General features: G+C 40.7%; 1 long non-coding RNA gene across 1 annotated transcript; it reads right to left on the bottom strand.

Moving 5' to 3' along the window:
- Nucleotides 1-30,613: 30,613 nt before the first annotated feature.
- Nucleotides 30,614-50,699, bottom strand: LOC135361486 (uncharacterized). Its single transcript, XR_010404767.1, has 3 exons — nucleotides 50,575-50,699; nucleotides 49,607-49,681; nucleotides 30,614-30,688 (listed from the first exon to the last, which is right to left on the bottom strand). It is a non-coding gene; the product is annotated as an uncharacterized LOC135361486 (long non-coding RNA).
- Between the last annotated feature and the right edge of the window lie 21,390 nt (nucleotides 50,700-72,089).

Raw genomic sequence — 72,089 nt, 5'->3', positions numbered from 1 at the left:
AGGGTTAAAAGCAGCTTTTCATTCCTGCAATGACAAGATGGTCATTCCCAGTTGGATCAGGCCCCAGGCTCCACTCCAAAGCACTTTGCATGAAGGGTGGGTAAATGTAATGTGACCTACTTGTGTCTGTAATCCAGGAAAGCCAGGAGAGGAATAATGACAGGGTAAAGAAAATTCATTATGCTATTTACCCCCCTCAGACTCAATGCCCCAGCTGTTTGATTTTGCTGATCCTAACAGGCTGTTATGTGGTGTTGGGGATGGCTATAGCCTGCCAGCATTTGGACAATTCTGTGGGTTTAATTATTCTCTGGTAATAACTTCTCCCTATTTCTATAAAGAACAGATGATCAACAATACCAGCCTAGGGTCCTGCATACTATGCAGGAGAAAGATACAGCTTTTCCCAAACATAGTTTATGAATATCATATCCACATTTTGATGTACTCACTGTAAAGTTTTAATATCAATAATGCCGGTCTTTCCATTACAAATATTTAAATAAATGCTTTCCATGTGAAGCAAGAGTAATTATTATCAATATTTGGGTGAACCAGAATGCTGGTGACAGCTCCAGCAGCTGCATTCAGCGTTGGCTCAGTAACAAAACACAGAAAGCTCCCCAGTGAGAAACAAGGCAGGGTTTGATGAATTCCACTCAGCTTCAGTTACAGATTATTAAAAGATGAATTATAAAATTGGCACAGTGATGGCCATGCACATTCTTTCTGGCCAGCATCATCCCCACAACTCTGATCGTCACAGAAGAATCTTTAAATCAGAGGACAATTGAGGTGTAACTCAAATCGACAGTGTTTGTAAAGCTGCCATGCACCATTAGCGTAGGCACTTCCCTGAGTGACTGTCCTATTACTTACCACAGACAGCCACATGCAGTGGCTAATAGGACAAAGACAATACAGGATGACAGAATGGTGTGAACAGTGCCATTTTCTAGTCCCTGGATAAGAATGAAGGAGATGGAGCCAAGTAGACAATGCTTTAAAAAGACACTGAACCCGAAGCCCTGGACCAAGGGCGGAGTTCTACATGATTTCCTAAGCAGATAAAGGGTTTTGGCAGCATGTTCATGTGAATTCTAGGGGGAAGTTAGCAAAATATGCTGAATCTATTAGGATGTTGAGTATTTCCAGTACCACACACTAAATGTTTATTTCCTTTCGGATTTCCTGTTTTAGTAAGAGTTCTCCAGATAAGCAGAACCAAAAGGATAGATAGATCTAGATATCTACAGACAGATAAATATAGATACAGATACAATATAAATAGATACATTTCTATTACATGTTATATAATATATAAGTACAATATAGATTATATTTATTATGCATAATTATATATTACATACATACTATAAAGAGAGATAAAAAGATACAATATATCTACATCTGTTTTTCTATCTAGATAGAGAGAGAGAGATTGAGTTTTAGGAATTAGTTCATGTAATTCTGGGTGCTGGCAATCTGAAGTCTGTAGGGCAAGCGAGCAGGCTGTAAATTCAGGTAAGAGTTGATGTTTCAGAATTGAGCCTGAAATCTGCTCTGCAGGTTGGTGGGCAAGAGATTCGGGCAGGGTTTCTATGTCTTTTTTTTTTTTTTAAGATTTTATTTATTTATTTGACAGAGAAAGAGATGGTGAGAGCAGGAGCACAAGCAGGGGGAGTGGGAGAGGGAGAAGCAGGCTTCCCACTGAGCAGGGAGCCTGATGCGGGGCTCGATCCCAGGCCCTGGGATCATGACCTGAGCCGAAGGCAGATGCTTAACAATTGAGCCACCCAGGCACCCCACAGGGTTTCTGTCTTAAAGCAAAATTCAACTGATTAGATGAGGCCCACCCACATTATAGAGAGTAGAGACTAATTTGCTTTACTCAAAGTCTACTGATTATAAATGTTTATTACATCTAAAAAATATCTTCAAGCAACATATTGACTGGTATTTGGCCAAACAACTGGACACCATAGCCTAGCCAAGTTGGACACTTAAAATTAACCATCACATTACTTTTTCCCAAAATATAATGGCTAAAGATAAAATATGTATATTATGAGGGTTCTCAGCATTCTACATATATGGCTGAGTATGGCTGATACCTCCTGCTTCACACTCACACACATCCTCCAGAACATGAATACAGCAGGCATCCTTCAGAATGGACCCAGGAAGGACATATGGGCACAGGACTTTAGTGAGCTGAAGCATGGGCTGGTGTCTGCCTCCCTTCATCTTCCACCCTTTCTAGGTTGACCTTTTTCTAGCACACTTGAGGGGAAGGGATCTTTGACACATCTCTGTCTACCCATCACTTGACCCTCTTACTGGTCTCAAAGCTACTGTGGACTTCCACTTGTGATGTTCCTGGGATTCCTCTGAAGAAGGCTAGGAACATGGTTCTCCCTTAACAAAAGGCTGGCCTAGGCAGATGGGGTCAGAAGGAGAAGCCGCAGTGCTCCTTCCTTTAGTTCCTCACCTAACACACCAGGTAGTATGGATACAACAGACTTTGCTGAATGTTTGGAGATAGCTTGAGGATACATAGGAATAAATTAATACTGAACACTAAGCATGATTGTTCAAAGTCAATAGAAATTTACCAAGATAAACCCTTCTAAGGGGTTTCCCTTAGGATACAGCCCAATTCCAAATCTCAATACCCTGTCTCAGAGTCCATCTTTCCCTTACCCCTTGAAGGCAGAGCTACTTCTTCAAGCCTTCCCAAAATGACGCTCCATCCCCTCTCTAGGACCAATACGCTACCCTACCGAGGCAATCCGTGGGCCTCCAGTCTCCAGCAATATCTTTCCAATCCTGGGATTACTCATTAAGAATGTGCTTTGGTCAATAATTCAGGTTGGGTGCAGGTGCCTGGGTGGCTCAGTCGGTTAAGCATCTGCCTTCAGCTCAGGTCATGATCCCGGGTCCTGGACTCAAGCCCCACATCAGGCTCCCTGCTCAGTGAGGAGTCTGCTTCTCCCTCTCCTCTGCCTCTCCCCCTGCTTGTGCTTGCTCTCTCTCTCTCTCTGTCAAATAAGTAAATAAAATCTAAAAAAAAGAATTTTAATAACAGGTTGGGCGTTGGTATTTCAAACACAGTTCCCCATGGGAATCTCTCCACAGTGTGATGTGAAGTGTGATCTAATATGCTCCAAATTCTTCCTTTAGTCTTCCAGGGTACTATAGATAACTTCTGGGCAAAACACACACACATGCATGATGCAGACATATACATCTCAAGAACAAAAATAATTCTCTGAAGCAGTGCAATCCAAATTTATAACAAAGAAAAATATTTTCTTCAAAAAAAAAAAAAAACACCCCAAAAATCTGTCAGGCTTTTCTCTGCCTACAACAGAAAGAATATTTTATGTTTATGTGCACAGTGATTTTAGTTCCCCTTTTCATCACCTCCCTATTCTGGATGACTCCTGGGAGCCCAACACGGCCTGGGCATTGGAACTCATTACGGGGCCTTTCCTAACTCAGAATTCCTCTCCCCTGACTCATACCCTAAGACAGTCCTTCCCAACCTTGATCATGGCACATAATAAACTCATGGTACAATAAGACAAATGGACTGGTCAGTTTATGGCAAGAGACCGCCCCGGGCCCCATTTGGCCTCCAGAGTGGGAGCAGAAGCCGTATCTTGCACACATCTAATCAAGACATAGCACCCCAGGGAATCCCAGCACACCTGTTGGGAGGCTCTGCCCATGTTGTGTGCATCTCCCTTGAACCAGATCAAAATTTTAGGCAAAACTTCCTATCCCAATATCATTGGCAAGTGGTCAGAGAATCATACAAAGATAGATCCCTCCCATCATTAGCAGGAAAGCCCCAAAAGCTGGACTGAGAAGCTGGGCTGTGGTTTATTAGACACATCAAAAATAACTGGCCTTCAAAACTGAAAGGGAATTTCTCTCTGATCTCAGTTGTGAATATTCCTAAATTGAGATGACATGGTTTGAGAAAGCTAACTAAAGAGGTTGACTACTCTTTTTATAGAGAAAAACCAATGTTTTTATACTCGAGAAAATCTCCCTTTTTTCACCTAAAAAGGTGAAGAACAACAAGGACAGAACTACAGTCCCAACCTTCTTGACAAACATGCAAAATTCTATTACTTAAGAGTATTTGTACCCACGTGCACCCCGATGTTTATAGCAGCAATGTCCACAATAGCCAAACTGTGGAAAGAGCCAAGATGTCCATCGACAGATGAATGGATAAAGAAGAAGTGGTATATATATACAATGGAATATTATGCAGCCATCAAAAGGAATGAGATCTTGCCATTTGCAACGACGTGGATGGAACTGGAGGGTATTATGCTGAGTGAAATAAGTCAATCAGAGAAAGACATGTATCATATGACCTCACTGATATGAGGAATTCTTAATCACAGGAAACAAACTGAGGGTTGCTGGAGTGGGGGGTGGGATGGGAGGGATGGGGTGACTGGGTGATAGACACTGGGGAAGGTATGTGCTCTGGTAAGCGCTGTGAATTGTGCAAGACTGTTGAATCTCAGATCTGTACCTCTGAAACAAATAATGCAATATATGTTAAGAAAAAAAAAAGGAAGAAGAAGAAGGTAGCGGGCGGGGAAGAATGAAGCAGGAGAAATCAGAGGGGTAGACGAACCATGAGAGATGATGGACTCTGAAAAACAAACAGGGTTCTAGAGGGGAGGGGGGTGGGAGGATGGGTTAGCCTGGTGATGGGTATTGAGGAGGGCACATTCTGCATGGAGCACTGGGTGTTATGTACAAACAATGAATCATGGAACACTTCATCTAAAACTAATGATGTAATGTATGGGAATTAACATAAGAATAAAAAATAAATAAATGAAAAAAAAAAAAGAGTATTTGTACCCAAATCCTGGTTCATTGACTGTCATTGAAAAATAAGGACAGTATCTTTCTTATTTTCCATTGTATCCCAGTTGCTAGCAAAATGTTTGCCACAGAGTAAATGTTCAATAAATATTTATGGAAACAATGTGCCCCACAATTTAAAGGAGTGGATGACTTTTAGGATACTCATCCAAAATTCCAGGATTTTCCACTTGTCAATTACAGTTTAAGGAGATTATCTAGCAGGAGGCGGCTTTCTTGAAATAAGATTTCAGACAGAAATCCGTCTGTCAACTAATGATACAGATATTAAGAAATAAGAAGCCTCTAACAAAATCGCGAAGTCCAGGCTCCTGCCTGTGTAGAGAAGCAGTTCAGGTGCTATTATCTACTTACACGGCAGGATGAGAGTCCTTCAGTGCCTGTTCTTCACCTTCAGAATTTGTTGAGAAAGCAGATACTCCCACCATGAAGCAAACAGGAGCTCATGCTGTTTAAACTATAAGACATCCTGCTGGCCAAATCCTTCTCTGAGCATTCAAAATGTTTCTAAACATATTCACTATTTTTCTTGATGAGAGTCAATGTAGTGCAAATGGTTAGTTAGAATAAATACAAGCACAGTTAAAAACTTATGCAAAAAATTCTTCTTTTTCTTGTTGTTGTTGTTGTTGTTGTTGTTGTTTTTTTTTTTTTTTTTTTAATTTTTTTATTCTTATGTTAATCCCCTTACATTACAACATTAGTTTTAGATGAAGTGTTCCATGATTCATTGTTTGTGCACAACACCCAGTGCTCCATGCAGAATGTGCCCTCCTAAATACCCACCACCAGGCTAACCCATCCTCCCACCCCCCTCCCCTCTAGAACCCTGTTTGTTTTTCAGAGTCCATCGTCTCTCATGGTTCGTCTACCCCTCCGATTTCCCCCGCTTCATTCTTCCCCTCCCGCTACCTTCTTCTTCTTCTTCTTTTTTTTTTTTTTCTTAACATATATTGCATTATTTGTTTCAGAGGTACAGATCTGAGATTCAACAGTCTTGCACAATTCACAGCGCTTACCAGAGCACATACACTCCCCAGTGTCTATCACCCAGTCACCCCATCCCTCCCACCCCACCCCCCACTCCAACAACACTCAGTTTGTTTCCTGCGATTAAGAATTCCTCATATCAGTGAGATCATATGATACATGTCTTTCTCTGTTTGACTTATTTCACTCAACATATGTTGTTGTTGTTTTTTAAGATTCTATTTATTTATTTGACCAAGAGAAAGAGAACAAGCACGAGGGAGCGGGAGACAGAGGGAGAGGGAGAAGCAAGCTCCCTGCTGAGCAAAGGGCAGAGAGGGGCTCAATTCCAGGACCCTGGGAACATGACCTGAGCCAAAGGCAGAGGTTCAACCGACTGAGCCACCCAGGTGTCCCTGTTGTTGTTCTTAAGAGTTAAACCAGAATGGAGATGAAGTTTCTATCTTTAACATCTATGACAAGAGAAGTTATTTAAGCAAATACACAGTGTATATACAAGGAAATATATTAATAAGATTATAGGAGATATCATTAATCCTATTGTGAGACCTAAAATTTCAAATACCTTTATAATAGTCATTTGCACATAAAAGGGTTTACACTTTTAAAAAAAACAGTCATATATTTATTAAAGTATGGCTAACTGAATTTCTCCGTCAATGCTTATTTGTATTCTGTTACTTTAATGATGCACTAAAAACTGCTAACCAAATAATCAACAGTATGTCACTTGATAGTAGCTTAATTTAGTCTAAATTAATGAGGTTTTGTTCTATGGAAATATTGATGTAATTGAGCTTATGAACACAAATAATACTGCTTAACCAAATGTATGGGATTTTTTAAAAAAGTAGAATGCTTCCCCACCAAAACAAACACAACCCTTTTACAAGCACTCATTCTTGTCCTTTCTTCTTGACTATGACCAACACTTCAGCCTGGAAATAGTCATAGAATAGTAACACAATGGGAAGAAAGCAAAATAAAGGAAATGTTTTTTTCTTATCATCTATATTCTGATATCTGTCTAGTTTATCACTAGATAAACTATTCACTTTGTGGAATTTAGATCCTAAGTCACAAAATCACATAAAAGAAAGTGAGAGCCAGACCATGTCTTTGTCAGTGAAGATCAATGGGTTTCTGTCTTGCTCTTCGATTCTCTGGAAGGTATTTTTTGTGATGCTATTTAACATTCATTTTACACATACTTAATTAGCATCTTCCCTGTGCAAACTCACACTTCCATTTGCTTCTAAAATTATTTCCCTTATTTGGTGACTTCCATTGGAGAACACCTGATTAACCACTTCCAGAGTTACTTTCCTCTAAGTTTATGCTTCCAAGAAGCATTTATTGTTTGACTTACTATATGCCAAGCACTGGGCCTACAGAGAAAATAAGGCAGTCCCTTGCCTAAGAAACAGACTCACAATCTAGAGGGGAAAAAATAGACCTACAACAAATCAAGTTAATGCCACTTTATCTGGAATACAACAGAGGTAGTTACAAAGAAGGGCCAGCCAACCCTGTCTGGGTGCTGAAGAAGGCCATATGGAGAAAACAATAGTTCATCTGGTTCTCTGAAAGATGAGGAGATATTCTCTGAAGGAAATATGAGCACAAGGCATTCCAGACAGCAGGGATGGCTGTGCATCATGAAGGAAAAACAGTGGGCAAATGATGCATAGGCCATTATCATCAAGAAACAATAGCACTGGGGATGGGTAAATGCTGGAAAGCCAAATCAAAAAAACAAATCATGAAGGATCTTATGTGCCCAGGATAATTCTGATCATTTTTGTTTCTTTAAAAGATTCATTTATTTATTTGAGAGAGAGAGAACTGGGTGGGGGGGAGGTAAAGGGAGAAAGAGAGGGGAGAGAAGAAGACCCCCAATGAGCAAGGAGCCAGGCATGGGGCTCTATCTCAGGACCGTGAAATCATGACCTGAGCCGAAACCAAGAGTTGGACGTTTAACCGACTGAGTCACCCAGGTGCCTTCTGATCATTTTTTTAAAAGCCAATGACTTTTAACCTAATTTTAAGTCACAGAAAGCTTCAATAAATTGATGAAAACCATGACCCTTCTCCCTAGAAAACACACATTTGTACACAGTGTGTTCCCAGACCACATGATGCCTCTTTGCTACCCAGACACACACCACCTTTTGTTTGTTTGTTTGTTTTTTATGTTCCTTGCATGTCCAGACTTTTTAATCCAAAGATCAGGGTTCCCATTCAGACCTTGAAACAGAAACTTGAATATGAGCAGGTGAGTCACAAAAGATTGTCTTCACAACTTAGACTGTTTTTCCCTTCTATCTCCTGTCCTAAGCATCCCAATAAAATCTGCCTTTCCCACATCTTCTCTCCTGCAGCTATGCCATGGAGAAGCCTTCAAATTTTGAAAGATCTCTTTCTTTTGGAAGATCTCTTTCTGCCCTTCCTCCTTTATTTTCAACTCTAGGTTATAACAACCATGCCACCAATATCTGTGATCACTCTCATCCAGCATAGCCCAACTTGTAACTCTGAAGTTATTTAGAGCCCCTCCATTTTTGTGCCATCTAAAATTAGCTTCTAGATGTAAAGATGGGCATGCTAAAAATACCTAGACCTTTAAAATTTCTTCTTTGTTCTTATTTTTCTATTTTAATAATTTCCATTACCCTACCCTGGATCTTTTATAGGTTCTCCAGAATCTTTTCCATAAAGGGATATAACATCAAGGCTGAAGGTAATGAGTAAACAGCAGTTCTCTCAATTAGATGTACTATGCATATATCCGATATCACACTATCCTTCCTAACCCCAGAGTTTGGTTGCTACTTTAAATATAACTTATAGCCCACGACATTTTTTTCCCAAACATCTCAACTCATGATAAAAATATCAAACAGATAATGTGTCTCCATGGGAGAACAACAAATCCTGGGGTCCTATGAACAAGTCAAGAAGGAAACATTATCCATGTTCCCTACCCCTGCTTGCCCATATACTGCTTCAAATATCTCAAAAAAGACTCAAGAAAATGTGCTAGCTTAAGTCCTAAAGACAGATGAGGCTAACTCATGCCCGGAATAAGTATGGATATCTGTTAAAATAAATCACTGCCCCTTTAGGCGAAAAGGGTCCAATGGGGTCAACTTGCCAACAAGAGGCTGGTTGGTCTCCTCAAGTGATAGTCTCTGCTTCTGGCAGTTGGGCCTGTGCTGAAGCAGTAGCTAGATCTGCTGTGGTGTGTGGGAGCCCTTAATGTTGAGCTCATGCATAGTCCTCATCTCAACCACCATGACTGCTGGTATTCACAGGCTTAAGAGGGCATTTTCCCTCACCACTGCCTTTCAAGGCCACCCCTGAGTGGACTATAGTACAGCTGTATTTTCTCCTTGCATTCTATTTCTGAGTCAATCCATCTGTGAACCAAGCTTAGGATTTTCCTTCTCTGTCAGTTGGTCATGAGAGATTGCTCCTATGTCCCTTAGGTGTAAACTGAGGGAAAGGTACTGAATGATTTCGTAGGAAAATCTGGAGCTGGGATAATAATTCAGAGTTATTTCAAGTCGAGGTAAGGGGTACAGATCTGTATATCCCCAAATAGACGAGTTTGGGATAAAAGCTGTCCTGGAAAGGAGAGTCACCATAGATTAGGTGACTCTCTTCAACCAAGACAATCCCAAGAAGAGCTGTTAACTGGGAACTGTCTTCTAGCAACACTCCTAGAGGCAGACTTGAAGGGGGATCTAGGGGGAATATTATAGAATCCATTACACATCCTGAGTTCAAATCCAGACTGTGCCAATTTTTAGGTCTATAATTTTGTGTATTAGTCTGGCTTCTCTGTGAAGGAGATACCAAGACAGGAATAGACGAACAAGAGATTTGTCAGGAGGGTAACACTAGTGTACTGAGTTTCATAGTATTCCCCCCAATTTCAAAGTCTTCCCAGAACCTCAGAATGTGACCTTATTTGGAAATAAGGTTGTTGCAGATGTAATTACTTAAGATGAGGTCATACCGGAGGAGGGTGAGCCCTCAATCCAGTATAACTGCTGTCCTCTTAAGAAAAGGAGCAAAGACATGCACAGAGAGGAGAATACTTGTAAAGGCACAGACACACTGAGAGTAGATGGTCATGGGACAACTGAGGCAGACACCGAAGTTTTACAGCTGCAAGCCAAGGAGCACCAAGGCCAGCTGGCAACACCATAAGAGAAAGGCATGGGATCGATTCTCCCCTAGAACCTTCAGAAAGACTGTGGCCTCACTGACACCTTGATTGGAGACTTCTAGCCTCCAAAACTATAGAAGAATAGATTTGTTGTGTTAAGCCACTGGGTTTTGGTACTTTGGCACAGAAGCCACGGTAAACTAATACTGCCTGTAAGGAAAAATGGAGGAAGGAGTTGGAGGAGATCGGGAGAGATGTGAGACTGTGGTGCATGACTGACACCTGTGAGGGAAAGCAGACAATAAGGAAAGAGGGAAGGAAAAAAGGAGACGTTTTTGCTTGTCACAGTGAAGGGGGGTGCTCAATGTCCTACAGTGCACAGGAAAGCCCCCACAACAAAGCCCCCCATTATCTAGTCCAAAATGTTCTTAGTGCTGAGGTAGAGAAACTCTAAGCTAGAACAATACACTTAACCTTTTAGTTTCCACAACTGTAAAATGGGGTCATTTATTTCTTGTACAGCTAGTACATGTTGGGTGTTGTAAGTGGAACAAAGTCCCTGCCTTCACGGAGGTTATATTCTACTGAGGATAATAATATCACCTACTTCATAGGGTTATGTAGCTTAAAGGATTGATAAATGGAAAACACTTAGAACAGTACTTGGCACACACTAAGAGCTCTTTTAAAGCAATTATGACATTACCTATCACATAGTATATGCTCATTAAAAGGCAACTGGTAATACTATTAAACATAGATGAGTCAATATTTCCTAGCAAAAAGTTGGCTTCCTGAGTACCTTGTGTCTCCTGTGTCTGCCATTTATTCTCAACTTCTCATGGGGACCTAGAGGCATTCCAAAGCTTCATAGGGTTGATAAGCCCATGCTAAAAAAAAAAAAAAAACAATTAGTAGGTCTAGGTGGTACCATGATTTTTTTCCCTAAACAAGAATAGTTTCCTAATGTTCTCAAACAGGAACAAAGAAAGAAGGATACAACTACACAAGGGGGAAAAATTCCTTGGCAAAGGAAGCCTAACTCCATCTCATACTTGAATTCTTAATTAATGATGCCCCTCCAGAAAGCTCAATACCCATCTAATGGAAAAAAAGTGGTAACAAGAACAAAATCATGTTGTTCCTTTGCACAAATCTCCACAGATAAAGGCATCATTTTTTACCAGGCATTAGTCAGTTGATCCTTGTTTACACATTCTTGTTGGGGATTTGTTTTGCTTTTCAAGCATAGCCATCCCTGGCTCATGAACAAGAAAGCCCTAAACATTTCATTCTGTGAACTCTTCACTGAATCACGAAAGAGGCTAGCTAGAGAGGCAAATCATGCAGCCCAAAGGACAGAATCCTTGACTCCACACAGAAAAAGCTCTGACTTTTTTACCTGGATAACTCCAGGTAACTCTCTCTAACTCTCTCCTAGATTGCTTGGTAGAGAATTTTGGGAGGATGAGTTGCCTGTATGTGCTCCTTGCATTCCTGTCAGTGTAAGAGGTTGTGTCCAAAATTTAATGAGGGATGGATAAATAAGAAAACCTCACTGGAGGAAGGAGAATGCAGAACTCATTTTTCTCTAATGGATTAGAGCTAATTAAGTCAGCATCAAATTCTTAGGTAATTATGAAATCACAGAGAATCACCACTGAAATGATTTTCTGCTGCTTATACTTCTCATGAAATTGTTTCTATAAATGAAAAATGGATCCCCCTTCTATACTTGCCCAAGAGAAAAGAATGACTATTAAGAAGATTTGTGTGTTTAATAAGGATTTGATTAGGATTGGTGTTCTTTCCAACTGTGATCCTGAGTTGGGTCCAGAATGTAGAGGATTTGCATTCATTGACAAAGATGAAAATAACAATGGACACAGTGGAAAATAAGGAGTCGTTCCATAGATATTTAGGGACATGGTCTGTTTCATCATGACTAATGAGTTGTAACTTCTATCCTCTCTTCTATGGCATTTTAAAAAGGAGGGGGGGTGGAATTCTGCCAGATTTCAATAAGGCTTTCCATATATTCTTCCTCTCCCCTCCAGGGAACAGATATATTATTATTTACAGTCACTTCCCATATTTGACTGTCCCATGATATAATCTTAAATCTTTGTTTTAAGATGCAAGTATAAAATTGTGTTCCAATGCAAAACAAAAACCTGTTTCTATTTTCCTCTCTTAATTTTTAACAACTTTCATCATTCTTGAAATAAGAGCATTCATCCTCCTTATCTTTGCTGTACAACTTTAATTTATAAATTTCAGAGATTTATAAATCTGTTATCTGAAAAATTATATGCCAGAAATGAGTCTTTACTTTGTTTTTCCTAAACAGCACAGTTTTTGCAATTAATTCCACCCTACCTTAGAGGCACATAAGTTAACACAGCTCAAGGCCATGCTCCCTGACCATATCTCCTCAAGGGATTTGGCTAGAGCTATTTATGTAATTTAAAATGCTTTAGAGTATTTTCTGAAATTGCAAATTTTGATGATAAACTTCTTCTACCCTAGAACTAGCAGAGTAACTTTTATAGAAATGAATATGTGAATAGTTTAAATGGACCTTGGGCAAAAATTTTTGAAGATCCTCTTTGACAAAACGTACAAATGACAGACGTCATTTTCATTCTGGCACCAAACTTCTGGTCTCCCAGTGTTTGTGAAAGCACAAACAGGGATATATCGAAAATCAGTCTCTGAAAAACAATACATAAAACTTTTGATAGTCTACCTTTCTCTTCATGAGAAGTGTCAGGAAAAAATGACATACTATACCAAAAATGTTATGAGTAACCAGCTGGTAGAATCAAGATTGGATGTGTTAGCAAGTTTCAACCTCTTTTCCCATCTGATATCACACAAAACGAAGCTTTTTTTGTTAGAGAATCAAGAAAAATGGTTGCAGTGGGAATGGTCAAGAAAATTCCATCATTGTTTTTTTTACACATGGTTTATTTTAGTTATATTCTCTATGTTATACAGTTAGATATGCTATGTGTGGCACAAAAGTGAGGTAAACATACAACATGAAAAGAGAATATCATCCCACCTCTTCAGGTCACATACCTCTGTTATGGTACACATGGTGTGATATTTTTCTACACTATATTCCCACTAGACTCAGCTCTAGGAGAACAGAGAGTAAGCCTTGGTCTTCTTTGTTTTCCTAGAACCTAGCTCTTAGTAGGTGTACAAATACTCATTAAGTAAATAAGAATCAGGTAGTTCACTTCCATTGTTACTTGGTAGCCAGACAAGGACTAAAACTGAAAAACTTATAAATAAATTAATTATATACTAGAAGCTGGTACTTTGAAGGAATTAATAAGATTGATAAACCACTGGACAGACTTATCCAAAAGAAAAGAGAAAGGACCCAAATTAATAAAATTATGAATGAAAGGGGAGAGATCATGACTAACACCAAGGAAATGGAAACAGTTATTAGAAATTATTATCAACAACTATATGCCAATAAATTAAGCAACCTGGAAGAAATGGATGCCTTCCTGGAAACCTATAAACTACCAAGACTGAAACAGGAAGAAATAGACAACCTGAATAGACCAATAACCAGTAATGAGATTGAAGCAGTGATCAAAAACCTCCCAAAAAACAAGAGTCCAGGGCCTGATGGATTCCCTGGGGAATTCTACCAAACATTCAAAGAAGAATAAAAGCTATTCTCCTGAAGCTGTTTCAGAAAATAGAAACAGAAGGAAAGCTTCCAGACTCATTCTATGAGGCCAGCGTTACCTTGATCCACAAACCAGGCAAAGACTCCTTCAAAAAGTAGAATTTCAGACTGATATCCCTGATGAATATGGATGCCAAAATTCTCAACAAAATCCTAGCTAATAGGATCCAACAGTACATTAAAAGGATTATCCACCACGACGAAGTGGGATTTTCTCTGGGATGCAAGGGTGGTTCAACATTGGCAAATCAATGTGATAGAACACATTAATAGGAGAGAGAAAAGAACCATATGGTCCTCTCAATTGATGCAGAAAAAGCATTTGACAAAATACAGCATCCTTTCCTGATTAAAACTCTTCAGAGTATAGGGATAGAGGGAACATTCCTCAATTTCATAAAAACCATCTATGAAAAACCCACAGCGAATATCATTCTCAATGGGAAAAAGCTGAGAGCCTTTCCCTTAAGATCAGGAACACGACAAGGATGCCCACTCTCACCACTATTGTTCAACATAGTACTAAAAGTCCTAGCAACAGCAATCAGACAACAAAAAGAAATAAAAGGTATTCAAATTGGCAAAGAAGTCAAACTCTCTCTTTTCACAGACGACATGATACTTTATGTGGAAAACCCAAAAGACTCCACCCCCAAATTACTAGAATTCATACAGCAATTCAGTAATGTGGCAGGATACAATGCACAGGAATCAGTTGCTTTCTTACACACTAACAATGTAACTGTAGAAAGAGAAATTAGAGAAACGATTCCATTTACAATAGCACCAAAAACCATAAGATACCTTTGGAATAAACCTAACCAAAGAGGTAAAGGATCTATACTCTAGGAACAAAGAACACTCATGAAAGAAACTGAAGAAGACATAAAAAGATGGAAAAACATTCCATGCTCCTGGATTAGAAAAATAAACATTGTTAAAATGTCTATGCTGCCCAGAACAATCTATACCTTCAACGTCATCCTGATCAAAATTCCAATGGCATTTTTCAAAGTGCTGGAACAAACAATCCTAAAATTTGTATGGAATCAAAAAGACCCTGAATCACCAAGGAAATGTTGAAAAAGAAAAACAAAGCTGGGGGCATCACGTTGCCTGATTTCAAGCTATATTACAAAGCTGTGATCACCAAGACAGTATGGTACTGGCACAAAAAACAGACACATAGGTCAATGGAACAGAATAGAGGGCCCAGATATGGACCCTCAACTCTATGGTCAAATAATCTTCAACAAAGCAGGAAAAAATATGCAATGGAAAAAAGACAGTCTCTTCAATAAATGGTGCTGGGAAAATTGGACAGCTATATACAAAAGAATGAAACTCGACCATTCTCTTACACCATACACAAAGATAAACTCAAAATGGATGAAAGACCTCAGTGTGAGACAGGAATCCATCAAAATCCTAGAGGAGAACATAGGCAGTAACCTCTTCGACATCGGCCACAGCAACTTCTTTCAAGACACATCCCCAAAGGCAAGGGAAACAAAAGCGAAAATGAACTTTTGGGACTTCATCAAGATAAAAAGCTTCTGCACAGCAAAGGAAACAGTCAACAAAACAAAAAGGCCACCCACGGAATGGGAGATTTTTGCAAATGACACTACAGACAAAGGGCTGATATCCAAGATCTATAAAGAACTTCTCAGCGTGCCTGGGTGGCTCAGTTGGTTAAGTGACTGCCTTCAGCTCAGGTCATGATCCTGGAGTCCCGGGATCGAGTCCCACATTGGGCTCCCTGCTCAGCAGGGAGTCTGCTTCTCCCTCTGACCCTCCCCCCCTCATGCTCTCTGTCTCTCATTCTCTCTCTCAAATAAATAAAATCTTTAAAAAAAAAAAAAACTTCTCAAACTCAACACCCAAAAAACAAATAATCAAGTCAATAAATGAGCAGAAGACATGAACAGACACTTCTCCAAAGAAGACATACAAATGGCTAACAGACACATGAAAAAATGTTCATCATCATTAGCCATCAGGGAAATTCAAATCAAAACCACACTGAGATACCACCTTACACCAGTTAGAATGGCAAAAATTGACAAGGCAAGAAATAAATGTTGGAGAGGTTGTGGAGAAAGGGGAACCCTCTTACGCTGTTGGTGGGAATGCAAGTTGGTACAGCCACTTTGGAAAACAGTGTGGAGGTTCCTCAAAAAATTAAAAATAGAGCTACCCTATGACCCAGCAATTGCACTGCTGGGTATTTACCCCAAAGACACAGATGTAGTGAAAAGAAGGGCCATATGCACCCCAATGTTCATAGCAGCAATGTCCACAATAGCCAAACTGTGGAAGGAGCCAAGATGCCTTTCAACAGACGAATGGATAAAGAAGATGTGGTCCAAATAGACAATGGAATATTACTCAGTTATCAGAAAGGATGAATACCCAACTTTTGCATCAACATGGACGGGACTGGAGGAGATTATACTAAGTGAAGTAAGTCAAGCAGAGAAAGTCAATTATCATATGGTTTCACTTATTTATGGAACATAAGGAATAGCATGGAGGACATTAGGAGAAGGAAGGGAAAAATGAAGGGGGGCAAATCGGAGGGGGAGATGAACCATGAGAGACTATGGACTCCGAGAAATAAACTGAGGGTTTTAGAGGGGAGGGGGCTAGGGGGATGGGTTAGCCCAGTGATGGTTATTAAGGAGGGCACGTATTGCATGGAGCACTAGGTGTTATATTCAAACAATGAATCATGGAACACTACATCAAAAACTAATGATGTACTGTATGGTGACTAACATAACATTATAAAATAAAATAAAAATAAAGTAATTAATTAATTAATTAATTACACACTTCTTGTCTAGTAATCAAAACAATCTCAGCTCTTCAAAACCAGGATTCCTCAAGAGAATTAAGCCCTACAGAAAATGATTTGAATAACTGTATTCTCAATTCTCCCAAGGATGGTACATTTTTGATGCATAGAAGAGAAGTTAATTAATTCATTACATACAATTGTTACCTTAAGGTATTAGGGCTTAATTCTCTTAATTCTTAACTCTGGTTAAGAAGGTCTGTTATTACCTGCTATTGCACAAATTTAAACTGTGAATATGAAAAATACTTAAATCAGTTTTCTGTCTGACCTTAGGAAAAATAATGTCACATATTGATTAGGCCAATCTGTTAATGAGCTAGTTAAATGTTTAGTGATTAGTCTGGTATCCAAAGCCCAGATACCATAGAAAGCAGAGCTTGAGACAAGGATTTAAAGTATTAACACTTTGGGGCGCCTGGGTGGCTCAGTCATTAAGCGTCTGCCTTCGGCTCAGGTCATGATCTCAGGGTCCTGGGATGAAGCCCCACATCGGGCTCCCTGCTCAGCGGGAAGCCTGCTTCTCCCTCTCCCACTCCCCCTGCTTATGTTCCCTCTCTCGCTGTGCCTCTCTCTGTCAAATAAATAAATAAAATCTTAAAAAAAAAAAGTATTAACACTTTATTTGGGAGATGCAAGCCCAAGGCAGTAAGGAAAAGAAGAATATGAGTCAAGGAACAATGTACTGCAGTATGATGCAGTTTGCTATCTCCCTTCCCCGCACCACTCCCACACATGACCTGGGAAGAGACCCAGAAGGTCACTTGGAAGGCATGTTCACATGGCACCTGGGATTTCTCCAGAAGAAGGAACTGCACCCTAGTGCAGTCCATGGAAAATGTAATGGAGGGGGAATTTATCTGCCCAACCCCCCATCCCCCATTTCTCATAGGTCAAGTCTCACCCAGAGGAAGGTAACACCCACTCACTTCTTGGTTGCATCATCCAGCTCTTCTGCAGTCCCTCAAGACTCCAGATTTCACACCTGCAGAGCAGCGTTTTACTCAAGTCCAAAAATGAAGGGGCAACCAGGTGAGGGTGGGGTACCAACTGACAGAAAAAAAGCAGCAGTCATGGAAATCTAAGACTTAGATTTACTTATGCCTCAATGCAGCTAAACCTTATTCAGGGTGAAAAGCTTAGAATACACTTTCTTCTCCCTGGAGACCAGGGGTTATTAAGCCATACGTGGAGGCGGGGAGGGTTCCATTATAATAGGAAAGGATCCTCCCAAGATTCTCTGCCTTGGCTTTTCATGTTCTGAGGAAATGGCTCTGGTCCAAGACACACACTCTCCTTTTACCTTATCTTGGAGAGCCTGGGCACTAGCCCAAGGTACCATTTTACTATGTCTCCCAAAAGCTAAATTGCTGTTTCTGGGTATAGGCTGAGGAAGCACTCCAGTGGATTGTTTAGCTTGGTTTGTTTTCAACAAACTTACTATTTGTACAACTATTCAGGCAATTTGTGTTAAGCCCTGGTGTCATCATTCTTTCACCTTTATTTAGTCTCTTGGCTAATTTACCTATTATCATTAATTATTTCAACTAGTCCTATCTAACTCCAGATAAACTATGTCAGGTAAGAGTTAGTATGATATGTCTCTTAAAATGGGTAGATGACCACAACTCTTAAATTCTCTGCTAGAATCTATTCTCCTACAATAAAATTGAACACCGAAGAACTAGAGGCTACACAAATGTCTAGGGGCACAACATAGCTTTTCTAACAGCATAAACTGCATTCACCAAATCTTTCTAGGTTTTGGTCCACTTTGACACTCATATGTATCATTCATTTGCTACTTTGTGGAACAAATCTACCTGCAAATCCTGCCACTCATTTGAAAGATTAAATGTTGAGACCCATCTACCCAAGTCAAATCTACCCAGATCCAATCATACATGATAAGATATTGGTAGAGATCACTAGAATTTTGCCAAGGGTTACAAGTATTTGGGCTTTACCAGCCAGTCCTTAATCTCTTGTTATAATGTTAAGAATCCCTAGAGCAATTACTCACCTTGGAAACTTTAGATTAAGAAAACACTTAAGTGTATCAAATCCATTAGGCAAGAAAAGTCTAAGAACATTAGTGTTTTCTAGTTAAAGCTAAATATACTGGAGTTGTGCATTGAACTAAGGCCTTGAAGAACAGAAAGGCTGCTGGATCCTTTGTGTAAAGGAGTAACTCCATCCCTGAGTTCTCACTCTGTGAAGCCATTTTTTTTGGCATCAGGCTTGCTTTTGATCCATTAGCCTTCACCCATTTGAAAGGCTCATGACATCATCTGTGCATGCTTGCAGTACTGAAGGTTCCTTTTTGTGGAACACTCCACCATGTCACATCATTTATCAAAAGCAGCTGGCCTCCATCTATACCCTGATTTAGTCTGAACTGCACCTAAGAGCTCTGCAATCACTACGGAGACTGACTTATTAAATTTCTGCTGAAATCTCTGCTGGAATGAGTGATAGATGGCCAAAGCTTTCCCCCTTGACCCATTTTTTTCCCCAGTAGCCCCTCCTTCTACAATCCTTTCTATTTGGCTCAACTATAACCAAAAGTTTGTGCTCATCTTAATAGGACAAAGCATATTGTGATGAAACAAACACAAAACATGGCCCCTGCAGTGCCAGTCCTAGCTAGAAGGCAAGCTGCAGCTGTGGTCTTAGGCAACATGCTAGGTGCAGTTTCACAGACCACAGTAGACCATGTAGGACTGAAATCCAGCTGATATAAACTAGTACAGTCAGACCGATTGTCAAAATATTGAAATACCTTTATATTTCTTGGTAAGTAGCTGCTGCCCCAGGCTTCCCACTGAAGCTGGCATCCACTCTGATCCATCTTGACCCATCTGTGCCTGAGCTCTACCAGTTGCTCAATCATTTGAACAGCACCCCTGAGAACATGTACTTAGAAGCAATAGCCATAAAACTGCGGGGCCCTGAAGAATACTGGGAACAATTGAAATGACCACTCTAGAATATATTTACTCCCCTTCTAAACATCTGTTGCTAATTTCTCTTGTCACTTAACTGAACACCAGGGACTCTTTCCCCTGCTGTCATTTTGGCCCAGTCTTTATTTTCACAGTGCCTACTGTGATTTCAATTAGTTTCTCAAGGCAATACATGTGTTAACCATCCTTCGAATATAGTTATATAAGAACAAAGCCTTCTCTGAATTGATTGTATTAACTCGAAAAACTGCCAATCAAAATTTCTAGGAAAACTGAATATTGGCAAAATAGAGCAGAGAGAAACTTAAGAGAGTAAGGATTTGAGCCTGAAGAAGATAGAAGTAATGTGAAAGAGAATCTGAAAATTCCCCTTAAACTTAGGCTACAGAAAGAAGAAATGGAGAAAGCCAAGATGTGCCAGCCTTCTCAGGAATCCAGGAGCAGCAAACTCCTCTGAATTCCTATGGAATGTGAATGGCTAAGCTCACCTGATCCAACACGTGGAGGTTATTCTGCTGAGAGGCTCAGCTTCTGAACAGACTTGAAAATCACAGTCATTGTCACCAAAGCCACTCAACAGCAGTATGTTAATAGACTACATTTTGAAATAAAATAAAAATAGCCTGAGAATCTAAAGACCCTTATACCCCAGAGATACAGGAGAGATGAGCATGAAGAAAAAACTGCTGAAATACACAAGCTCTTGGGGACTCGATCGCTCTTCAGAAAGAAATCAAAGGAATAAGCACAGCCTGTGGGGTCATAGTGGCCACCAGTTCACTAAAGCTATTCAATGAACAGGTTGTAAGAACTGAGTGAGAAATGCTTTACTGAGCCCTCACTGCATGCTGGGCACCATACGAAAAAAGCATTTGTATCCACACCCCATTTAATTTCCATAACTACAATAACCCCACCTTAAAGATGAGGAAACTTTAGCACAGAGAAGTAGAGTAACTTATCCACGTTCAGGGGGCTATTAAGAGGTGGAAGCAGGATTAAACTCCAATCAGTTTGTTTCCAGAGACCTTGCTTCCAACCAAAATATTATATGAGATAATTTTAGAAGTATTAATATCCTACAACATTCTTAAACTAGAGTTGGCATTTTCCTATTTGGCATGTTGTTACTCTCTCTTGCCCTTTTCCAGAGTTTAATCCTACAAATGTCCAGCCAAAGAAAGGATTATTCTGTTATACTGTAATTGCAGTCAGTTACACCACCAAATATAAGTAATCTTTTAATCTGAGTTCTTAAAACAGTCATCTATTCTCTTAGCAGCTAAAATCCGCACCCACCTCAGTTTTCACTCTCCACACCCTCTCCAAGATCAGTACTAACAGAGTCTTTATTATATCATGTTTCCTCCTCAGAAGGACAACATTCGGTGGATGACTTATTGCCACAGTTGACGGCAATGCCAGCCAAGCAGAAGTGGCTGGACTTTTTTTTTTTTGACATCTATTAAGCAATCGAGCAGTTCACGATTTGTCCAAAGCCAGTTCAGTGCTAACTAAATACTGGGAAGGTCTGTTTCATCATCTATAACTCAAGACAATGGCTTGTAAGGGCTACCTTTCAGAGATCAGATCACCAGGACTCTCAAAGAAGGCTCAGATGAGCCCAAACCAAGCGAGGAATTCCTCCTTCCCCAGAGAAAGATGAAAAAGCATGAAATTGGGTTCTCCTCATAGAGTCTGACTGAGATGACTAATACCCCCAAACTGAAAGCGAGCAGGCAAAACCAAAATAATTTCAAATAGAGCACATTTCAGGAAAACCACTGAATTCTCCAGCCTCAGTTTTTTGCAGTAGTTAACGAGTGTTCTTATGACTGAGGACTAGTTCCTTTCCACTGAGCAGGGAATAATGTCTTCTGCTTTGTTATATTACTATTCTCCAGTGGAGATGTAATCACAGTCATCAATGTGTCTCCAGGTTGTACCATGACATATGAGAGTTTTCTATCTGATCAACTGTCACAAGGTCATAAGAATTTTCAAATCCTTGGTCATGTAGAGTTTTGAGCACCTTATATGCAGTGGTTTTGCACTGCTGCAAAATTTACTTTTTTTCCTGTTTAGTAATCTCAGGGGATATTTAACAAGAATTATAGAGCCTGAGGCTTCTATAATTTTGAAATATGTCATCTATTTTTTCTTCTTAGCAATGTAAATTACCAATTGGCAGTGATTTCCATAAAACTAAAGTATTTGCAATTCTATTCTCCTGAAATATTAATCGGTCAAATAATTTCTACTCACAAAAGACATGAAATAATCAACTTTTTCTAAACATATTTTTTCCTTCTCTTTTATATGGAATCTCCATTTTCAATCTCAAGATTTAATTTCATTTAGTTGTGGTATTTATATTTCACCAAATGATTCAAAACCCCCTGGGTAAAATGTACGTTTAAATATATAACAACAACATAAGTATTTCCACAACCACTTGATTCTTCCCAGTCCCTTCTCTTCTCGCCCATTTACTCCCATACAATTCCTTCACAAATCTCTCCATTTAATACAGGAAAGTTGATCATTTCTAACACTGAAGTATCCTTGAACATGGAAAGGCAATAACTATTTCAAAAGAAAATGCTACAAAGAAAGTAATACATTATGTAAGTCATTAAAGAATCACAATGAACATTCATATTCTCACATTCCCTAATCCACCTCAAAAAAACAAATGAACTAAGTCTCTAAGATTATTTAATTGGTACAAGAGGAATATTCCCATGTGGGTGTACTGGCTATCAATCATTTCAGCATCAATTCATTCATTATTCCAAAATGAGTTGTGTGCCCACTCTTTACACACTACTGAGCTTCATTCTTAAAATGGAGATACTAAATAAGCATTATGATGATGATAAGTTATGTGAGGAATGTGCTGTGTATGACACAGAAAAAAATGTCAAATATAAGCTAACAATGGATGACAATGTTAACAACAATGGTAGGCAATGGAAATACAATATTTTATTGACCTCAGTTCACTCAAAATCTAGCAGGGAAGATATGTGACTATAACAAGAGTACAAATGGCATCATAAATACAGAAACATTATATCTTGGATTTTTCCAGGATAACTGGATTCAAATATTCTACCCTATTGACACAGACCTTGAGTTTATGTCTCATTATCTTATTCATGAAATATGGTTTCTGTATCTATAATGAAAACATAATTGAAACAACAGAACACCAAAGAGGAATTAGCAACTCTTGTTTTTGGTTTTTTTCTTAAGATATTATTTATTTAGGGCGCCTGGGTGGCTCAGTCAGTTAAGCGACCGCCTTCGGCTCAGGTCATGATCCCAGGGTCCTGGGATCGAGTCCCACATCAGGCTCCCTGCTCTGTGGGGAGCCTGCTTCTCCCTCTCCCACTCCCCCTGCTTGTGTTCCCTCTCTCACTGTGTCTCTCTCTGCCAAATAAATAAAATGTTTTAAAAAAAGATATTTATTTAGTTGAGAGAGAGAGAGGGAGGGAGGGAGGGAGGAAGGAGGGAGAGTGAGGGGAGAAGTGGAGGGAGAGGGACAAGGAGACTGCACAGAGCCCAACACGATGCTTGATCCCACAATCCTGAGATCATGACCTGAGCCAAAATCAAGAGTCGGATGCTTAACTGACTGAGCCACCCACGCGCCCCAACTCCTGCTTTTAACCAATGTATAGTTTGGTTAAGAGCTTTATGCACATGAAACCATTTAAAAAGCAAAGTGAAATAGCCTGTAACCAGGCTCAACTACATAGACCAGACAATAAGTGTTAAAAGGAATATAACAATTCAGAAGAACTTTAAGGAGAAATTGGACTTTATGGAGAAACTTAAACTTCAGTTTAAATGGATAGGAATTTCACAGCAAGAAACAAGGTTACAGGGAAGAGGCTGAGCATCATTATTGAAGAGGGTAGTAAAGGTACAGATCCAACTTCAGATTCTAAAATTGTTCCCTCAAAGATGTAAAAGCAAATGTGTTGAGTATAGTGGGGAGAAAACACTTCCACCATGGATCCAGTAATCAGTGTCTTCAGACAATGTATTTCCTAAAGCAGCTTGAGTAAAGGAATTCGCTGGTTCCTGGACCAGTGAAACTGATGGTCTAAAAAACATTATATGGGGTGCCTGGGTGGCTCAGTCATTAAGTGTCTGCCTTCAGCTCAGGTCATGATCCCAGGGTCCTGGGATTGAGCCCCACATCGGGCTCTCTGCTCAGCGGGAAGCCTGCTTCTCCCTCTCCCACTCCCCCTGCTTATGTTCCCTCTCTCACTGTGTCTCTCTCTATCAAATAAATAATAAAATCTTTAAAAATAAATAAATAAATAATAAAATAAAAACCATTTTATTCAGCTGCAAATCCCCTTGTATTTATTTAATACCTTAAACTTGGCAAAGTCCTTGCTATATGGCCTTGTTGAGTCTGACTTGTAAGTGTAGCTAGTGACTGGGTAGAAGGCAAGCTCCCCTTCCAACCCTGGGCAGTGTCTGCTGTTTGGTGTTCACAGCCCTAAAACACCAGCTAAGTAATCCCAGCCTCTACCTCGCTGAATGAAAAAGCCCTGCTAATGGAATTGGGCCCCTAGGAAATTTAAACTCTGACTTGATTTAAAAAGACATTTGGCTGTTATATAATCACTGATTAATTGATTGGTTTCCCTCTTACATTTTGGATCTGATTTGAGACCATTTGGAAGCTAAATAAGTGCTCCCACATCATCGATTCCCTCATATAATGAGTGGTAGGTGTGTAACTGTGTTCCATGAGTATCCAGAGGCAAAGAACTACAGAGCATTTGGGCTTTTTATTATCCAATAATATAAAATAGTAAAGGCTGCCTTTTGACTATGGAAATAGATGTACCACAATATGTGCAACTCTCCAAGAAATGTCCTCTATTCCCACTTGTTAGAGAAGTAAAATGTTCTCCATCTAGTAGGGCTAGGAAATGTTTGGAAATGATGAATGTCAATCCATTTTATAGTACCCCAATTGCTCCTTAGCATTTTAGTCTGTAGTAGCTACTCTTGGCAAACTAAGAAGTCTGGGTTTAAGTGGAGTTAAAAGCACGATGTAGACTCAACAGATCCCTTCATGACCATAAGACTGTGCCTTTCCCCATCTGGCAGAGAATAATGCCTTGAATTTAAAGAACATCTTGACTCTGTTCTCTCCAAATACATTTACAGTAAGGCATTGACTCTCTTTATAAATCCTTCTGGCTTCCTCATCACTGCTTTTCAAAAAGGTAATTTTAATATTTATAGGCTAAGTGATTTGCCCCAATTCAGGTAGGGAGCCCAGATTTGACTCAGGTAGTCATTACTGGGAGCCATAGTAAGGAGCTCCTAGAACGTATAAAGTTAGGAAAAGTTCTCCTTGGAGAATGAAGCCAGTAAGAACCAATATACTTGGAGTTTAAACAACTATAGAAGCAGACATCCCTATGAGATAGTTTACAACAATACTGTTCCTAAAACTGGGGAAACCAGTGAGTATCCTCAGGAAGACAGCTGAAATGTAACTGATACAAAAGAAAACCCAATGAAACTTACCTAGCATGGGGAAAGAAAGGTTTTGGTGAAAAGTTTTTAAAGGCAATATAATGGTGAAAATTTCTCCATGTTTATCAAGCTCTCTTGAAGGCAATACAACCCTAACTTGAAAACTCCATCCCTCAGAAATAACTACTCTTATTACTATCATTCTGTGTTGACCAAGAGACATTTAGACCTCTAACTTAGGTACCTGCACAGAGGTACTCACCAGGAGGAAGACCCCTAAAACTATGTATGACTAGAAAAAATTATTCTGACAGATGTTGTTTATACCAAATCTCATGCACAGGAATTCTGATTTGCACATCAATGCCTTGTGTTATTTATGAGACTCCATCTCCTGTGGGCTAGTCATCTCTGCATAATTGACCAAATTGTTTCTGGACCTGTGAAGTTGAGGATCAGCTCACCAAATGTGATGCCCTCTCCATGGTACTGATTCCCATGGGGTTCTGCCCATGACTGCCACACAGCCTCTCTCTGTATCTGTTCCTACCTGTGGCATCTTAGATCCAGTGCTCTAGATCCGTCTTTCTCCAACTTTAATGTGCTTTCAAATCACCTGGGAATCCTTTAAAATTATAAACCTCTATGGATGCTTCACAAGCCAAACAGATCCATTATTTTTTGCTGCACAGAATCGAAAATATTTTTGTTTCCTTATCTGTAAAATAAGGGGGTTTGATGAGCTCTTGATGGTGAGTAGGTCTGTTATCTTGAACCATTTATGAGATGTTGGTCATGACTGTGGTTGTGCTATCTTGGGAAGGAGTCTGAAGCTGTCTCAGGAAAGGGTGATTGATTAATAATGTCTGTCATGTATTTAGGGTAGAAAAAATATAGCAGACATGTCACATATTAAAAATTCCATATATCTATATTAAAAATCCTATATACATATCCTCTAAACTTCTTACCTTTCTTTGATTCTTGGAATTCATAGTGTTTTAGACATCTTGGGAAAGAGAAATTTTTCTTTGACTAATGAAAACAAGCTATCTAAAATCCCAGTCTTAAACATTTGTGAGTGTGCTTGTATATGCGTATAGCAAACAGCTGCTAAGCCCAGACTTCTGAAAGTTCAGATTTCCTCTAGGGAAGTTCCAAAAATCACACATACCTCTGGCTCACTGCCTTTTCCAGAGTGGTACTACAGCTTTGTCTGTGTGATCAGAAGTGAAAGGGATGTGTCTATCACACTGTCAGAGCTTCCAAGAGCGGCTATAAAACAAATTAGTTAAATTTTAATGAGACATGGACAAGATCCAGATAAAACAGGAGGAAGTTGTGAAAAGATGGAGAAAAGTTCCTCATTCCTTCTTGAACTCCTCTTAATACATAGTAAGATCCAGTAGAAACAAGTCACCTTAATGTCTAATGTTAAGGTATATCCATTTAATGGGGTGTTAGTCATTAAAATTGGCTATAAAAAATCTGCAGTACAATGTGGAATACTCATGTTCTAAGTAAGGTAAGAGAAAAAGGAGATGAAAATTTTCACAACTATTAAAATAGAGTAAAAACAGCCTTGAAAGATAAACTTGTTTTTAAAGAAAAAGTCCATAGGTACAATGTTTCTTAATTTTCCACATTTGCTACAATATGCATGTATCTACATTGCTTAGGAAATAAATTACAAAGAAAAGCTTACCATGTTTGATTTAAATGAATGTTTGCCATGTTACTTATAAAGGTCATTTAACAATATTAAGGCAAACTGGAAATGTGAATTCACGTGTAATCTCATCACTTGGTGACATGACTTTTTTACTTTTTGAGTATTACCATAAATATATTTTGAAGTTTTAAATAAAAGTGATGCACCTTCTAAGGGAAAAGTGTCTGTGACTGAAGTGTTAAACTATAAAACTCGAAGGAAGTTAGAACTGTTTGTAATTAGGGAAAGAGTTATGTTAATTCAAAACCCATCTTTACATAAGCTTAGGACTTCAAAAACAGAACAAGAAATATAATAATAGCAAGAATAATATGCCCCATTCTGCATGGAAAAGAATTGATGCAAGGAATTCAATCTGGGGTGATTCCACAAATGATTATAATATATTTTTAGGCTAGCTACATGGAACCAAAAGTCAGTGTTTCTGCTGTGTAAAAAGACATCGTGATAATAATGATAATATAAATAAAAATTACCTAGCATTTTCCCACTTATGAAACACTTCAGTTGATTTTAGCTTATTTTTCTCAACAACCTTGGGAGGTAAGTATAGTTATTCCCACTCTACAGAATCACATACTAAGGGTCAGAGATGTTGACTGGTCCAAGATCACAGAATAAAACCAAGTGTTTTAAAGAAAAACTATGCTGCCTATCAGAATGAGAAAGGTCATATCATTAAGAAATTCCTGGCTAAAGCATTAGTGATTCTCAGAGAAGCACAGAGGCTTCTCCGCATTTGGAAGGGCTTTTTCAAATGGTACCCTAACACCCCACAGTGTTCTCTAGACCTTCCTCAAGGTACCATGTTCCCTTCTAGAGAGAGGTAGACAATTGCACGCCTAAATTACCAATATGTGCTGATGTGTACTGACACTGTGTTCTGTCACTCATGTGTGTTGAGACAGAAAAAAGGTCTGGAAACTACAGTTTTGGCAGAAGAAAAACTCTAGGGAATGCAAAGCATGATGTGGGTGAGAGTTGTGAAGGTCTTAGAGCCTTAGACAGAGTCTGCACACAGCAAGAAAGATTCCAAAATTGAGTGGCTTTTTAGAGAAGGGTCAAAATTCACTAGGTGCTGATTCTTCCCCATTTGTGCACCAGCCCAGGCTCTTCTGTGTTTCTCTGGCTGTCAGTGTCTCCAGGGAACTGATGTTCACGGATAGTATTATCTAGGTTCAGCTCTGATACCCCATAGGGTTCTGCTAATGGAAGACAATAGCAGGAGATGAGAGGGTGGAAAAAGAAAGATGCTGGCCTTTGCTGGGCCCCATGGTCCTGGCCATGACTAGGTCCCTCTCTGACTACAGCCCTTGTCAGGCAGAATCTCTTGCATAGTGTGAGCTCTCAGTGGACCCCAGAAATACTGTTTCTTCCACGCCCCCTCAGTCCCAGAAAACAGCTTCTCACGTTGCTGGTCCCTAGGTGCTTCAACACTCCTTCCTGGTCCCCTTCACTCTGCCCACAGCTCTGTAAACTGTCCTTTCACTAAACTCTCTTCAAGATATCTACTGAGTATGCTGAAAAGTGGGTAATAGGCAGAAATTGATGTAAAAATTCCTGCTTGTGCCTCGTTATGCATATTTCTTTGGATCCTACTCAAAACGATCTTTCAACACCATGGTAGCTTGATTAGTTGACATTATTGCATTGATATTTTACTAAAGAATATATTTATATTTTGTAATATGTAATTGAATCTAGATAAACCCCAAGGCCCCCATGTGACTCATTCTCAGCTGGGAGTTACATTCAAGGGAAACACAAATCTGACTTCATAAACTTTGGACTATATTGCAAATATTTGCTATAAATTATTTTAAATGGGTCATCTAGGAATTTTATATAGAGTACCAACCAGGAAGTTTTCCAGAAATTATCTTTAGACCCCAGTTCTTATCCTCCAAATTCCCCACCCAGTATAACTGCTCAACTTTTTCCTGTCCACTCAGTTTTGAGGTTGCTTCACTGCAGCTCTGCTGTTTACTTCCTCCATTTGCCCCTGAGCCCTTTCCCAGGCTAACTAGGCCAGGTGTGACCACCCAGACTGACTTGCTCCCTGGCAACTTGGCTGGAAAACTCACCATGTAACCCCATGTCACCAGATCCTCCCTCAATCCCCTGAGAAGGAAGCATGAAACCTTCTGGGAATTCTTCTGCCTTTTTTTTTGTTGTTAATAAATTTCATGGAAAATTTCTGATGAATAAAATTCTTCCTTTTGAGGAACATGTTATAGCCTCAGGTACCCTCACCTAAGGGGAAAGCCTTGCCTTTTGAACCTTGAGTCTGTAGCCTAAACAATAGAGTCACCTGAATACAAACACCCTATACCCAGCGGGAAATGAATTATCTCCTTTAGGGAGAGGACCCCATTGCTGGAGACAGAGCGAAAGTCCCACCAATGGAAAACCACATTGACTAATGGCATCATACTCAATATTTATTTATATTTTAAAGAATAGTTTGCCCACTAAGGAAAAAATTAAGATGTTTTCTTTTCCATTCTAGAAGGAAAGAAGCAAATGTAAATATTTTCTGAAGGGGCACAAAGCATCTCACTAAATCAAGAAATATGATAAATCTGGGGCCAAATCTATGATGAAAAAGCCAAAAAAAAAAGAAAATCAAAATCATTTAGGTCTCTTTCTATAAGAAATCCAGACTGCAAGTCATTAAGTCTATACATTTACCTCAGTAATTCAGTTCTGTTGCACAGAATCTGGAATAATTATATGAAATTACAGGATAGACTCTAGCCAAGAATAATCTCATCATTTTTCAATGTCACTGCCATCGCACAAAAGGAAAGAAAAACTAAAGGAAATCTATGAATTGCGTATACTTCTTCTCAAGTTTTAAGCCCCCCTTCTAACTAGTATAAGATGCTCTAACACTGCTTGCCAAAAACAAGCCCAACCAAGAGAGTGGAGGCACAGATAAGAACAGGAGGCCATAGGTGCCAAGCATTTGGGAAACCAGCCTGCCCTGGGAACCACTCACACAGGACTGACTGAAAAGGAAAACTGCTCCTTTTTTCTTCTGAGTCAACATAAAATTCTGGCACATCATCCTTTGGCTATTCAATGACAGTTAAAGAGTATGTCTGAAAAAAGATGGGCATCAATGTAGAGCTCTCTACTACTGTTTTAGTCCATTCAGGTCACTATACAAAATACCACAGATTGGGTAGCTTATAAACAGCAGAAATTTATCAAAGACTTCTCATTATATCCTCACATGGCAAAAAGGGCCAGGGAGCCCTAGCCTCTGTGGGGTCTCCCAAAAGCCTCACCTTCTAACACCATCACATTGGGCATTAGGATTCTAACATGTGAATTTAAGGGGAACATAAATATTCAGACCACAGTAACTACCGTAATCCTGAATGATTCACAGAGAATTCACTTTATGAGCAAGTAGCTGGACCAAGAGGTCACCCCCAATGACTCACTGTGCTAAGTAAGAATCTCGGGTAAATAGAACAAAACACAGAGAAAGCCATCCATGGCCCACATCTTCAATGTCTATAAATACTTCTCATGTAGGAGGACCCTATAAATGGGAAAACCTTGCCTCTTACAATTTCCTAGGGTGTTGACAGAGGTGCACAGGTGTACAGAGTAATACTAAAAGTGATGCAATAGGAAAGAATAAGAGCTCTTATCAGACTAAAGGAGGGGTCTCCACCACAGGTGACACTCACCTTCCCCCTGGGAAATCCAGGAAAGCATTGAGGTAGAGCAAGGCTGAGGTGTCCTTCTGAATGGGCCTTTGAATGGTTCCCCAGCCAGAACCTCATATGGGCAGGAAAGTCCACTAGGAGGGAAAGTAAGATGAGAGCTTAAGAGCCTGGTCTCTGACCTCAGAAAATCTCAGATTTGAATCCCAGCTCCCTCACTTACATTTCTTCCTTACTCTCCCTAGCCTCAGTTGTCTCATGAGGTTTCAAAATGCAGTTGGTGTGAGGATTAAATGACATAACTTGCAGAACGTGCTTTAGCACAGTGCCTGGCATATAATAAGTACTCAGTAGGATGGTGGCTTCGGCATCATTACCCATACATTCCCTTATACTTTCTCTCTACCTTTTTATGTTTGAAAGTTACTCTCTGGAAAACTTTCTTAGGCTCTGAAAGAGTTGCACTGGAAGAATCCTGCCTTTTCCTTTCCGGAGCTACTTTACTATTGATGTTGGCTACGGAAGCAATGATTTGACACCCTCCCCAACTTTCTCCTCCAAAGCACCTCCCCTTATGCCTCACATGATGAGCCAGAGTCAGACCCAGCTGGAAAACTAGGTAAAATGTAAAAATCCATGAAGTCAGCTGTTCTCAATTATAAACATAATACAGTAATCATACCCACAAACTTCTCTGTAGGAAGCAATGAACTGAAGGAGAAAATTGCATGTAAATATATTACAACATGCAACAATAAGAATGAACCATTATATACTACTTCTATTTAAAAAAAAAAAAAAAGGCGAGGCGAGGGGATATGGGAATTGTGGCACAAGTGAACTAACCTTAACTGGAATGGAATTCTGAGATGCCAGTGCATGGCTTGTTTGGAAAACTGAGCACCGTTCTGCAAATCAGAACCAGCTGGAAGATTCTATCTAAAACAGATTTGGCCATGGAAAGGGAAAACTTTTAAACTGCCTTAAACTGGCTTTGTCAGCCTGGCCTTGGACTAGCAGAAGACACAGGGTGGATGCTTCAGTTTCAGCCTTTTCTTAATTTTTATTTTTCTGACTGGATTAACTTTTCAGGGACCTAGGAACCGGAATCAGCACAAAATATAAAGCCTGTTGTCCTAGGTAACCCCCACCCCTTTACAGATAGTCTGACACTAACGGGAAGTGGTATCACTCCGTAGGAGCTCAGCTTTGGCGTCAGGCTAATGTGGGACACTAAGCCCTGGCTCTACCACGTGGCCTTGGTCGGCTTATTTCACTTTTCTTTTTCTAGACTTCCTCGTCTCTAAACACAGTGATGCTGTGAGAATTAAATGATTTAATGCCCATAAAATAGTTCTTGGCACCTAGTAAGCTATTATGATGTCAATTCCCTGCTCTTATTGGTCTTATTATTCCAAAGTGGTTTTTCTAAATTATTCATAAGGAACCATTAAAAAACACAATGTTTGAGAGCAGGCCTCAACCCAAACTTCAGATCCTTGAATCTGAACATTGTCTCTTCATGCTAAGGGGCACCAGTTTCTAATTAATGATGTTCCAAATGCTTCCACAAATCCAGTATTTGCACTGCAAAGGCCAAAAGAGGGCTGAGGGCAGTGGTTCTCAGGGAATAAAAAGTTTCCTCCCTGTGTTCTCAAGAGTGCTGGCCAAGCTTGTTTCAGAGAATTCTCCTCACCCTCGAACTTGGAGCGGTTTTCAGACACTGTTCTGCTCTAAAGCATCAGGATGTGTTTCTCTCCATACCATAATGCAAACAGTAAAAATTTATTCACAGCCAAATTACAATCAGAAGCAACTAGTAGAAATGCAAGGATGTTTTCACAGCCCAAATGCTTCGTTTTCACTTTATTTTTGATGTAAAATTATCAGCGCTCTTGGGATTTATAGACGCAGTCAGCAAAATGTGTTATAAACACCTTCTTCAAAGAGGCCCCCTGACTACAAAATTTCTCACTCTTATAATCCTCTCTATGCCAGTTCTGAATAATCTTGGAGGCACTCTGCAGAAATTATTTTCCATCCTCCTGGAAGCTCAGATGGTAGGCTACCATGAAGAGGTGCTTAGAATGTTTCACACAGAGTCTATTATAAGGCTCTGTATACATGCAACAACTATTCGATAAGCTTATATAAGGCACTGGGGGAGGATACAAAATGACCAAAACATGGCCCTTGCTTTCAAGAAACTTGCACCCCCAGTGTGAAAGAAATAGTCATCTCTTCCTATACAACCATTTAAAAAAAAAAAATTTTTATTTATTTGTCAGAGAGAGAGAGCACAAGCAGGGGGAGCGGCAGGCAGAGGGAGAAGCAGGTTTCCCACTGAGCAAGGGGCCTGATGAGGGACTCGATCCCAGGACCCTGAGGACCAACTGAGCTACCCAGGCATCCCCTGTACAATCATTTTTTAAAAATCACTAAATGTGCAAGGTTTGCTTCACTCTTATTCTCCCACAAGCATCCCTAAATCTTATCTTATCTGCATATGAACTCTTCTTCCCTTGGCCATCATCTGTGGTCTTTGGTCTCAGTACTCTCTACCCTGTATCAAAGACACTACTTCTTACTCCCTTATTGTTCAGGTTTTGCCAAGATTCTGGAACTGTCTGGGTGTTATGAGTGTGCTGGAGGTAAGGGGGGGAGTTTGTAGGTGTGTGTGGGGGGGGGGGTTTGCACATGTTGGGGGTGGGGTGTTTGTTGAGGGATGGGTATACCAGTGAACTCTCTTCCAGAGAGTTCTTTATTCCCTCTGAGGCCAGAGTTATCTCCAGTCTCAGGCTTGAGACATGCTAGGAAATAAGGAGAGCAAACAGGTCAGCTCAGACTCCTCACCTAACCCACATATCTACCTCAAGACTCTTAGTTTCCAAGGTGTTCTAGGAGATTTTTCTAGCTATCATCTGGCTTCATAATATGTGGGCATTTGAGAAAAGCTAATGAGGATATTACCAGGTGCCTCTCAACTCTGTTAGGATCCCCTTCTGGAGGCTAGGAGTCCTGGTCTCATCTACCTGTTGCCTTGGGAAAGATGCAAGTGGGCTGAGATAAGGATGGGAAGGAGGGGAAGGAAGCAGGAGGGATTATGCTTTTGGCATGGGGTCCTCTGGGTCTCTGAGCTGACTCTAACCAAGAGAAAATGCACAGGTATGGTGGGAAAGAGAGAGAAGCAGCAACTACAGCAATTCCAGAGTTGGATCTTAGGCTGTGATCTCTCTTTGCCAAGCAGAGACATGCTCTGATCACCAAGTCCTGCCTACTACTTCAGCCTACACTGATATTTGAGCACAAATATTATGCTCAAACGAACCAACCCAATCACCCACGCTGCATGCTGCCCTAACTGGTGGTGCTTACCTAACAAGATATATCCTTTTCAGTTTGTTTCTCAGAGTCCATAACCATGAGAGACTATGGACTCTGAGAAACAAACTGAGGGCTCTAGAGAGGAGGGGGGAGGGGGATGGCTTAGCCTGGTGATGGGTATTAAAGAGGGCATGTACTGAATGGAGCACTGGGTGTTATACGCAAACAATGAATCATGGAACACTACATCAAAAACTAATGATGTAGGGGCACTTGGGTGGCTCAGTCATTAAGCGTCTGCCTTCGGCTCAGGTCAGGATCCCAGGATCCTGGGATTGAGCCCCGCAACAGGCTCCCTGTTTGGCGGGGAGCCTGCTTCTCCCTCTCCCACTCCCCCTGCTTGTGTTCCCTCTCTCGCTGTCTCTTTCTGTTAAATAAATAAATAAAATCTAAAAAAAAAAAAAAACTAATGATGTAATGTATGGTGATTAACATAATAAAATTTAAAAATTAATTAATTTTAAAAAAGATATATCCTTTTCCTCTCATAGGAATTCATGAGCCAATGAGAATCCACAAAAATCCAGAAACTATAGTCAAAACCAGGGATCCTTTAGGTAAGGAGGTTACTGCAATTGTTCCTTCAGTTAGAATAGTGGTGGAAGAGATAGACAATCTATAGATACCTTTTGGAGGTCGGACAACAGGGCTTGCAATTGGATTGAATGTGAGGAATAACATCCAGAAAGCATCAAGAATGTCTCTCTCGGGTTTTGCAGTTTGGCAACTGGGTGGGTGACATAGCCATTGACTAAGGTAGAGAAGAATGAGGAAAGATCAGTTAAGATAATGAATTTGAGAAATCTACTAGGTATTCAAGTGGTCATGTCAAGATGGTGGTTGGATATATGATCTCCAAGGAGAGGACTCCTCCCTAAATCTGTCTTCCAAATTACTGCTCAAACTAGATGGTAGTGCGGCCCACCAGGAACTGAGGATCATGGAGTACCCTGAGAAGAGGAGCCATAATGAAATATCAGCACATCCACAGTGAAACACCTGAGGCTAGAACTATACTTCATTTCACTTTTACTCATTATTTTAATACATATTTACTATATGCCAGGACCATTCTAGGTCCCAGGGGAAGGATGCTGAATAAAACATACATAGGTCCTGCCCTCATGGAGCTTAGACCTAATGGGAGAAAAAAGATAAAAAGTTGGTATTTAAATAAATGATAAAACAGAGCATACATTCTGAAGTCAAACAGACCTAGAATCAAATCCTAATTCAGCTGCTCATTAGCTATGAAATCTTGACAGATTTCTTAACCTTTCTGTGCATTTGCTTCATCATCTATAAACTGGGGATAACAATTCCTACTTCACAGCTGTGAGAACTGGATGAAATAATCAGTCACGTACAGTACTTAGCACAGTGGCACAGTGTCTGATGCATCATAAGCACTTGATAGATGTTAACCAATATCACAGGTGCTATGGAAATCATGGGAAGTTTCTGTCTCTAGAAAGAGCATTTGTGAGGGCCTGAGCAGGAAGGAGCTGGGCAGCTCTAGGAACGAGCTACGGTAGAAAGGTCAGATTGTACATGAAGCACAATGGAAAGCCTAGCAAATGGGATTGTCTCGTGTGTCCCTCCAGTCCCCACTCACCATCTTCACCTAGACTTTTATATACTAAGTCTACTCCCTCCCATGCCCAACACATGCAGGGACAAGCCTTTCTTCCAGACAATTCCTTTCCAATCTGTGAAAACTCTGCACTTTAAGGAGTGATGACAGGATGGGAAGGAAGCTAAAACAGGAGGTGAAAGCATTTGCTTTGTTAAATGGACCGTTGTCTTTTCATCATTCTTTCTCAACGTGGACCATTTCAGGGGGCAGGGTGAAGTGGATTTGTCTTGAATAATACCAGCATGGGCTAGAAGATTTCAAGAGCATCCTTGCTGTGCAGAAGACTTTCTCTCAGGCCTCCATAGACATTGTTTTCCTAGTTCTACAGCTTGGGGGAGAGCAGGGCTGCCCTGCCCTACAACAGCAGGCCCCGGGCTCCTGATACTAATGGCAACACTTCTGGGACTCTCCTTTCAGCACTGCCTCAAGGACTCAGTGCTGTGAGATCATCCATCAGCCCTCTTCCCTTCCCCTCTTCTCCTCTGACTTCAGGGACAGCTCAGCCAGGCAGCCTCTAACCCAAGCCCTGGACAAAATCGAGAAGAAACAGGTGTTTGAATGAGAGCTGGCTGTGAAGGATTAGCAGTGGGTGATTGAAGGCTCAGGTCTGGCTTAAGTGAGTCGAGCCGCAGGGATCGATAGAGCGGTGCTGGCCTCTGCTCTGCAGCCAGCTTGTGCCATTTCTTTTTCTCCCCGCCCCCAAGCATTTTTGAGGTATAACTGACAAAATTGAAAGTATGCAATTTGATGATTTGATAGACATTGTGAAAGGACTCCCATCAATTACTTAATTAACACGTCCATCACTTCACATATTTACCTTTTTTTTCTTTTAGTGAGAACATTTAAGTTCTATTCTCTTAGCATATTTCAATAATACAATGCAGTATTATCAACCATAGTCACCATGTTACCTACTCTACACGCCTACCTAGGTAACTGAGCACAGCCAGAAAAAACTATGCAACCACACTGGTGGATCTCTCCTCTTCAAATGCTCAAATAAGACCTTGGCTCTGCCTCAAATTTACTGTTTTCTTTATCAGTTGACTCTGACACCATGTTATACATTAGTTTCTCAGACCTTACTCGTCTTATAACTGAAAGCGTGTAGCCCTTTACCAACCTCTCCCTATTTCCCCCACCATCCAGTCGTTGGGCACCACTTTGTATGAGTCTGGCAAATGATAGCATTTTCTTTTATAAGGCTGAATGATATTCCATTGTATATACATATACCACAATGTCTTCGTCCACTCATCCATAGATGGACACTTAGGTTGTTTCCATACCTTGGCAATTGTAAATAATGCTGCCATGAACATGGGAGTGTAGCTATCTCTTCAAGATAACAATTTTGTTTCCTTTGGACATAAACCTAGAGGTGGGATTGCCAGACCATATGGTACTTCTATTTTTAATTCCTTAAGAAAGCACCAGACTGTTTTCCATAGTGGTTATATCTCAATCCCATTTCTCACTCTTGGAAAAGTGCACAATTTGGAAGAGGGCCGGGGTTCAGGAAAGAAAATGTGAACAGCACAAATACAAGAAGCATCTGACATGGTAAGAAAATGTATAATTCCAAGCCATGCAAGGAAACCTGCACAAGAGTTTAGCTGGCTGGGGCACGTAGCAAGAAAAAAAATGTAAGGACAGTTGGCAGAATCAGTGCAACACCTTTATGATTTTGGATTTTTAACCCCAGGACAATAACAGAAGGCTGTTTCTGTGATTCCAATTTTGCATTACTGACTGTTGGACACTGTCAAGACACTGTAAATGTGAAAGAAAATTTTTGCAAGATCATCATTGTTAAAAGAAAATTCCAGTTAATTGGGGAGAAAAAATATGTACTGTCAGGATGACAGAAGAGTCATTTCCAAATCATGTACCTCTGATTCTCAGTTCATAGGATAGGGTTATCATTGCTGCTTTAAACATAAAATCTTATTTGTAACAAACATTTTCAAAGGGCTTTCAAAAGAAAGGAAGGATTTCTTGTCATTCCTAAGTCTATTACTAAAAAAATACAAGAGTGAATCTCTGTTGCAACAATATAAATAAATATCCACTTTATTTATTCTTCAAGTTTCCTGGGAACTATAGGATCCACACACAAGGAAAACAAATTAATGGGGGAATTTGATGACAGAGGTTGCAGCATTTAGACTCCTTCTGTGTATATGCAGCTGAGGAATGTTCCAGGCGTAGCTGAAGGGCTCCTGCTACTTGAGGAACCAAAGTCTTGGCTGAACTGAAAAAGGGAAGGACTGGATTCTGGGGTGGAGTGTGGAGATCATGGTAAGACAGCCCCGTATTAGACCCCTTCGGCCATCGGGGGACAAGAACTATCCTATAACCACACCCTCTCTGGGCTCGTATCACCCGTGTCCTAGTGAGAGAGAATGCTGGGCACCTGAGTGTGGCAAGATACAGTGTCACATGGGAGGGTCTTTTTGATAAAATGACAGTACTATTTTTATCCTGTTCACTTTGGACAAGTTTCAGAGACTTCAAGGGGGTGTGCTTTGTTGCTTAATGTAGGCAAACAATTCCTAGTAGTTAATCGTTTATTTGGACTCCATGGGCAATTGGTCACCGTCTCCTTCTGCTACCACCTGAAAAAAGTCCAATGTTTTGCCTACTCTACATACCTACCTAGGTAACTGAACATGGCCAGAAAAAGGTATGCAGACACACTGATGGATCTCTCTTCAAATTCTCAAATAAGACCTTGGCTGTGCATCAAATTTACTGTTTTCTTTGTCAGTTGACTCTGCCACTCTTCTAATAAACTATTTCACTTCTTCTCACCTTTCTTCAAATCTCCAGCACAGCACTCTGCATCCACTTGCTTAGCCCCTCACCTTGCCTCTCAGTTCACCAGGATAAAAGAAACAATCAAAAGAAAACTTGCACATGCTCCCACAACTTAGTCAACCATCTTACCTGCATCTGTGCTCACACACTGCCTTCTCCCTTATTGATAAGTGAGTTACCCATGCCCTAGCAAAGGCCAGACCTACTCTTGCACAGAATCTCACTGCCTCCCACTGCTCAAGAACATAGCTCCTACAGTTCTATCATCTCCCTCCTGCTTCATCAATTTTTTTTCTGCTCTACTGGATCATCCTACTATCATATAAACACTGTGTTGTACCCACATCTTTTTGTAAAAAAGACTCTTTAGACCCCACACTTCTTCCTCTAGCTACATCTCTCTGTTCCCTTTTAAAGCAAAACTACCACAAAAACTTGCATGTACTTGTTATTTCTACTTCTCCTTCAGTTCTCTCTCTAATTCATCCCAATTTGCTTTCAATTCCACACTCCACCAAGATGGCTTAAGGTCTCCAATGACCTTCTATTGCCAAAAGCAATGCTCATTCCTAAGTCCTCATCTAACCTAATAACATCAGAAGTATTTGACTTAATTGATCCTTTCTTCCTAAAATACTTCCATCTTATTTCCAAAAAATCTTAGTTGGTCACTCTTTCTCAATCTCCTCTGGTCTCTAAACGCTGGAGGGCCTCAGACTTCATATCTTCTCTATCTACACTCACTCTGATTTTATTTAGTATCCTGGTTTGAAATATTCTCTATATGCTACATACTCCAAATGTACATCTCCAACCCCAATATCTTCCCTTTATGCCAAGCTCATATTTCCAACCACTTACTCAACATCTTATATGGCAAACCCAAACCTCTTTCAGTTGTCCCTGTCTCAGTAAATGACTTTTCTATTTTAACAAATTGCTAAAGCCAAAATCCTTGGAGTCATCCTCTCTTTCTCTCATATTCACATTCAATCCATCACCAAATTCTGTTAACCCTTCCTTGTAAATGTATTCAGTATTTGACCACTTCTCAGCACATTCATCATTACCTCTATATTAGAAGACATTATCATCCCTCCCCTTGACAACTGCAGTGGTCTCCTAACTTCTACCCTTCTCCTTACCCCCTACAGTGTATTCTCCACACAACAGTCAGATATTTTGCTAAATTAGAAGTCAGATCATGTCATTCATCTTCTTGGAACACTTTAATGCCTCCTTTCTCACTCAGAGTAAGACTCAAAGTTGTTCCATGGCCTATACAATCCCATATGACCTGCCCCTAATACCTCCGACTCTCCTCTCCCTCCGTTATTCCATTCCATCCACATTGGCCTTCTTGCTGTTCCTTAAATATATCAAACCTGCTTGTACTACTTTGAACTTGCTATCTTTTTGCCTTGAATACCCTTTCTTCAGGTAACCATGTGGTTCAGTCCATCACTTCCTCCAAATCTTTGCCCAGGTATCACCTTCTCTGTATTAAATAACACCCACCCCCACCATTGCTCTATGTCCCCTTTTCTTGCTTTCCTCTCCTTTGTGGCTCACATCACCACCTGACTTGTACTGATCCACTCATGGAACATCTCTTTCCCCTCTTTAGATTGTAAGCACCATGAAAGGAGCCACTAGATCTGTTTCATTTATAGATATACCCCTACTACCTAAAGCAACATGTAGCACATAGTAGGCACTCTATTTAAGGTTTGTTGAATCAATAAATTAATGGGGCCATTGGTATGAAATACTGAGAACTCCCCTCCATCAAGATGAAAAAGAGCATTATGCTGTTGTGGGTGGATGCTCTACCATTGTCATTTTCCATGAAAAATCAGGTAACTGTGTAGAATGTGGAGAAAGACAGTAGTTTTTAAGATGTCACAGAGCCCCTCTCCCCAACCTTTCCTGCCTTGAACCCAAAGAGAGAATTTAAAGGAGGCTGAGATTTCTGCAGTTCTTTGTGAAGATAACTGAGCCTGAAAAATACCACTTTGTTACTATGTTGGAGACCCTAAAGTACCTCCAGCTGGCAGCCTGGGAAGTACCTGTTACATTTATGGTGATAAATGGTTTATGTGTTTATACAGGTCAGTAAACAATTCCATAATAATGTTCTAAATGACCACAATTTCAGATACTCCACAAAGGGGATGGAGTCCATTAACAGGTTCAGTCATTCTGAGTCTCTCCAGAGGTGGTTCAGATTCCACAGGATGACTTGAGGTCAAAGGTTCTGTGGCTTCCGGGGTCAGAGTCTTTACCCAAAGGGTTACTTCTGCCTCCTTCTGGGATAGAGAAACCAGGATAATAATTCTGGCTGATGATGATATCTTAAGGGGGCTGTATACTACTCAAACCACATCCTAGGATTAAATCTACAAAACGACAGGAATTTGAGGGTGGGGGGGTGCCTCTGACTCATAAACTCTATGGAGTAAAGCTAAACTTAACACTCAAAGCACACTGAAACTCAAGGCACTAGTTCTATTTGAGAAAGAAAATCAATAGGAAAAGCTGGAACAGGTCCATTTCATCCTAAGTGACCTTAGTGAGAAGAGATAATAGATGCACTAAGTCACATTTATGGTCTAATAATCTAGTAATGATTAATCAACATGTTTCCAATATACTTAATGTGTTTAGTGGATTATAAAGCAAAAAAGAAGCCTTTTTTTATTTTAACAGACCTATTCCCTCCCTCTAGAAATGACAAATGTACTGCTAAGCAATGTTCAGTATATGAGGAACTTTTCTATTCTGGCAAAATCAAGTAAACATATATTTTCTTAATATATATATAATCCATTAATGCGCTATTAATCCATTCCCAAGTTCTCCAAAACTTTTTCTTCTTTTTTTTTTAAAGACTTCCACATGCAACCAAGCTACACAGTATATTTAACCTAGTTGCTTAAGAGCGATTCCCTTCCTGTGTTTGTTCTTTCTGCACGTGTTTGCTCAGGGTAGTGCATACGGTGGTGAACGACTGAGGTACTCATTTCCTGAGCTGCTCAAAGTATTTTGGGTGCTGCAGGCTCATAGCTAAATTCCTCTTCCAGAATTGCTCTAAGCACCACCTAAGGTTATGCCCCTTCCCGGGGCAGCTTATAGGGAATGACTGGTAGGCACTGGGGGATGGAGGCCTAACCCCCTGCCTCAATAAGGAACAGATCTAAAGAACAATCACAGAGCTCCTCATGGACCAGCTGAGGCTTCTGAAGTAAATGTACTTAGCTCAACTGCCTTCTGCCCAACTGTGCTCCTCTCTTCCTCCCAGTATTGCTCTCAGCATCAGCTACCCAGGGAACCCCACCTAAGGAATCCTCGGCTAACTTCTAGGAGTACCAGGTGAGTAAAACACGGTCCTGCCCCTGTCTCAAGTCACTCACAGGCTGAAACACAAAAACACCACAAACAGAAGTTGCAGTGAGCACCAGCACTTGTTCTAGAAGATTCCACAGGCGCAGTGATGCTTGGACTCACTTCACCAGAGGAGTTCCACTGATGGAAAAGATGACAAGGTTAGCAACTACTGTTGTCAGGTGCAACGGCATTTGCCAAGTCAGGGAGGTATGAAGGAGCCTGGCTTGCTTCAAGTAACAGTAAATCTGTCTGTGGCTGAAGCACAGCATGAGGCAAGAGGTGAGATAGAAAGTGTCTGAACTAAAGCTCAGGAAGCAGGAGAAGTGCTATTACTAAGGAATGATACAGAACTTAAAAGCTTGGACTCTGGTGTCAGACTGCCTGGGTTTGAATACTGAATCCACAGCTCATCAGCTGTGCGACCACAGGTGAATCACTTAACTTCCCTAAGTCTCAGTTTCCACATCTAAGAATGAATATAAAACTATGACCTACTTTGTGGGGTGCCTGGGTGGCTCAGTCGTTAAGCGCCAGACTCTTGGTTTCAGCTCAGGTCACGATCTCAGGGTCTTGAGATCAGGCCGTGTCAGGTTCTGCACTCAGCGGGGAGTGTGCTTGGGATTCTCTCTCCTCTGTCCCTCCCCCCGCTTCTCTCTCTCTCTAAAATAAATAAATAAATCTTTAAAAAAAAAAAAAACACCACAACAACAAAAACTATGACCTACCTCGTAGATATTGCTGTGCAAATTAAATAAGATAATGCACATAAACTGCTCGGTACCGAACTGGGCTCAGAGTGGGCATTCCAAAAAAAATTGTTAGTTGTTAGGGGCTTTCTCTTACAGGTGATGGGGAATTATTAAGTAATCAGAAACAGACCTGTACTTTTAGAAAAGAGCTCTGATGAGGTATCTCCTTTCCAGAGAAAGGTTAACGCTGGAGAGAGAAATTTACATATATGTGAGACTTAAAGTCAGGAGCCTGGGATTGAAGCATAGGCAGCGCATACAGAGTAAGAAAGGGGTCTGTTTAAGGGCAGCGTGGGCAGCAGCAGCAAGAGAAAGAGGACAGAAAATCAGAACAGGCTGCTGGGAAAGCCAAAGATGATGGCGAGGAGGACTGGCATTCCATTCTGAATATTTCACACGATGAATTCAAGGAAAAGCTCCAAGTGTTGCCGCAAAACATGCAATGCAAACATCCCTAAAAACTGACATGCTTGCTGACCTCATTCATTCGAAGACAACATTCCCAAGATTCTGCTTATCAAACCCTGTTCCTAAAGCGCACCCCTTATTCACTTCCTCAGATACACGTCCTGCCCAAAGAAGTGTGATAATGGGTATTCTCATACCAGGTGAGTATTAATGAATAGTAATCATAATAATTTGAAAAAAATACATTTAACTAAATCGCAGGATAATTTAAGGCAAGTACCTATATGTTCCAATCTACTTCTAGAAAATGAAAATTAAAGTTGAAAGCCCAGCTAGGGATACTGATCATTCAAATCTCAGCATTTAGAACAACTATATATATATATATACGTTAGACTTAAAACTATATAAGTTAAACCTTTAGCTATACAGCTAAACAACTATGTAAGTTACATCTTTAATATATATAAAAGTTTATATATATTAAAATTAAGCCTTTATTAAAACCATAATGAGATTATTGCCATACATCTCGCACAAGAGCTAAAATCAAAAAGAATGACAACACCAAATGTTGACAAGGATGTGGGGCAACCAGAACTCTCATATATTGTTGGTAGAGTGTGAAACATTAAAATTACTTTGGAAAAAGTATCTGCCAGTTTCTTATAAAATTAAGTCTACACATTTTCTATAAGCTAGTCATTCCATTTCTAGATATTTACATAAGAGAAATGAAAACATATGTCCACAACATGACTTGAACAAGAATATTCATAACAAAATTTTTTTTATACTGTCTGACAACTAGAAACAGCCCAGGCCCAAAAAATTGGAGGAGAATGGAAGAACACACTATGGAATATTCATGCAATGAAATCCTATCCAGTAAAAGAAGGAACAAACTACTGAAACAGACAACATAGAAAAATCTCAAAAACATGCTGAATGAAAGAGACTTTACACAAAGGAAGCATAGTGCATGAGTCTATTTATATGAAGTTCTAGAACAGGTAAACCTAATCTATGGGAGAAATAATCAGAGCAGTAGTTGCTTCTGAGGGAGTAGAGGTGGGTATTGACTGAGCAGGGACAGGAGGGAACTTTCTAGGTGATGCCAATGTTTTATACCTTGATAGGGGTTTGGGTTACATAGATGTATGCATCTGTTGACTCACAAACAAACACTAATGATATATGCATTTCACTTTATGTAAGTTTTATGTTAAAAGAAAAAAATGCTTTACACCCCCAACATAGAAGCACCTATACACAAAGTGAATATTAAAAAAGAAAAAGAAAATAAAAACTGCAAACAAATATTGAAGTCTAGTTACTGGTATACATAACAAAGTAATTAGGGGGTAGGGTACAGATGTCTGCAATTTACTTTGAAATGTGACAAAAATAAGATGAATCAATAGATATATGATAAAGCAAGTATTATAATGTTAATAGAACCTAAGTGTGGATTTACAGGTGTTCACTGTAAAAATCTTTCTACTTTAATGTATGCGTTAAATTTTTCATCTACAATGTTGGAGGGGCGCCTGGGTGGCTCAGTCGGTTAAGCGGCTGCCTTCGGCTCAGGTCATGATCCCAGGGTTCTGGAATCGAGCCCCACGTCAGGCTCCCTGCTCCACGGAGAGCCCACTTCTCCCTCTCCCTCTGCCTGCCGCTCTGCCTACTTGTGCTCTCTTTCTCCATCTCTCTGTCAAATAAATTTTAAAAAAATCTTTAAATAATATATACAGAAAAAATGTTGGAAAGGTGCTTTTATTTTAGAAGACATGATTCAGGTCAAAGGAAGGAGGCTTAACCCTGCAGCTGCCATAGCCTCTTTATTAGGGCGGGTCAGACGCCAACAGGAAAGTGAAGACCCTGATGACAGTATCAAGGGTCGGGGATGGTAGGGTGCATAGTGGGAAGAGAGAGGGGCAGAATATGTCAGCACAAGCCTTCCCTTTCTTGCTCAATCAGATATTTAGCAGACCTAATAAAATCCAATGGCTGAATATTCTGCAGCCTGAGCACTTCCCCATTCGCTTTGAAAATTAGACTTAGCAGACAGCCTGTGTGCAACTCAAACAAATAAATTAGCTGGCAGGTCAACAGGCCTCACTGCAGGCCTTCGCAGGGGTGAGCAGTAAGTGGTCTATAGATGCAGAGCAGAGTGGGGCTTGCGTGGGGGGAGTCTTCCTCCTTCCTGTGGCACAGACAGGTAATGCCACTGTGAAAATAAACAAATGGATCTGTGGGGCTGTGGGGCTGTTTGGCTAGTGCTTGGGCTAAGCCCCCTGCCCTCTGATCCCACAATGTTTGTGGAGCCTGTGTTGCTGTCTAGCGACAGGGTCTATTTTTCTATCCCATGGCGCAAGTGGACGCAGCTGTCTATGGCTGATTTATAGGAGGAAGTCACCAGTGGGAGCCCCAGGAGGCTCTCACAGCCCCCAGTCTTCATTTTCACTTCCCCGTTCACGGCAGCCATGGGAACTCAGGGGTGGGATATTCAGTAAACTGGGTGGGGGGTTCCTGGGGGCTTTACCCTTGAGGGAGATATGCCTCCACCCCCAAAGAAGCCCCCAAAGCCTGTCAGGCTAGTCATTTTCTCTGCAACTGATTGGATTTAGATCCTGTTTGCCAAGCACATTTTCCATCCTTCTTAGTGTCTAGCTCTACAGATGTTATTTCTAGATTTTTTTTCCAGGGAGGGTGTAGGAATGGGGCTTGGGATAAAAATGGACATCTTTTTTCTTCAGTTTATTAAAATCACACTCTCATACATTTCTGCACCTTAATGGAAGCAGTCCTGACTTTAAAATACGACTATAAGCATACAGAGACTCCAGAGTCTTTCCAAGAGGGTTGACCACAGAGAAAATACTTTCCATCCGTTATTCTGTGCAATGCTTGCCACAGCCTAAAGAAGAGGTAGTATCATCTCCAGTTTACTGATGGAGAAACTAATGCCCAGAGAGGTTTGGGTGATCTCCATGAGACTCACAGTTAGATAGCTTGAGAGCTTTCTGTCTGACTCCAAGTCCACAGCGTGAAGAGTGATTAGCCACCATTCAGACTGGGAGACACTAACCACTTTCACCTACACTGTTTATTTTCTATGCACGGTAGAAGCCAGTCAAGGAAGTCCTCATTATCACAAGCTCCCTGAAGTTTCTCTTTCAGACTGAGCTTAAAGAGCCAGTACCCCCAATAGTAATGATGTGGCAGGCTTTAGAGAAATACTTGTGAAACCAAGGTCCTAGCCTCTTACTCTACTTGGTGTATGTATTTTCTCAGGCATATCTTGGCTCATCAGCATCTTCAGAAAACCAGAATGTGTATGTACACACACACACACACACATACCAGGATAACTCTAGATGTAATGAAATATTCCCCACTTGGGGTTCTTCCATGTACTGAATTCTAGCTCTACAACTGAGGCAAAGTTTGTAATATTCTCCCTACTTTCCAGTGCGCCCCTCAAGGAATACACAAAAGAGACCTCTCCAGCTTTCCCATCATATACCATTCTCAAACACCTCAAACACCATTCTCAGCAACCTCTGTGTCCTCCTGCAGGGACAATGCTACCTGTCTGAAACACAGAGAAAGCAGCCACAACCAACAAGAGATGGAAGGAGCGACATTTTTTTTTTACCTCCGTGGTCTCAGCAGTGTTCTGATTACTGATTAAAAATAAAAATACTGATTACACTCAAACCCATCACCAGGCATGAAGCTGAACTAAATCGTGAGTTGCAATTTATCTCCCAATTTTGTCCCCATCCCCAAAACCCCTTAATCACCAGCACCCTACCACTCAAACCCAAGAAAAATCCAAGGCCAGCCCTCTAAGTCATGACTCTTGAGAAGCTAAGCAGCTCTCCAGAGCTTCCTTGAACACCAAATAAGGAGATTATAGATGTCTTAATTTTCATCTTTTTATGTATTATTTATAACCTTAATATATAATTTCATTCTTATCACCACCCTACAAGGCAGATATTATGATCATTTTACAGATGAAGAGACTGAGGCCCAGAGCCGTGAAGTGATGTCCAGCAGCAGGGGTGCCAAGATCCACATCCAGGTCTGTGTCTCTCCTCAAGGAATACAGTGACCAGGGGCGCCTGGGTGGCTCAGTCGGTTAAGCGACTGCCTTCGGCTCAGGTCATGATCCTGGAGTCCCGGGATCGAGTCTCACATCAGCTCCTTGCTCGGCAGGGAGTCTGCTTCTCCCTCTGACCCTCCTCCCTCTCATGCTCTCTGTCTCTCATTCTCTCTGTCTCAAATAAATAAATAAAATCTTAAAAAAAAAAAAAGGAATACAGTGACCAGGGTGCAACACTGCCATTCCCAGACTCGTTGCTGCCATGCTATACTCCTTCTAGAAATGTCTTTGCCCCCCTCTGCTACATATGAGTGTTCACTGGAGAATGGGGGAGGAGCTGAAAGCACAGGCAGGTGATTAAGCATGTCTCTGCAACAGACTGGAGCCTCGAGGTAACTGTTTGGCTCCAGGGGATCAAGAGCAGTAGGAATCTGTGAGCTAGCCCAGATTTCTAGTCTGATGGCCTCCAACATGGTATCCCATCTCTTCCCAAACACCACAAAGCAGTAAATCCCTAACAACAAGAACACTCAGACAGCCTGTGTTCTTCCTCCGGGCCACAGAGGAAGTTTCTTAGGTCTTTTAACTGAATTAAGCCTCCACACTTAAAAATGAGATTTCATGTTAAAATTCTAATTTCGAGCTTCTCCCACAAAATCAGAAGATCCAGCAAGACAAGGCTCATGTTCCCAGATGGCCACAGCCAGCCCAAGTGACGGTAATGGCTGTGTGCCAGTTTCCACGTTCTCCAGTTTGCCAGAGTCACCATGGCTCCCTAGTCTTTCCCAGGCATTCGGCCATTTACTTGGTCCTGGGAGCTTTTGAATTGGCCACCTCCACATACATGCATACATACCAAGAAGCATATACTCATTTAACAAGCATTTTAGCCCACTTTGCTGGCAAGGCATAAGCCGCTTCACGGGATACAAGAAGTCTGATACAGCTCCTGCTTCCCAGGAAGTATGGTCTTGCGGGAGGAGTGGGTGAACGTGCCCATTAGCACAGCAGTTCCCCAGCACAAGAACTACGTCCAGTTTGTTCACAGTTGTCTCCAGCACCGTGACGGTACCAGGTAGACAGATGCCCACTACATATCTTTGAAAGGACAGAAGGAAAGAACAAAGGAAAGTGGGAAGAGGGGGAGCGAGGGAGGGACGGAGAGAGGCAGTCCCTTTTAGGACATTAAGCAAGAGATGAGAGGGAGCTTGGCATGCAAAGCAGGCAGTAATCAAAGCCACAGAGAAGTGATACAAAGTGCTCTAGGAATACAGAGGAAGAACACTTCTATGTGGCATGACCAAGGAAGGCTTTGCAGAAGAAAAGAGATTGCCGGACGTTTAGAAACATTCCTAATATTTAAATACCTGCCCTCTCTTTAGTAACCTGGATTGACTTGTTGAGATTGCTTCGTCTCAGAAGAGAAGCTCCAGGTCTAAAGCCCGTGGGCTTCCAGACATGCTGCCCTCATCAGAACAGACTCTGGCCAAAGGGAGCATTGGAGCAGACCCCAGGCTGCTGCTCCCATGAGACTCAGGAGCAGCCAGACCACAGGCGACTACAGTGATAGTCTGTGCAAAACACCCATTCTGGTCCCGAGGCTCAGGAGGTGGGGAGCAGGGGCTGCTTTTATTTCAAAGTGGGGCTGTGCAGAAGCTCCCAGTTTAGTACAGTGAAGTGCCTGGAGCTCAGAGTTCTGATTGTTCTGTGGGCAATTCTCTTGTTTCACCCTGAGCTATTCAGTGAGGCACATGGACCTCTAGCCACCCCTGCCTCCAGCTTGGCCCGCTGCAGCCTCCCTCACACAGAGCCTCACTCTCTCTCCCCAAGGCAGGAGAATATCAGTCTGTTCAATCTCTGAGATCTTGATTCAACTCCAACAACACACTGGGCTTTCCTGAGGCCTCCTGGTCAGAAGACACTACTTATCTCCATTAACCTCTGACCCAGCCAAGATGAAACAGCTCCCATCTGCAGGCCTGAGTGGCCTCGTCCCTGAACTAAAGCTAAATAAAGTATGAGGGAGGGGGCAAGGACCTGCCGTGGCCCCAGACTTGCTGCCCTCATCCCCAGGGAATGGCTGCCCCCTCACTCTTGGGTATATCCAGCCCAGAGCCTGTTAGTAGATGACGCCTTGGGAATCCCTCCAGGTGGCCTCTGGGTTAAGAATACATCTGGAAGAAGCAGGGCCTCCTAGGAAGATGGAAGGGCCATAAACCCTCAAAGACTGTCCATTTGATTTATGCAATAATAATGGGAATGTTAATCTCCAAAGGCAAAGCCGTTCATCCAAAATTCCAACCTCCTCAGTCCCCACACCTGACTTAATGAGAACAGCCACCCTCACTGGCTGCCCCCGTGAGCAGTGAGCCAGGCATTTTACCCACAGCATCCCATTTAATTCCCATCACGAGCCAGGGAGCTGTGCACTGTTAGGATGCTCTGTTTACGGATGAGGAAACAGAAGCTCAGAGAGATTAAGTAATTGGCCCCAAATCACAGCTAATAGTTGCTGAACTGCTTACAAGAGTGAGTGGCCCAGCTCGGAGCATACCGTGTCTGCCTGACTCCAAAGCCGATGCTTTTCACCCCTGTTCCACTCTTCCCCAGCAATCACACTGAGAGGTGCCTATTTGGAAAAAAAAAGTCCAGTTCACCCAGAGGCTACAAATGATACTGCTCTTGAGTTCTTTTATTCAAATCTTAATTTACAGGGCAGCAGAATAGTAAATGTTGTATGATCTGCCCCCTGAGAACTACACTTCACTCCAGTTAATATTAAGTACCTGCTATGTGCTCAGCCATATTATTCAATGTAATCCTGACTATAAATACTATAGGAGGGCATCACTAAGTACTAGACAGATGAGAGTATGTTTATATCGTTCTCTGGAATTTGTGGATTTTAATTTCTATAAGCAATAATTCTCTTAACTGATGATAAGCAGCGATCATCAATATGAATTAAAATTAATCTAAAATAACATGAAATCTACTTTTTTTTTTTTTTAAATGGTCTGCTGACCAGTGTAGTTGACCAATCAATGGATTCAAAATGAAAGCAAGGAGTCGATTCAGATGACAGGTCAGAAAATTGAGACCATAAAAGAAGTCTTTTAAAAGGGTAATTTAGATAAAAGTTGTGATGGGTCCATAAGGAGCCCCTTGGGGGAAAACTACGTCTTATTTGTTTTTATATTCCTAATGCCTGATACATAATACATGCTGAATGAATAAGGAAATGAAGGAATGACTGATTTGCAGGCTTTTCCATGCAGAGGCATTTCCTGGGAGATGCCACACTTGCGGGTGTGGAGGAAGGATGTTGTGCCAACTGCACAGCGTACAAGCAATCCTGAGTGAATTCATCAGGGAAAAAAAATAACCTTTGAGGACTTTCTTCTCGCTGCTAGGTACACTGATATACGTTCTCTCAACTAATACAAGGAGGCTGTGAAATCTCTATTGTTGTGCACATTTTACCATGAGCAAGCTGGGGTTTACAGAGTTTAAGTGACTTACCAAAAAGCACAGGGCAAAGAAAGCAGTGAAGCCCCAATCCAGACTCGGATGGCAGTTCTTGAGCACGCCCCCTTTCCTCCACGTTCTGAAGGAGTTGGTGTTTCCTGCCGAGGAGGATGCTGCTGTGGACCTCCAACTCTGGGAAGAAAGATCAATGGCAAATAACTTTGCAAAGAAAAGAACTATCACCACTTGAAACGGAAGTGAGGACACTTTGTGTCTAAACTGGAAGTTCCTAACCTTTTTTGTTTTGGACACTGCAAGGCAGCAGAGAGCGGGCCGGGCACATTCCTGGTCTGCAGTCTGCCCTTTAAGTGCACAATTTATAGAAAAGCAGAGACTAAGGGTCCAGCAGTTAACCTCTTTACCCTCAGATTCTTGCTCTAAAACCAGCAAATAAATCCCCTCATTGTCCCCCACACTAGCATCTCCACCAAAGACTATAGAGGAGAAATAAACACAAAAATAAATTCAAAGGGAGCATTATTGCTATTTGTAACTAATTATAGGTTTGTTTCTAGTTTTCAAGAGATGAGGAGGAGATGAGGAGTATTAGGAGGGTACAGATGGGGAAGAAAGTTGGAAGGACACTGTTTTAAAAGATGTTTGGAAGGACACTGTTTTAAAAGATGTAATTGTCTTTAAATTTAAATTTAAACTCCCTTAAACTTGTTCTAGGTAATCTAAACTGGCTGTAAAACCAGGTAAGTTTTAACTGTTAGTCTGTACATAAAGTAACAAAAATATTTTATTGTGTGTACTTTACTGCCCGATGCCCATTTCACTGCCTGCACAATTTGTTTGCAGAAGTCTCCAAGGCCCAATGCAACTGGTTTGATTTAGCCTGTAATTGAGCTTTGCAGATAACTAAAGTCCTCTGCGGTAAGGTAGGATACAGGGGATACCAGGGAAGCAGAGTTCCCTAAAAATCTTTCCATGTGCACAAATTATTCCAGCCTGGCGTGCCCTCTGAACCATTCCCTACACTTACCAGGTGGAGCAAGGGCTCATGTGAAGCAGAAAGCATAGGCATCATGACTTCTCACTGAGAGTCAGCTCTTTTACCTTCTGCTCCTTGCTTCCCCTGTTGTGAAGATATTTGCTGGATCAAAAATTGAGACACTTGGTCTGGCCATGAAAAATGAAATTAAGACTGCTCCAGAAAATCTAGGACATACATTCTCCAGAGCTGTAGCAACCTGTAGCACTAGGTACACAGTAGGTGCCCAATAAATGCCTGCATGAAAAGCAGCATTCCAAACGGCACTTTGAATTTTCTTCAAAAATCTTATCCTCAGCTAGATTTCTTTCTAAATCCTAGATCCCTTCAGAACCCAGGACTCTGCCAGTTGGCTATGGGCCTTTGCTGGGTCCATTCAGCTTAAGTACCACAGTTTTCTTTTTGAGATTAAAACTAAATTTAAAACCGAAACCTGAGGGCTCTCACTTAAATCTTAGAAACTTTAAAATATGGCTAAAGATGTAATATATTCTTTTCCACTTGAAAAATAAATAACTGGTTTGATAAGTAAAGTGCTACTCCAAACACACAACAGTAGAATGCTCCCGATGAAGTATTAACTGTTGGTTTGTTTAGATAAGAAATACATCTAGTCAAAATCAAGCTGCAATTACTGGACTTCAAAGCAAAACAATTTGGCTCGGCAATGTTGGTTCTAATCTCACATCAAAAGCAGCTGTATCATACTCAGCTTATGAAAAGAAAACAATTCTTTTCAACCAATATGAAGCATGGGAAAACAAGGATAGTATTTCTTGAAAACCTCAGAGAAATAGAGAGTCCCATGTGAAACACACAGAGCATTTCAGAAATTTCAAAAACGGTAAGCTGCCTAGAGACCTTACATTTCATGAAACAAGAACAGGTGTAAAACCCAAAAGGGAACATCCGTTTTCATTTTTAAGACTTTTGGAAAAGCATTAATATGAAAGACATTACAATAGCGAAGATCTGTCCTGGACACCTGGGGATGGAGAGACAAGAGAGAAAATGGAAGTGAAGAAGGGTAAAATCCTAAAATTAACCCAACCAATCCCGTTTTCTGGACTGTGAGGTAGAACAGTATTTCTCCAACTTGAAAAGAAAACCTGTCAGATGCAACTTATGGTTCAGTGGGTCGGGGGCAGGGCCTGGGGGTCAACATTTCTAACAAGCCTCTAGATAATGCCAATGCTGCTGGTCCATGGACCCCACTTGGAGGAGCAAGGATGTAACACTTTGGACCTCTGAATCCCATACAGCAATCACTCCTTGGAAAAAGCCAGCAGCCCAACTAGATAAAATGTGGCACAGTGTGCAACCCTGAAGGGGGTAAGGCGTATTTTCATGTGTTAATTGACCTCCCTTAGAGCCAACACAACAGTATAAAGCAAAACAAAATCAGAATTTCGGTGGCAAAGATGAGCTCATTAAGAGCATATTTTAGAGAGATTTAGATAAAAGGCAACCGAAGCAAGCTGAAGAGTGTGCTGGGGCTTTTACCTGAAGCTTTTGATTTCTCTGGAAAGTTTGGTGAAGAATCACAGAGGGAGGGCAGTGGAACCAGTTGGTAGCCAAAGTCATTATCAGTTCTGACTTTGACAGATGGGAAAAAAATCAACATGAGTTTGCACAACAAACAACCTGACTTGGAGATGGGTTCAGCATACTTAGTGAGGATTTGGGAATGAAGTGAGGAATTACAGAGTTGTGGGAGAACTAAAGATGATGTTTCAACATCTTGGTCCTTAATCTACTATAGCCTCCTCATCTGCATTGTGGAAAAAATAACAACACACCCTTCCAAGGATTATTGTGAGAATTAAAATGAGTTCTAATGGGTGATGAGGATTAAGGAGGACACTTGTTGGGATGAGCACTGGATGTTATATGTAACTGGTGAGTCTCTAAATTCTACTCCTGAAACCAATATTACATTGTATGTTAACTAACTAGAATTTAAATAAAAATTTGAAACAACAAAAAATAAAATACAATAAAAAATAAAGTGAATTCTATTAAAGCAGTTGAAACAGTTCCTAACTCATAGCAAGCACTGCATAAGTCATTACTTATATTATTAGGCTTATATTACACTGATTTGGAATATCCAAGAATCTAGTTCCAACACAAAAGGGTCATAAGCTATGAAAATGTACGGGGCCTCACTAAGAAAGTCATCCATTAATTTAAAACTGGTGACAATCACTCAGCAACTAGATACTACTTGTTGGAGATAGACATTTATGAGGGGGAAAAAAAAAAAACAGTACCTAATTCCTCACTTACACAGAAATAATAAAATGGAAAAAAATCATTTGAAAAAAGATATTAGGGGGGCGCCTGGGTGGCTCAGTTGGTTAAGCGACTGCCTTCGGCTCAGGTCATGATCCTGGAGTCCCGGGATCGAGTCCCGCTTCGGGCTCCCTGCTCAGCAGGGGGTCGGTCTGCTTCTCCCTCTGCCCTCTTCCCTCTCGTGCTCTCTGTCTCTCATTCTCTCTCTCTCAAATAAATAAATAAAATCTTTAAAAAAAAAAAAAGAAAAAGAAAAAAGATATTAGGCCTAAATGACTTCAAGGAGAAATAATTTTTTCACCTCCAGGGGAGAGGCTACTCTTACTTTAACAACAGTAAACAAAACAGGCATTAAAAAAAATCAATATTTTGTTGCTGATGCAATTAAAAAAAAGCAGTAATAAAAAAAGCAGTATTTTCTCAACAGTCCCCAGCCCAAGCTTAGTCAATGCTATGAGTCAATGAGTCACAAAGAGTATGGCTTTGTCATGGGGTGGTAATGTTCAATTTTTTCAAGAGAACAACTATATGTTCATGAAGGAAAATGTCAGCATCATTTTATTATAGAAGGTTCTCCCAGGTATTTGCCTTGGTCATTATAACTCTAGCATCAAATTTCAGAAGAGCCATTGATCAAAATAATGCCTTCTTGCATCATGGAGAACTCATTTCCAGTGAGGAATGAGATCTGGAAACTGAGTATAGTATGGTAAAGCAGAGAACAGGGCTGGGACTGGGAAATGCTGGAGACCCACTAGAATGTACTTCACTGAGGGCAGCAGTTCCGTCTGGTTGGATTATCAAACTGGCCATAGCACCTAGAACAGCGCATGAATGTGTAAGCCTAGCCAAGTAAATCTGACCACTGGGCTTCGTTTCTCTCATTGGCCAAATAGGAAGCTAGACCCGACGTGGTCTTTCTCCATTAGGATTCATTAATATTCTTCTACCTTAACATCCCAGGATTCTATGATCGTTGTTGTGTATGGAAGAAATTTTATGGGATACATCTTCTTGAAGCCTAAATAAATGCTAGATTTTCCTAGAGATTGGCTTCCTGTACTGATACAGGCAAGATAAACTATACCAGTCTCTATTATAACCACTCTCAAACAGATAAGAATTCAAGTCCATTTTTAGGCTGGACAAGTAGGAGCATCCTGCTTTCTGGGCATTCTATGCTAACTTATGTTTGAGTGTATGAAATGCTTGGCTGAGTCTCTGAGTAAGCCTGGACTTCTCAAAACCTTGAACATCTTTTTTTTTTCTTTTCCAGGCCAATGATGCAGATGCCAAATAAAATCCCTAATCCAAGGAATTTCCCAAAGGGAGCTCCTCTGCTAAATAGCCAAAGACAGCACCCCAAAATAGTCATGGAATCACCCATGCGTACATTGCTCCTACATCAAGTCCCAAAAATTCTTCTCCAACCTCACCGACTGGTCATATCCCCGTATCATGAACACTTCCACCCATACCCCTCTCCCGCACAGCACTTAGCCTAAGGGAAATTTCATAATTGTGCAATTGTTTGATTACACTAGACTCCAGCTTCACAGGCCCATCGTCCATGACTACTATTGCTTCTAACCATTGTCTCCCCAGCATTTAGCATTCGGCACATGCTGGACACCTAATAAATACTGAAAGAATGAGTAAATGATTTAAGCGATCAGCTTAACTAGGAAAAAAAAAGGAAATTCCTAGAACACCTAAAGATTCCTCCTAATTTTAATACTACAACAAAGCCCTGTGGACTTTGTGCAGAAAGAAAATTTCAAAATCACCTGGGCATCCTCATGCCACCAAACTGAAATATAATCCCATGTGCTGCGTTCTGCATCCAGATGTATAGCCTACAGCATGGCAGCACAGCAGTAAAAGTATGTGCTTCAGAGCCTTTCAGGGCCAGCTTCAAACCCTGGCTTTTCCACGTAACAGCTCTGTGACCTTGGAGAAATTACTGAATCCCTCTAAGCCTCAGTCTTTTCTACCTATAAAATAAGACTTATTCATAAGGTTGTTGGAAAGATGAAATGAGAGAGAATACATATAGAGCATTTAGCAAAGTGTGGGAAATATGGAAAGTGTTCAGAAGATGTCAACCCTTCCTAAATATCATTTATTATGTCCTTAAATAGAATATAGCATCCATGTGGCCAGCAGGAAATACTCAAAAATAATGATTCTCAAATATTTTCACTCTTAAAACTATCTTCTATCCCACAAGCTCAACATATCTGGATCTTGCAGTTTTGGTTTGATTATCCTGCAATTCAGTGAGGAACATCTTGGATGAGATATCATAAATAAATCATTAGCTTATACCAGAAAGAGAAACTCTAAAGTTGTTAAGAAGAGGCATACGACCCTGGCCAGGGGCCACCTAAACATCCCCGTGTTTAAACACCAGGCTCAATAACAGAGTGAGATGATGTGACTGGGGGGTCAGGAGGACACTTACCTTACTTTGACTTTCTGAGCAGGCCCCAGGGCCCCCATATATAACTGCCCTCCTGATAACACACCTCCCAGCATTCATTTGCCTCCTTTTCTGATACAACGTGACAGTTCAAACCAGATCCAGTCTCTATCGACTACACCACAGTGAGTTTAAGGATGGCAAGATTAGTTAACTTCAAAAGGTTAGAAGGACTTGATAAGCCAAGGGCAGGGGTGGGAATATTTATTTAAAAGCTTACAGCGCCTGAAATATTCCATTTGAGCCCCCTCTTCCCCCCCTCCCCACCTTCCTTCCCCTTGACCTTTCTGTGACCCTCTCTCAGCTCTGGAAACTTCTTGACTTGAGTCAGCTGCATTCCCAACCATAATGCCATTTTTTTTTTTTTTTTTTTTTGGCCTAGTTAAGGTTCCAGAGACACAGCCCTCTCCTCAGGGTCCCTTGAGGGTATAAAAAAAAGGAGATCAACATTTACATTGGTAAAATACACTCAGCTGTGGGGAGGGTTTAATCTTTTTTACAACCTTCCCCTGCAGCTCTGCTGTCTGCTTTACCCCCCACTGGCCCTCTGCCTTCCTGGAAATAGCTCTCCCCAAACAGCACTGGGACACACGATCCCAGCCTCACTAAATAGAGTTAAACTGAGATCTCGGAAGTCTCATAACCAGATGGGATATGGGGTCTATGCATCCAGGAAAGGAGAGCAAGGACAGACAGAAGGGGACCTCAGGAAAAGAAAGCCCTACGAAATAAGCCTGACCGCTCAGAGAAGGGCACACAGACTGAGACACCAGGGTTAGGGAGAGGTGCAAGGTTCTTTGGTGGGAGCCATCAGGAGGGGAAATTGTCTTTCCTGACATTCCTCCCTGAAACAACCAAATTAAATTCCTACATCCTTTCCCCCGCCTCTCCTTTTTATTAATTTTTCAAAAATACGTGGGAAATAGAGGATGAATCAGCCCCAAAGTTCCTGGGCAACAATTCAGGTTCAACTGGGCCTCCTTCACAAGTGGAAAGAAGAAAACAAGAACAAAGGAGAGAAATGGTTTGTTTAAGGGGAAAAAAAAAAAGCTCCTTAAAAATACAATCTTAAAGTCACTCAGAGGTCTACTTTAAATATGCTTTAGGAAAAAAGGAAACCTAGCATTACAAAAACAATTTTTTTTTTTCCCACAAAGCTTAGAGGTGGCCCTCACAAAATCCAGAATAGAATTCCACATTATCACCACTCAAAACCCTACATGCTCACCTTTGGATTCTGTGACATGACCTGAATTTTCCTGTGATAATAGCAAGTGGTGCTTTACTATCAACTCTTAAGGAGTCACAAAATAAAATAATGATTTAGAAAAGATTAAAGTACAGAGTGAAGACAATAAGATAGATGAGCAGCAAAATATGGATAAATAAGTAGTGGCATATTCATACAATGTAAATTATAGCAATTAAAATATTATGGACTACATGTTTCAACATGGATAAATCCCCAAAACATGATGTTGAACAAAATAAGCAAAGTATGAGAATCATACAGTATAATACTATGTATACAAAGTTCAAAAACATGCAAAACTTGACTGTATACTACTTACAGATAAGTACATATATTTATGGATACAATATGTAAAGTATAAAATATGCAAAAAATGATGAATGCCAAATTCAGAGTGGTGTTTTCCTGGGGCGGTGGGGCGGGGGGGGGGGGCGCGTGGGTGGGAGGCAGGGAGAAAAAAGGGAAAGGAATCCTCAGGGCGTTTCCACTGTACCTGTTCCATTTCTCTTAAAAGTGATGTGGAAGAGATATGGCAAAAAATAATAATAATAATAAAGAGGAGCGAGCTACAGTGAGTAACAGTGTTTGTTAGTGTTTTAACATTTTACTGCATGCTTCAAACATTTTGTCATAAAAATGTTAAGAATCTCAGACAAGAGTCTTCATATGAACGTCAGTGTACCACTTGAGACACCCACTGAGTTCAATCAGAGGGCTCCCTGTACTTCCCCAAATATCTTCAAGGACCTCAGGGCCTCTGCGGTGTGAGAACTGCAATCTTCCATCCTAGCACAGCCCTAACCAGCCTGGGGTGAGGAGGGTCAGGGCCAGAGGATTGCCTTTTTAAGGCACTGGTGAAATCATTTCACCTGGAAGAGTCACAAAAAAAGCATTAGGTATCTAAAAGCTTCCGTTAGGAGGAAATGGAATTTAATAAGCCTCCTTCAGACTAAACATGGATACTTGCAAACCTGGTATTTTGTCAATTCCACTACTGGGAGATGTGACATCTGGATCTCCCCCAGCTCAGATGCCTAGTGAGTGACATAATCTTGGGTAAGACCACTCAGCTCCCCGGGCCTCAGCTACCTATTCTGGGCCTTGAAGACCTCTCATGTCTATGGTTCAGGGGTGCCTGGGTGGCTCAGTTGGTTAAGCATCCGACTCTGGATTTCAGCTCAGGTCATGATCTCGTGGTCATGAGATCGAGCCCTGTGATGGGCTCCAAGCCTAGCAGGGAGTCTCCTTGAGATGCTCTCTCTCTTCCTCTGCTCCTCCCCCCCACCCCATCCTCCCCCCATCGCTGGCTCTCTCTAAAATAAATGAATAAATCTTAAAAAAAAAAATCTGTGGTTCAAACTGGAGAATTGAGAAAAGAGGGCAGATGTGGACAGGTAACAAACACTACCTCCCAACTATAATTTATTCCAGGGGTGCTGGCATTATCTTTGCACCTGGCCCTAAACTCCAAACGCACACCTGTCTCCCTCAGAAGGCATCCATAGCTCAGATACTCACTGGCAGATGCTCCTTCATACAAATGCCATATTAAAATGCAGATGATTCCTAGGACCATAATCACACCTTAGCCTCAGGATTATACATTATCTCTTAGTTCACACACAACCACTTTTAACATAGGTAAGAAAACTGAAGCTCAGAAAACTTCGGTGATTTGCCCAAGAAAACACAGGTTCTTAAGTGGGAAACTCAGGTTTCAAGGCCAAATCTTCAAAATTTCGAGCTTAGACCCTTTTCATGACAAAGCACTTGCCCAGCTTGGCGTTAAGAGGGGACAGAATCCCAGAAGAAAGCAAGAGTTAGAGTGCAGGGAGGGATGGACACAGAGCTGGGTTTGCAGGAGAGTGAAAGGCACTGTAAGACCCTTTGTCCTACTTTGTCATTTTGCGAAGGCCGGTTCCCTTCAAAACCTTAGGGGTTTTAACATCGCAAAAATGTTAAAACCCCTAGGGGCTGGAAACAAGGCAGTCCTCTGACCCCAACCCTCCTCACCCCAGGCTGGTTAGGGCTGTGCTAGGATGGAAGATTGCAGCTCTCACTTGTTACTCACTGCAGCTCCTTTTTATTATTATTAATTTTCTTTCACATCACTTTTAAAGAGAAATGGAACAGGTACAGTGGAAATGCCCTGAGGATTCCTTCCTCTTTTTTCTACCCTCCTCCCACCCAGACCTCCCACCCCCCGCCGCCCCAGGAAAACACTATTCTGAATTTGGCATAACCACACAAGGTAGGTGTGCAAGACTTTATTACATAAACACTCCTTTCCACTCTAAACCTTCCCACCACAGGCAAGCAACTGTGCAAGCCAGGAGAGAGGATTTGTGTCAATCAACGTGTGCAGTCCTTGGCACTGTAAGTGATTAGCAAACGATAGCAATGATTAAAATGTTGATGACAAAGATGGCGAGGACCGAATCAAGAAATGACCCGAGGTCACTCCAAACATTGTATTGAAAATTGGCTCATGCGACCTGACAGGTACATTATGGGGCTTTCATTATTCATGATATTTTCAACAATTAAAACTGTTTTAACATGATTCAATCTCTTTCCCTGTCAAAAGTGCTAGGTTCAAAAGGGTTTACACACCAAACATAATCCCCCATCTCTTTTCTAAAGGCATTTTTAATCCTTAAGAGAAACAACAGCAAATAAGCAGAGGGGCCTTCTCCAAGTTTCATCCCTGTGGTTAATCAACCTTATCTGTAAGTGGAAAATAAAAGAAGAGGATGGATTAATAGGTACTTCTACGTATTAAGCAAGTTAAATGGACACTTTAAATAGGAAAATAGAATTTTTGTAGTCCTTTCCCTTGTTAGGGAACTCACTTTGTTATATTGCAAATGCCCTATTAAAAAGCAAACATTTTCTTTCACCTCCCTGGGATGTCCCTTATAAAAGGAGTTGAACATTAGATTCCTACAATATCTCATACATAACAAGGTGTTTTCTCAATTATTTTATTTTGAATTACAATGTACTTTGTGAGTAAGGCACAAAAGCCTTAAAATAACCTCAATCCATGCTTGTTTGGGGTACTTACAGAGATGTCAGTGTGGAATTGGTTTAAAAAAGGAGACAAAAGAAATTTAACCCAAATTTAGTCATTTGTTCTCATAGATGAAGAGTTATATTTACAACTACTGAATGTAGTTAAAAATAAATATAACTTTTAAAAGTAATACAGTAGGCAGTTACATTTTAGAGATCACAAATACATACCTACATGATAATAAAAATACAACTATCTACAGTGCCAAGGTTGTAGGCAAATGGTTCTCAAAGTGTGGTCCAAGGACCCCTAAGGGTTCACTTTCTTTTTTCAAACCACATGTCTGTGTGAGGGCAGGGTTCCTTCCTTCCCTCCTTCCCTCCCTCCCTCCCTTCCTTCCTTTTCTTTCTTTAAATTCAATTAATTAACATACAGTGTATTATTAGTTTCAAAGGTAGAGTTCGGTGATTCATCAGTTGTATGTAACACCCAGTGCCTTCCTTAATGCCCATCACCCAATTACCCCATTTCCCCACCCCCACCCCTCCAGCAACCCTGTTTGTTTCCTATGATGAAGAGTCTCTTATGCTTTGTCTCCCTCTCTGATTTCATCTTGTTTTATCTTTCCCTCCCTTTCCCTATGCTCCTCTGTTTTGTTTCTTAAATTCCACATATGAGTGAGATCATATGATAATTGTCTTTCTCGGATTGACTTAATTCATTTAGCATTATATCCTCTAGTTCCATGCATGTCCTTGCAAATGGCAATATTTCATTTTTTTATGGCTGAGTAATATTCCAGTGTGTGTGCGTGTGTGTGTGTCATCCATTCATCTGTAGATGGACATTTGGGCTCTTTCCACAGTTTGGCTATTGTGGACATTGCTGCTATAAACATTGGGGTGCAGGTACCCCTTCGGATCACTACATTTGTATCTTTGGGGTAAATCCCTAGTAGTACAGTTGCTGGGTCATAGGGTAACTCTATTTTTAACTTTTTGAGGAACCTCCATACTGTTTTCCAGAGTGGTTGTACCAGCTTGCATTCCCACCAATAGTGTAAGAGAGTTCCCCTTTCTCCGCATCCTCACTAACATTTGTTGTTCCCTGACTTATTAATCTTAGCCTTTTAAAAAAAATTTTTTTTTAAGATTTTATTTATTTATTTGACAGAGAGAGACACAGCGAGAGAGGGAACACAAGCAGGGGGAGTGGGAGAGGGAGAAGCAGGCTCCCCGCAGAGCAGGGAGCCCGATGCGGGACTTGATCCCAGGACCGTGGGATCATGACCTGAGCCGAAGGCAGTCGCTTAACCAACTGAGCCACCCAGGTGCCCCTTTTTTAAAATTTTTATTTTAAGTAGGTTCCATGCCCAGTGTGGGGCTCAAACTCATAACCCTGAGATCAAGAATAGCATGCTCTACTAACTGAGCCAGCCAGGTGCCCTGGGTAGGCTTCTAGAAATTTCAATCAAAACAATATATCATAAAAGATTGAATGCACAAGCGGATATGAGAAGCTATAAACTAAACATAAGAGATTTGTAAAAATGTAAAAATGCCATTCTCATAAATTTCTTTGTTTTGGAAAATACAGTGACTGTTTCTAAAAATATGTAATTTATGTTAATATGTGCCAGGTTTTTAATAGTTATTTAAAATACACTAATAAATATTTTATCTTATTTTTTTAAAAATTTTTATTTATTTGACAGAGAGAGAGAGAGAACAGCAGAGGGAGAGGAAGAAGCAGACTCCCCACTGAGCAGGGAGCCTGATGTGGGGCTTAATTCCAGGACCCTGGGATCATGACCTGAGTTGAAGCAGATGCTTAACCGACTGAGCCACCCAGGCGCCCCTAAATAAGTATTTTAAATTTAAAAAAAAGTCCAACTACCTAATGTTAGCCAAGTAAGTTCTTGTTGCTTGGCACAGTGGTTCTTGTGATCACATTAATCAGGTACTCAAAAGTGCTATTTTTCAAATAACTTAAGTGAGAATTATGAGCTCTGGAAATCTATGTTAGGTCACTGATGTGGAAATCACAAAAAAATACATGTAGAGTAAATAAATAAAATTACTTTGGGAAGCTGGGAGTAGAAAAAGTAGTATTTCTATTTTATTATTTTAGATATATTATCTTAAATATAGATAAGTAGTTGTATTAATAAAGTAAATATCAGTTAACAACTGGCTCATCTAACATTCATGAAAGTATATAAAGAATTTCAAACTGACCAAATCCCCTTTTTAGGATCTTAATTATCTTTTATTCATATATTCAGGTACATATAGTGTGTAATAGTTAAGCATAATAGGACTTCACTTAAAAAGCAAACACAAATAAATCATTCATAGCCTTTGAGAGGAGGGGTGAGGGAAGAAGACAGAGGCATCCTGAATAGATTGCCAGAGGAGACTTAAAAGCAATAGCCCATTTGCTGGAGCATCCGTGCAAGATGAGCATAGTGTCTGGGACCTCAAGCCTTCGTGATTCTAGCATACCCCCCAGAGGACTCCCCTTTGAAACACAGACAATGAGATTTTCTTCCACCAATCTTAAAGGTGGCTGGCTCTGAATTAAACCACCTTTCTCCCATATCAGGCCAGTAGTAACCTGCAGAGGACAATGAGGCCCATAGAGAACATTTTGTCTTGTTACGTTTTATTTCTACCATCCCTAAAAGTCTAAAGAGGCACTGCCAATAACCATGATAAACTGGAGAAGGCAGAAGGAGGAAAAAATAGCCTCCCAAGATTCTGACTCTATATGTCATAAGAAAGACTCAATTCTACACCAAATCATAGAATTGGAGCAAGAAGAAATCCTAGAGGGGCGCCTGGGTGGCTCAGTTGTTAAGTGTCTGCCTTCGGCTCAGGTCATGATCCCAGGGTCCTGGGATCGAGCCCCGCATCGGGCTCCCTGCTCTGCGGGAAGCCTGCTTCTCTCTGTCCCACTCCCCCTGCTTGTGTTCCCTCTCTCACTGTGTCTCTCTCTGTCAAATAAATAAATAAAATCTTTAAAAAAAAAAAAAAAAGAAGAAATCCTAGAGGTTGTCTAGGAAACACTTCTGGTTCAAGGTAGAAAAATATGACAATATCCCTTTACACATTTTGCTTGTGTTTGAAATAAGAGGTATTTCTAGGTCCTGAGAAAGGTTTATAAGATGTTTTCCCTTGGGCTAAGTAGAACCAAAGCTCCTATTTCTACTGAGGTTAAAATAAAATTAAGTTTAAAGCTCTTAGTACTTACTGAATCTTTTCAAGTGAACTGTTAGCTTTGATTTAAGGAAAAGGTAGACACATTTTCACACGTCATCGGCATCACCACCTCCACAAGAGACATCTGCAGCTCCTCCCTGACTCAATGTCATATGGTCACCATTAGAGCTCACCCCAATTGAAAATCCATTTCTCAGACTAAGAGGGCTACTAAATCATCTAGGAGAATATAGCTATCAGGACTTAGAGCCTCACCATGAAAGAATCCCTACAGTCAAGTGGTTAGTGTGTTATCCTTAAGCTCAAATGTTCTCCCTTTTCATTCTGTTATTTTTTTTAAATCATAAATATATTTATAGATACTAAATGGCATTCTACATGAGATTCTAAAACTTAAAGCATTTCTAATTTCACTATTTTAAGTCAATAGAGTGTGTGTGTATGTGTGTCATAGTAGCAACTGTAGGTTTTCCATGTGATCAGAACTTTTCCAGTCCAGTTTTCAACTAATAACAGGGTAGCAGAAAGTGAAACCAGGCTGGTAAACCACTAACTCAAAATTCTTGAAGGTAGAAAAGGCAAGGAAACAAAGGATGAGTGTTCCCATACATAGCCCACATTCCATCCCTTTGGGTGATACTCACACTTGGGTAAATATTATAAATAAAACTCTAACCTTAGACATTTTGGGCAACATTAAGAGAAACAGATGCATGTAAAAACCTGAAAGTACTGATTTTTAATGCAACAGAAGCTGGTCAAGATGAGACGCAATAAAGATGAGCAACACATATTGAGACTTCTCAAAGGGTATAAGAGTATAAAAGGTGAGTCAAAAGGGGTGCCTAGAAAAGAACAGGCTGAGGAAAGAAGGATGGGGAGCATTAATCAGTGAAAGAGACTGACGACTGAAGAAAGAATAATGTATCTAAGGAATGATTCCAAATCATTTGGAATCTAAAATCCCAGGCAGGCATTAAGTACTTAATGTGCCCATGGAAATCAGTTTTGAGTTGAACTCATGAGATATTTCTGAAATGTATCCAAGAAGTGTATTTTCCTTAAGGATGAGGGAATTCATACCATAAAAGAAGGGGGTGGGGGGCAGAATGTTTATGCTAGGTCATAAAGCTCTACCATGAGTCGTCTCCATGTGCCTTTGTGGGTCTTTGGCTCTTGCCCTGAGAATCCTCACACTACATAAAAGTGGAATTATCATTGTAAATGTCTGGCTGGTGAATGATATGTGGATGTGGCACCAGGTTTGTTCCTATTCATTGGGAAAAGGAAGAGCAAAATACAGAAAACTGACCACTGAGATTCTGATTTAGGCTTTAAGGAAAGTGTGCTCTAAAATCTACTATGGCAAGAGCATTCTCATCCTTCCCTTTGGGGCTAATCAAATCACAAAAGCTGCAATGTTGCCTTGATTTAGATGAAAGGAATAAATCTGCTTCCTCCACCATGTTTTGTGCACCATGAGGTCATTTCCAGCCCATCTGTGAAAACTGTAATACTGATTCCTATTTTGTAAAGTTAAAAATACATATACCAATGATCCAATGATTCTTCTTCTACAGAATCTCTAGCACATATGCGCCAGGGAATAGGAATAAGAATGTTGATAGCAGGGGGTGGAGCAAGATGGCAGAGGAGTAGGAGACCTGGATTTCGTCTCCTCTCAGGAATTCAGCTGGATAGGGATCAAACCATTCTGAACACCTACAAACTCAACAGGAGATTGAAGAAAAGAAGAGCAACAACTCTCTGAACAGAAAAGCGACCACTTTTTGGAAGGTAGGACGTGCGGAGAAGTGAATCAGAGGCGATATATCCTCTCGCGAGGATAGACGGCGGGGGAGGGGACTCCGTCAGCCGCTTCTAGCAAGTGATAGAGCCACAGAGCACAAAATCGGAACTTTTAAAAGTCTGCTCCGCTGAGGGACCTCACTCCGGTGGCTAAGCTGGGGGGTGGAACCCTAGCGGGACAGTGTGGTCTCAGGACCCTTGGGGTCACAGAAAGACCGGGGGTGCCTGAGTGTGGCAGAGCTCCCAGGTATCGGAGCAGGGAAGTTAGCTGCAGAGGCAGAGCCCAGGCAGGGGCTCTCAGCTTGGGGTTGTCATAAACCGTGATCCACGGCACAGCTGGGCCACCGCTCTTCCAGCAGGGACCCAACAAGCAGCAGATCCGGGGAGACTCACCTTCTTCCCCCCCAGGAGGAGCGGCGTGAGAGCGCACCACAGGGATCTGCTGGGTTGGGAGACTCCACACGGGGTCGAGTGCCGGAGATAGAAACGCGCGGTCACAGGCCGGGTGAGCACGGAGTGCCACCGGAGACCAGGGAGACGGGAGTGACTGACTGCTTTTCTCTGGGGCCTCACTGAGGAGCGGGGCCCCAAGTTCTCTGCTCCTCCGGGGCAGAGATTGGGAGGCCGCCATTTCACTCTCCGCCTCCAAAACTGTACAGAAAGCTCGCAGGGAACAAAAGCTCCAGAGAGCAAACCCGAGCAGATTACTTAGCCCAGACTGGGCAAGGGCGGGGAAATTCCGCCTCCGGCAAAGACATTTGGAAACCATGGCAACAGGCCCCTCCCCAGAAGATCAGCGAGAACAGCCAGCCAAGACCAAGTTTACCGATCAATGAGAATGGCAGAACTCCAGCGCTAGGGGAATACTACACATAGAATTCATGGCTTTTTTACCATGATTCTTTAGTCTTTCAAAGTTAATTTTTTTTTAACTGTCTTTTTTCCTTGTCTTTTTTTTTTTTAATTTTTCTTTTTCCCTTTTACAACCAACATCTTATAAATCCCTTTTCTAAAAAACATTTTTATTTTTCATTTTTAGAGTCATATTCTATCCCTTCATATTAGTTACCTGTATTTTTGGCATATATATATAAGTTCTTCTCTCTTTAAAAATTTGAGATAGTTTCTTCTAACAGATCAAAATATACCCTAAATCTCTAGTAAATGGTTTTTTTTTCTACTCCCCTGCCTGATCACATTCTCTCCCTTTTTTTTCTTTTTTCTTTTTTTAAATCCTCTTCTTTCTTTTTTCAAACAACTTCTTATCAATTCCTTTTATAAAATTTTTTATAATTTCCATCTTTACAGTCATATTCCATCCCTTCATCATACCAACCCTTATTTTTGTATATATATAAGTTTTTCTTTCTTTAAAATTTTGGGAGGCACTTTCTTCTAACACACCAAAATACACCCAAAATCGAGTGTGTGGCAGTGATCTATATACCAGCCTGATCATATTTGATCACATTCTGGTTTTTGTTATTGTTGTTGTTTTGTTTTGTTCTGTTTTTGTTTGTTTTTACCTTTATCTTTTGTTTTTTCTTTTTTTTTTCTTTTTCTTTTTTCTCTCTTTCCCTTTCTTTTCCCACTGCTTCAGGTCTTTTCTGATTTGTTTAGAATATATTTTCTGGGGACGTTGTTACTCTGCTAGCATTTTGTTCTCTCATTAATCTATTCTCCTCTGCACAAAATGACAAGACGGAAAAAATCACCTCAACAAGAGGCAGTACTGACTGCCAGGGACCTACTCAATACAGACATTAGTACGATGTCAGATCTAGAGTTCAGAATCATCACTTTAAAGATACTAGCTGGGCTTGAGAAAAGCATGGAAGTTATTAGAGAAACCCTTTCTGGAGAAGTAAAAGAACTAAAATCTAACCAAGTTGAAAACAAAAAGGCTATTAATGAGGTGCAATCAAATATGGGGGTGCTAACTGCTAGGATAAATGAGGCAGAAGAGAGAATCAGTGATATAGAAGACCAAATGATGGAAAATAAAGAAGCTGAGAAAAAGAGAGATAAACAACTACTGGATCACGAGGGCAGAATTTGAGAGATAAGCGATACCATAAGACGAAACAACATTAGAATAATTGGGATCCCAGAAAAAGAAGAAAGAGAGAGAGGGGCAGAAGGTATAATGGAGCAAATTATAGCAGAGAACTTCCCTAATTTGGGGAAGGAAACAGGCATCAAAATCCAGGAGGCACAGAGAACCCCTCTCAAAATCAGTAAAAATAGGTCAACACCCTGACATCTAATAGTAAAACTTACGAGTCTCATAGACAAAGAGAAAATCCTGAAAGCAGCTCAGGAGAAGAGAGATGTAACCTACAATGGTAGAAACATTAGATTGGCAACAGACCTATCCCCAGAGACCTGGCAGGCCAAAAAGGACTGACAGGATATATTCAGGGCACTAAATGAGAAAAATATGCAGCCAAGAATACTATATCCAGCTCGGCTGTCATTGAAAATTGAAGGAGAGATAAAAAGCTTCCAGGACAAACAAAAACTAAAGGAATTTGCACACACAAAACCAGCCCTACAAGAAATCTTGAAAGGGGTCCTCTAAGCAAAGAGAGAGCCTAAAAGCAACATAGACCAGAAAGGAACACAGACAATATACAGTAACAGTCACCTTACAGGCAATACAATGGCACTAAATTCCTGTCTCTCCATAGTTACCCTGAATGTAAATGGGCTAAATGCCCCAATCAAAAGACACAGGCTATCAGACTGGATTAAAAAACAAGACCCATCAATATGCTGTCTGCAAGAGACTCATTTTAGAACCAAAGACACCCCCAGATTAAAAGTGAGGGGGTGGAAAACCATTTACCATGCTAATGGACACCAAAAGAAAGCTGGGGTGGCAATCCTTATATCAGACAAATTAGATTTTAAACCAAAGACTATAATAAGAGATGAGGAAGGACACTATATCCTACTTAAATGGTCTATCCAACAAGAAGATCTAACAATTGTAAATATCTATGCCCCTAACATGGGAGCAGCCAATTATATAAGGCAATTAATAACAAAAGCAAAGAAACACATCGACAACAATACAATAATAGTGGGGGACTTTAACACCCCCCTCACTGAAATGGACAGATCGTCTAAGCAAAAGATCAACAAGGAAATAAAAACTTTAAATGACACACTGGACCAAATGGACTTCACAGGCATATTCAGAACATTCCATCCCAAAGCAACAGAATACACATTCTTCTCTAGTGCCCATGGAACATTCTCCAGAATAGACCACATCCTAGGTCATAAATCAGGTCTCAACTGGTACCAAAAGATTGGGATCATTCCCTGCCTATTTTCAGACCACAATGCTTTGAAACTAGAACTCAATCACAAGAGGGAAGTCGGAAAGAACTCAAATGCATGAAGGCTAAAGAGCATCCCACTAAAGAATGAATGGGTCAACCAGGAAATTAAAGAAGAATTTAAAAAATTCATGGAAACCAATGAAAATGAAAACACAACTATTTAAAATCTTTGGGATGCAGCAAAGGCAGTCCTAAGAGGAAAGTATATAGCAATACAAGCCTTTCTCAAGAAACAAGAAAGGTCTCAAGTACACAACCTAACCCTCCACCTAAAGGAGCTGGAGAAAGAACAGCAAATAAAGCCTAAACGCAGCAGGAGAAGAGAAATCATAAAGATCAGAGCAGAAATCAATGAAATAGAAACCAAAAGAACAGTAGAACAGATCAACAAAACTAGGAGCTGGTTCTTTGAAAGAATTAACAAGACTGCTAAACCCCTGGCCAGACTTATCAAAAAGAAAAGAGAAAGGACCCAAATCAACAAAATCATAAATGAAAGAGGAGAGATCACAACCAACACCAAAGAAATACAAACAATGATAAGAACATATTATGAGCAACTCTATGCCAGCAAATTAGATAACCTGGAAGAAATGGATGCATTCCTAGAGATGTATCAACTACCAAAACTGAACCAGGAAGAAATAGAAAACCTGAACAGACCTATAACCACTAAGGAAATTGAAGCAGTCATCAAAAATCTCCCAACAAACAAAAGCCCGGGGCCAGATGGCTTCCCAGGGGAATTCTACCAAACATTTAAAGAAGAACTAATACCTATTCTTCTGAAACTGTTCCAAAAAATAGAAATGGAAGGAAAACTTCCAAACTCATTTTATGAGGCCAGCATTACCTTGATCCCAAAACCAGACAAAGACCCCATCAAAAAGGAGAATTACAGACCAATATCCTTGATGAACATGGTTGCAAAAATTCTCACCAAAATACTAGCCAATAGGATCCAACAGTACATTAAAAGGATTATTCACCACGACCAAGTGGGATTTATCCCTGAGCTGTAAGGTTGGTTCAACATCCGCAAATCAATCAACGTGATAGAATACATTAACAAAAGAAAGAACAAGAATCATATGATCCTCTCAATAGATGCAGAAAAAGCATTTGACAAAGTACAGCATCCTTTCTTGATCAAAACTCTTCAGAGTATAGGCATAGAGGGTACATACCTCAATATCATAAAAGCCATCTATGAAAAACCCACAGCGAATATCATTCTCAATGGGGAAAAACTGAGAGCTTTCCCCCTAAGGTCAGGAACGCAGCAGGGATGTCCACTATCACCACTGCTATTCAACATAGTATTGGAAGTCCTAGCCACAGCAATCAGACAACAAAAAGAAAGAAAAGGCATCCAAATCGGCAAAGGAGAAGTCAAACTCTCACTCTTTGCAGATGATATGATACTTTATGTGGAAAACCCCAAAGACTCCACCCCAAAACTGCTAGAACTCACACAGGAATTCAGTAAAGTGGCAGGATATAAAATCAATGCACAGAAGTCAGTGGCATTCCTATACACCAACAACAAGACAGAAGAAAGAGAAATTAAGGAGTCGATCCCATTTACAATTGCACCCAAAACCATAAGATACCTAGGAATAAATCTAACCAAAGAGGCAAAGAATCTCTACTCAGAAAACTATAAAATACTCATGAAAGAAATTGGGGAAGACACAAAGAAATGGAAAAACATTCCATGCTCATGGATTGGAAGAACAAATAATGTGACGATGTCAATGCTACCTAGAGCAATCTACACATTCAATGCAATCCTTATCAAAATACCATCCACTTTTTTCAAAGAAATGGAATAATCCTAAAATTTGTATGGAACCAGAAAAGACCCCGCATTGCCAGAGGAATGTTGAAAAAGAAAAGCAAAGCTGGCGGCATCACAATTCCGGACTTCCAGCTCTATTACAAAGCTGTCATCATCAAGACAGCATGGTACTGGCACAAAAACAGACACATAGATCATGGAACAGAATAGAGAGCCCAGAAATGGACGCTCAACTCTATGGTCAACTAATCTTCAACAAAGCAGGAAAGAATATCCAATGGAAAAAAGACAGTCTCTTCAACAAATGGTGTTGGGAAAATTGGATAGCCACATGCAGAAGAATGAAACTGGACCATTTCCTTACACCACACACAAAAATAGACTCCAAATGGTTGAGAGACCTCAATGTGAGACAGGAGTCCATCAAAATCCTAAAGGAGAACACAGGCAGCAACCTCTTCGACCTCAGCCTAAGCAACTTCTTCCTAGAAACATCACCAAAGGCAAGGGAAGCAAGGGCAAAAATGAACTATTGGGACTTCATCAAGATAAAAAGCTTTTGCACAGCAAAGGAAACAGTCAACAAAACCAAAAGACAACCAACAGAATGGGAGAAGATATTTGCAAATGACATATCAGATAAAGGGCTAGTGTCCAAAATCTATAAAGAACTCATCAAACTCAACAGAACAAAGAATCCAATCAAGAAATGGGCAGAAGACATGAACAGACATTTTTCCAAAGAAGACATCCAAATGGCCAACAGACACATGAAAAAGTGCTCAATATCGCTCAGCATCAGGGAAATCCAAATCAAAACCTCAATGAGATATCACCTCACACCAGTCAGAATGGCTAAAATTAACAAGTCAGGAAACGACAGATGTTGGCGGGGATGCGGAGAAAGGGGAACCCTCCTACACTGTTGGTGGGAATGCAAGCTGGTGCAGCCACTCTGGAAAACAGTATGGAGGTTCCTCAAAAAGTTGAAAATAGAGCTACCATATTATCCAGCAATTGCACTACTGGGTATTTACCCCAAAGATACAAAAGTAGGGATCCGAAAGGGTACGTGCACCCCGATGTTTATAGCAGCAATGTCCACAATAGCCAAACTGTGGAAAGAGCCAAGATGTCCATCGATAGATGAATGGATAAAGAAGAGGTGGTATATATATATATATACAATGGAATATTATGCAGCCATCAAAAGGAATGAGATCTTGCCATTTGCAACGATGTGGATGGAACTGGAGGGTATTATGTTGAGCGAAATAAGTCAAACAGGG

This window comes from Mirounga angustirostris, unplaced genomic scaffold (assembly GCF_029215605.1).
Source record: "Mirounga angustirostris isolate CCGP_5_RB_7025 unplaced genomic scaffold, mMirAng1.0.hap1 SCAF_9, whole genome shotgun sequence".
NCBI classification, from domain to species: domain Eukaryota; kingdom Metazoa; phylum Chordata; class Mammalia; order Carnivora; family Phocidae; genus Mirounga; species Mirounga angustirostris.
This window is presented reverse-complemented; position numbering and strand designations above follow the sequence as displayed.